At 44.8% G+C, this 72,089-nt stretch overlaps 1 protein-coding gene and 1 long non-coding RNA gene across 4 annotated transcripts; both read right to left on the reverse strand.

Annotated features, from left to right (window-relative positions):
* Positions 1-23,541: 23,541 nt before the first annotated feature.
* Positions 23,542-26,728, reverse strand: LOC119354139 (heat stress transcription factor A-3-like). Its single transcript, XM_037620851.1, has 2 exons — positions 26,110-26,728; positions 23,542-24,879 (listed from the first exon to the last, which is right to left on the reverse strand). Exons 1-2 carry the CDS (start codon positions 26,524-26,526, stop codon positions 23,797-23,799), a joined length of 1,500 nt encoding a protein of 499 aa, XP_037476748.1. The 5' UTR covers positions 26,527-26,728; the 3' UTR covers positions 23,542-23,796.
* Positions 26,729-27,856: 1,128 nt separating this feature from the next.
* On the reverse strand, positions 27,857-30,392 carry LOC119354140. Of its 3 annotated transcripts, none has more exons than XR_005170652.1 (5): positions 29,941-30,392; positions 29,696-29,823; positions 29,255-29,347; positions 28,451-29,170; positions 27,857-28,343 (listed from the first exon to the last, which is right to left on the reverse strand). It is a non-coding gene; the product is annotated as an uncharacterized LOC119354140 (long non-coding RNA). The 3 variants fall into 3 exon arrangements; XR_005170651.1 differs by having other exon boundaries at positions 28,451-29,183; XR_005170650.1 differs by having other exon boundaries at positions 28,451-29,347.
* Positions 30,393-72,089: the final 41,697 nt, after the last annotated feature.

Here is a 72,089-nt window from a genome sequence, read left to right on the forward strand (position 1 = left end):
CAACAGGCGTCACGACGCGCGCCACGTATGAAAGAAGGGGGCGCCAAACAGCACGGCGCCGTCCCCCTGCACCTCTACCCGCTCTGCCCCCAACTGACGCGCGTGACGATGACATCAAGCAGTTCTTCTCCATGGGCCGGGGCATGGCCATCGACGCGGAGATAGAAGCCACGCTGGCTGCGCCCCTCGACTTATCCGACAAGGGGAAGGCAGCAGAGGGCGTCACCGAGGCGGCGGCTCCGGACATCTTCGGCCCCACCCTCGCTGGGCCGAACCCGGTGAACTTCAGTTGTCGCACACCCACCGCTTCGTCCACGGTGGTGCTGCAGCTGGGAGAAGTGACTGAGCAAGTCTGCCACCTGGAGTTAGAAGACCCCACCGCCGCACCCCATCGTCTCTTCGCCACCTCCCCCCGTCGGTGCTGCTGCCCTTGTCTCCTGCCAAACGGCACTATGCTCCGCCCAAGTCTCGCGCGACATCCGTGCCACCGCCTCACCAGAGCGCACGTCAGGCTGCATAGAACAACGCAACCCCGATGGCCGAATGCACCACACTGAGGTTGGTGAAGGGACTGGGGTTACTGGGGGCCAAGGAAAAGATGATGGCAAAAGCGGCGGAGGCCCTCATCCGCAGGTTCGATGAGCCCCTCATCGACAACGACATCAGCATCATCGCCAAGTTGACCAGGCTGAACAAGGATGCGCTCCGCGTTGCCGTGGGGATGGCGGGACTTGACGCTGCTGCCGAGGAGGCCGTCGTGTAGTCATGTTAGGTCGCCATTGTTATCCCTGTTTTGGTTGTAGTTTCCAACAACGGCCGCCATTAGGGTGGCTCGAGCTAGGTTTAGTTCTTCTCTGTATCAGTAGTGGTAGGAGGCATGGCTGGCGCCATCGAGAGTTGGGGCCTATGGGTGGTCGACAGCGCCCCCCGATGAGCTCAGATGTGTATCAGTTTGCTAATAGAAGTGTTAGCTGTCAGACCAGAAGTGTTTGCCGCTGGATTTTGTGTTGGCTTTCGATGGAGAAAACATGTGTGCCCAATGAATAGCACAACCCCTGCAATTTTGAGCTGGAATGTGCGAGGGCTGAACTCGCCGGCAAAGAGAACCGTTGTGCGCCAGCTTACTGAAGCGCAACATGTATCCATCCTCTGTCTTCGGGAAACTAAGCTGGAGGGCTGGCAACAATCCACCATCAGAGATATAGGAGGAAACACCTTAGAAGATTGTGTTGTTCTCCCACCTATGGGCACTAGAGGAGGGGCTGCAATTCTATGGAACAAGAGGACTGTCAGTTTTGCCTCTCAAGCAGTAGGATGTTTCTCGATCACAGGCAAAGTCTCGGTGCTGCACGATGGCTCATGGTTCTGGTTGACAACAGTATATGGCCCCGTGGATGACACGCGCAAAGACGCTTTCCTGGCTAAGCTTGCCCATGCAGCACCACCCCCCGGCGAGCCATGGTAGATCAATGGGGATTTCAACATCATTTATGAAGCTCGAGATAAAAACAACCTCAATTTGAACCGGAGCATTATGGGTATGTTCAGAACAGCCATTGACAGAGCACGCCTCAGAGAAATTAAGTGCAAAAATAGAAGATTTACCTGGACAAATGAGAGGGAAAACCCAACTATGGTCAGTATTGACAAAGTGTTTTGCAATCTGGAATGGGAGGCCCTCTTCCCCTCATACATACTGATGGCAGAATCAACAGCCTGCTCGGATCACTGTCCTCTCCTCTTGGCAAACATTGCTGCTCCGCGTAGAAAGCCAGTTTTCCGTTTTGAAAATTTCTGGCCAATTTTCCCACACTTCCAGGAGACTATTGCTTAGGCTTGGCAACGGCCGGTGAACCACAACTGCCTGTTTGTCTGGTTGGAGAAGAAGATGAAGAGGACGACAGTTGACCTGAAAATATGGGCAAAGGCACACTTCAGCGATGCAAAACTCCAGTTCCACCTAGCCTGCCAAGTTATTCTTCGGCTTGATATTGCACAAGAGAGCAGAAGATTGTCATAGAGTGAATTCCTCTTGAGAAAGAAACTCAAAATGAGGGCCCTCGACCTGGCTGCCGTGGAAAGAACAAGAAAAAGGCAGGCCTCTAGGATTTCTTGGCTCAAAACCGGAGATGCACGCACGGCTTTTTTTCCAAGCAAAGACCAATTCAAGGAGAAGGAAGAATTTCATTCACTCATTGCAAACTGACACAACCACTGCCACTGCTCATGAAGATAAAGCCTCGATCATCCACAACCATTTCATAAACCTGTTGGGCAAGAAGGAGAACAAAGGAAGAATCATCAATTGGGAAGAGCTCGACATGCCAACGCTGCAAAATGAAGGACTGGACAACCCGTTCTCTGCGCAGGAGGTTTGGGCTGCAATTCAGGCCTCCCCAGCAGAAAAAGCGCCAGGCCTGCTGGGCCACAATCAAAGATGATATCATGGCAGTCTTTGACAGTTTCTATAGGCTGGCTGATGGAAACTTTGCTGAGCTCAACACGGCCATGATCGTTCTTCTCCCGAAAAAAGATGGGGCAACAAGAATTACTGATTTTAGGCCCATCAGCCTCATCCATTCTGTAGCAAAATTGATCACCAAGGTTCTATCCATGAGCCTGGCTGTTGTCATCGCCTGGATCATCTCCCTTGCGCAAACTTCTTTTCAGAGGAAGAAATGTATACATGATAGCTACTTGTATGTTCAGAACACGATCCGGGCACTGCATAGAACTAGAACACCGGCCCTCCTCAAGCTAGACATTGCCAAGGCTTTCGATAGTGTATCTTGGGAGTACTTGATAGAACTTCTACAAAAGCTAGGTTTCTCACATTGATAGATAGAATGGGTAGCGCTCCTATTGTCAACTTCCTCCTGGGCCTGCCTGTTAAACGGCATCCCGGGCGACTGCTTCTTGCACCTGCGAGGCCTACGGCAGGGAGACCCACTTTCGCCGCTGCTCTTCATCCTCTGCATCGACTCCCTCCACCGGCTGCTAGAGGCTGCTACCAGGTTAGGCGCGCTGAGAATCATTCCATGCATGGCGGCGCGGATGCGCACAAGTTTGTACGCCGACGATGCCATTATTTTCATAAACCCCGCACAGGCAGAAATAGATAACCTGACATGGCTGCGTGTTAATCTATCAAAATCTTCGGTGATCCGCATTAGATGCAACGACATAGACATTCAGGATGTTCTGCAAAACTTCGATGGTGCTACAGCGGCGTTCCCGTTTAGATACCTAGGGTTTCCAGTAACGATAGGGCACATCAAGTTAGTTCACCTTCAGTCATCCTGGATAGAATTAGAGCGAGGCTCGCGGGCTGGAAAGGCAAGCTCTTGCCGCTGGTAGGCCGCCGTGTACTTGTACGCTGCGTGCTCTCAGCCATGCCGACCTTCGCGCTCATGGTGCTGCGAATACCAAAGAAATTCATTAAGGAGATAGACAAGTCGAGACGGCGCTTCCTCTGGGTGGGATACGAAGAAATCACGGGCGGCAAATGCAAGGTTGGCTGGGCGTCGGTGATCATGCCAGAGCACCAGGGCGGGCTGGGTATTCCGGACCTCAGTCGTTTTGCCCGGGCTCTACGGCTGCGCTGGCTCTGGCTCTCCTGGAGGCAGCCAACCAGACCCTGGGTTGGAACCGGGACACCGCGCGACGCCGCTGACCGGGCTCTGTTCGTGGCCTCCACGACGGTGACCATTGGGAACGGGACTACTGCATCTTTCTGGTCGTGCTCTTGGCTTGGAGGGTGGTAGCTCTGCTTGGCATACCCCACCTTGTTCACCCGATCCATCCGCAAGAACACAAACGTAAAGGAAGCCTTGACTGCTGGTCGGTGGATCCTCGACCTCCGCAACGGTGACTACAACAGCATTGTACATCAAGTGGTGCAGCTGGCAAGAGAGATCAGGCAATCTCAAATCAATCCGGAGCCTGAGGCCTGATAACCCACAAGTATAGGGGATCGCAAAAGTTTTCAAGGGTAGAGTATTCAACCCAAATTTATTGATTCGACACAAGGGGAGCCAAAGAATATTCTCAAGTATTAGCAGCTGAGTTGTCAATTCAACCACACCTGGAAACTTAATATCTGCAGCAAAGTGTTTAGTAGAAAAGTAATATGATAGTGGTGATAACGGTAGCAAAAGGTAACAGTAGTAAAAGCAATGTTTTTGGTATTTTGTAGTGATGATAGCAATAAAAACGGAAAAGTAAATAAGCGAAGCACAATATATGGAAAGCTCGTAGGCAATGCATCGGTGATGGAGAATTATGCCGGATGTGGTTCATCATGTAACAGACATAACCTAGGGTGACACAGAACTAGCTCCAGTTCATTGATATAATGTAGGCATGTATTCCGAACATAGTCATACGTGCTTATGGAAAAGAACTTGCATGACATCTTTTGTCCTCCCCTCCCGTGGCAGCGGGGTCCTTACGGAAACTAAGGGATATTAAGGCCTCCTTTTAATAGAGAACCAGAACAAAGCATTAACACATAGTGAATACATGAACTCCTCAAACTACGGTCATCACCGGTAAGTATCCCGATTATTGTCACTTCGGGGTTAACGGATCATAACACATAATAGGTGACTATAGACTTGCAAGATAGGATCAAGAACACTAATATATTGATGAAAACATAATAGGTTCGGATCTGAAATCATGGCACTCGGTCCCTAGTGACAAGCATTAAGCATAGCAAAGTCATAGCAACATCAATCTCAGAACATAGTGGACACTAGGGATCAAACCCTAACAAAACTAACTCGATTACATGATAGATCCCATCCAACCCATCACCGTCCAGCAAGCCTACGATGGAATTACTCACGCACGGCGGTGAGCATCATGAAATTGGTGATGGAGGATGGTTGATGATGACGATGGCGACAGATTCCCCTCTCCGGAGCCCCGAACGGACTCCAGATCAGCCCTCCCGAGAGGTTTTAGGGCTTGGCGGCGGCTCCGTATCGTAAAACGCGATGATTTCTTCTCTCTGATTTTTTTTCTCATCGAAACTCAATATATGGAGGTGGAGGTGGAGTCGGAGAGGCAACAGGGGGCCCACGAGGTAGGGGGGCGCGCCCTAGGGGGGCAGGCGCGCCCCCCACCCTTGTGGCAAGGTGGTGGGCCCCCTGGCCTTCATCTTTGGCAGGTATTTTTCTTATTTTCTGAAAAGTGTCTCCATGAAGTTTCAGGTCATTCCGAGAATGTTTGCTCCTACACATAAATAACACCATGGTAGTTCTGCTGAAAACAGCATCAGTCCGGGTTAGTTCCATTCAAATCATGCAAGTTAGAGTCCAAAACAAGGGCAAAAGTGTTTGGAAAAGTAGATACGTTGGAGACGTATCAACTCCCCCAAGCTTAAACCTTTGCTTGTCCTCGAGCAATTCAGTTGACAAACTGAAAGTGATAAAGAAAAACTTTTACAAACTCTGTTTGCTCTTGTTGTTGTAAATATGTAAAGCCAACATTCAAGTTTTCAGCAAAGATTATAACTAACCACATTCGCAATAACGCATAGGACTCAAGTTTACTCATATCAATAGCATAATCAACTAGCGAGCTATAATAATAAAACTCGGATGACAACACTTTCTCAAAACAACCATAATATGATATAACAAGGTGGTCTCTCGCTAGCCCTTTCTGAGACCGCAAAACATAAATGCAGAACACCTTTAAAGACCAAGGACTGACTAGACATTGTAATTCATGGTAAAAGAGATCCAGTCAAGTCATACTCAATGTAAACTAACAGTAATGAATGCAAATGACAGCAGTGCTCTCCAACTGGTACTTTTTAATAAGAGGATGATGACTCGGCATAAAAGTAAATAGATAGGCCCTTCACAGAGGGAAGCATAGATTTGTAGAGGTGCCAGAGCTCGGTTTTGAAACAGAGGTGAATAATATTTTGAGCGGTATACTTTCATTGTCAACATAACAACCAAGAGATGGCGATATCTTCCATGCTACACACATTATAGGCGGTTCCCAAATAGAATGGTAAAGTTTATGCCCCCCTTCCACCACAAGCATCAATCCATGGCTTGCTCGAAACAACGAGTGCCTCGAACTAACAAGAGTCCCAGGGGGAGTTTTTTTGCAATTATTTTGATTTAGTTTGCATAAAGCATGGGACTGGGCATCCCGGTGACCAGCCATTTATCTCGTGAATGAGGAGCGGAGTCAACTCCTCTTGAGAATAACCCGCCTAACATGAAAGATACAGACAACCCTAGTTGATACATGAGCTATTCGAGCATACAAAACAGGATACTTATTTGAAGGTTTTAGAGTTTGGCACATACAAATTTACTTGGAACGGCAGGTAGATACCGTATATAGGTAGGTATAGTGGACTCATGTGGAATAACTTTGGGGTTTAAGGAGTTTGGATGCACAAGCAGTATTCCCGCTTAGTACAGGTGAAGGCTAGCAAAAGACTGGGAAGCGACCAGCTAGAGAGTGACAACAGTCATGAACATGCATTAAAATTAATCAACACCGAATGCAAGCATGAGTAGGATATAATCCACCATGAACATAAATATCGTGAAGGCTATGTTGACTTTGTTTCAACTACATGCGTAAACATGCGCCAAGTCAAGTCACTTAAATCATTCAGAGGAGGATACCACCCTATCATACCACATCATAACTATTTTAATAGCACGTTGGCATGCAAGGTAAACCATTATAACTCATAGCTAATCAAGCATGGCACAAGAAACTATGATCTCTAGTTGTCATTGCAAACATGTTTATTCATAATAGGCTGAATCGGGAACGATGAATAATCATATTTATAAAAACAAAAGAGGTCGAGTTCATACCAGCTTTCCTCATCTCAGTCAGTTCATCATATATCATCATAATTGCCCTTCACTTGCACGACCGAACGATGTGAATAATAATAATAGTGCACGTGCATTGGACTAAGCTGGAATCTGCAAGCATTCAATAAACAGGAGAAGACAAGGCAATATGGGCTCTTTTGTCAGATCAACAATAATGCATATAAGAGCCACCTCAACAATTTAATTATGGTCTTCTCCTATCGACCCCCAAAGAAAAGAAAAGAAATAAAACTATTTAGACGGAAAAGCTCCCAACAAGCAAAAGAAGAACAAGAAATATTTTTGGGTTTTCTTTTTAATTACTACTACAAGCATGGAAAGTAAACTAATTAAAAGCTAGAACTAATTTTTTTGGTTTTTCTTAAGGTTTATTAAACACACAAGAAGAAAGCATAAAAAAGGAAAATTAAACTAGCATGGATGATACAATGAAAAAGTATGAGCACCGACATCTAGCAATGAGTGTGTGAGCATAAATGTAATGTCGGTGGGAAATACATACTCCCCAAAGCTTAGGCTTTTGGCCTAAGTTGGTCTATGGCCACGGCTGGCCTGGCCGATATCCATAATAATAGTTGTTGGGGTCGTACTGTGATGCAGCAGGTATCGCCTGCTGAGCTGCAGCGTGGCAACGAGCGGCCTCCTCTCTCCTCTCGTACTCATCTGCCTCCTCTCTGGTAATAGTATATCCTCCTCTTGCCTGATAATCAAAGAAAGTAGGAGCAGGGAGAGTAATACGGACAGCACGGCGTCTGTCAAAGATTAGTCAATACTGGAGAGGTGATATGTTCCTCTCGACAAACTGATGGTGAACATAGCATTAAAATCTAGATAGGCAGGAGGTAATTCAATATCATCTTCGCGCACATCTATACCAAGAAAATTAGCTACGCGGGTTGCATAAATTCCACCAAAGAAATCTCTATTACGTCTACTAAGATGCAACCTACGTGCAACAATGGCTCCCAAATTATATGATTTGTCTCCTAACACAGCACTCCTAAGAATACTGAGGTCAGGGACACACACGTGACATGCTTCATCTTTACCATTTATGCATCTGCCTATGAAGAGAGAGAAATAATGTATGGCAGGAAAGTGAATGCTCCCTATGTTAGCTTGTGTGATATCTCTAGATTCCCCCACAGTTATATCAGTAAGAAAATCTCTAAATTCAGATTTGCGAGGATCCCTTATACTACCCCATTGTGGAAGTTTGCATGCATTGGTAAAATCCTCTAAGTCCATGGTATAAGATTTATCATAAAGATCAAATAGGACAGTTGGAGAATTACATGAAGTGGAAAATTCAAACCTCCTCACAAAGGAGCTAGTGAGTTCATGATACTGACTGCACTTCTCTTCCTCGAAGCTCACGAGATCAGCGTTACACAAATATGCGTTGAATTCTTCTTTTATTCCCGCTTGATCCATAAAAATTTTAGAAGGCCACTCACAAGGACGCACTGGAGCATCTCTTGGTGGCTCTTCGTCAGCATCACGCATTGCAAGCCTGGGTCCTTGCTTCTTTGAAGAACCACCTTGGAACATTTTCCTAAGCATTTTTCTTCCTCTGAAAAATTCTGAATTTTTTTGGTAACTTCAAAATAAAGGTAAACCAAACTCAATAATATTGATAGCAACTACTCCTACAAGTTCCTATGGCCTATATCATGCATCAAAACTACTTGGAACCATATAAATTTGACATGCAAGCTCAAGAACAGGGTCACCTAAGCAGCAAAAATTTGCAATGAATAAAGCACTAGAACAAAAACTAATTGGACCAATGGAGGAGTCACATACCAAGGAACAATCTCCCCAAGCAGTTTTGTGAGAGGTGCTTTGAGCAAGGAGATCGAAAATGGCAGCAAGATGAGCTAGAACTCGTGCTTGAGCTGGATATTCGTGTTTTGGGGAGGAAGATGAAGTGTGTGGGTGCAGGAATAAGTGGAGGAGGGCCACCGTGGGACCATGAGGCAGGGGGCGTGCCCTAGAGGGGTGGGCGTGCCCTCCACCCTCGTGGGCAGGTGGTTGGCCCCCCTGGTGTGTTCTCAGTTCCATAAATCCTCAAATATTCTAGAAAAAATCATATTTAATTTTCAGGGCATTTGGAGAATTTTTATTTTCGACGTATGTTTATATTGCACGGATAATCAGATAACAGACAGAAAAATAGTTATTTTATTTTATTTAATATAAATAACAGAAAGTAAAAGTGGGGTACAGAAGTTTGTGCCTTCTAGTTTCATCCATCTCATGGTCATCAAAAGGAATCCACTAACAAGGTTGATCAAGTCTTGTTAACGAACTCATTCCGAATAACATGGAACCGGAGAAATTTCGAATAACACTATGTTACCTCAACGGGGATATGCACATCCCCAATAATAAGAATATCATATTTATTCTTGACAGTAGGAAGGGGAAATTCAAAACCTCCAAATATAATTGATGGAATTTTTCCAATAGAGTTGATACTATGAACTTGAGGTTGTTTCCTCGGAAAGTGTACCGTATGTTCATTACCATTAACATGAAAAGTGGCATTGCCTTTAGTGCAATCAATAACAGCCCCTGTAGTATTCAAAAAGGGTCTTCCAAGAATAATAGACATACTATCTTCCTTGGGAATATCAAGGATAACAAAGTCCGTTAAAATAGTAACATTTGCAACTACAACAGGCACATCCTCACAAATACCGACAGGTATAGCAGTTGATTTATTAGCCATTTGCAAAGATATTTCAGTAGGTGTCAACTTATTCAAATCAAGTCTACGATATAAAGAGAGAGGCATAACACTAACACCGGCTCCAAGATCACATAAAGCGGTTTTAACATAGTTTCTTTTAATGGAGCATGGTATAGTGGGTACTCCTGGATCTCCAAGTTTCTTTGGTATTCCACCCTTAAAAGTATAATTAGCAAGCATGGTGGAAATTTTAGCTTCCGGTATCTTTCTTTTATTTGTAATAATATCTTTCATATACTTAGCATAAGGATTGATTTTGAGCATATCAGTTAATCGCATACGTAAAAAGATAGGTCTAATCATTTCAGCAAAGCACTCAAAATCCTCATCATCCTTTTTCTTGGATGGTTTAGGAGGAAAAGGCATGGGTTTCTGAACCCAAGGCTCTCTTTCTTTACCATGTTTCCTAGCAACAAAATCTTTCTTATCATAACATTGATTCTTTGATTGTGGGTTATCAAGATCAACAACAGGTTCAATTTCTACGTCATTATCATTACTAGGTTGAGCATCATCATGAACATTATCATTAGTTTCAGGTTCATTACCAGATTGTGTTTCAGCATCAGAAATAGAAATATCATTTGGATTCTCAGGTGTTTCAACAATAGGATCACTAGAAGCATGCAAAGTCCTATCATTTTTCTTTTTCTTCTTTTTAGAAGAACTAGGTGCATCTAAATTATTTCTCTGAGAATCTTGCTCAATTCTCTTAGGATGGCCTTCAGGATACAAAGGTTCCTGAGTCATTCTACCACCTCTAGTCATAACTCTAACAGCATTAGCATTATCTTTACTATTCAATTCATTGAGCAAATCATTTTGAGCTTTAAGTACTTGTTCTACTTGAGTGGTAACCATAGAGGCATATTTACTAATAAGTTTAAGTTCACTTTTAACATTAGCCATATAATCACCCAAGTGTCCAAGCATATTTGAATTGTATTTTAATTGTCTACCAAAATAAGCATTAAAATCTTCTTGCTTAGCCATAAATTTATAAAACTCATCTAAGCATGGGCTAGCAAATTTAGTAAATGGGATTACAGCTTTATCATATCTATAGAGAGAATTTACCTTTACTACCTGTGTCTGGTTATCAAGACCATGAGTTTCTTCGATAGGTAAAGGATTTGGATTATATGTTTCTTCAATAGGCGGTAAATTAAGACCATGTATTTCTTCAATAGGAGGTAAATTCTTAACATCTTCAGCTTTAATACATTTTTCTTTCATAGATTTCTTTGCCTCTTGCATATCTTCAGGACTGAGAAATAGAATACCCCTCTTCTTCGGAGTTGGTTTAGGAATAGGTTCAGGAATTGGCTCCGGAGGTATCCAATTATTTTCATTTGTCAACATATTATTCAATAGAATTTCAGCTTCATCCGGTGTTCTTTCCCTGAAAACAGAACCAGCACAACTATCCAGGTAATCTCTGGAGGCATCGGTTAGTCCATTATAAAAGATATCAAGTATTTCATTTTTCTTAAAAGGATGATCAGGCAATGCATTAAGTAATTGGAGAAGCCTCCCCTAAGCTTGTGGGAGACTCTCTTCTTAAATTTGCACAAAATTATATATATCCCTTAAAGCAGCTTATTTCTTATGAGCAGGGAAATATTTAGCAGAGAAGTAATAAATCATATCCTGGGGACTACGCACACAACCCAGACCAAGAGAATTAAACCATATCTTAGCATCACCCTTTAATGAGAACGGAAATATTTTAAGGATATAAAAGTAGCGAGTTCTCTCATCTTTAGTAAATAGGGTAGCTATATCATTTAATTTAGTAAGATGTGCCACAACAGTTTCAGATTCATAACCATGAAAAGGATCAGATTCAACCAAAGTAATATCAGGATCAACAGAGAATTCATAATCCTTATCAGTAACAAAGATAGGTGAAGTATCCAAAGCAGGGTCAGGTTTCATTCTATCATTTAGGGATTGCTTACTCCATTTAGCTAATAATCTTTTAAGTTCAGTTCTATTTTTGCAAGCTAGAATGGCTAAAGAAGCATCTTGATCAAATACATAACCCTTAGGAATAGCAAGTGGTTCTTCATCATCACTTTCATCAGTATCATCAGATTCAATATTTTCAATTTCTCTAGCCCTAGCAAGTTGTTCATCAAGAAAATCACTAAGTGCCACAGTAGTATCAGGCATAGAGGTAGTTTCATCATAAGTATCATGCATAGCAGAAGTGGCATCATCAATAACATGCGACATATCAGAACAAATAGCAGAAGCAGGTGTAGGTGTCGCAAACTTACTCATAACAGAAGGTGAATCAAGTGCAGAGCTAGAAGGCAGTTCCTTACCTCCCCTCGTAGTTGAGGGATAGATCTTGGTTTTTGGATCTCTCAAATTCTTCATAATGATAAGCAGATATATATCCCAAGTGACTCAAAGAATAGAGCTATGCTCCCCGGCAACGGCGCCAGAAAATAGTCTTGATAACCCACAAGTATAGGGGATCGCAACAGTTTTTGAGGATAGAGTATTCAACCCAAATTTATTGATTCGACACAAGGGGAGCCAAAGAATATTCTCAAGTATTAGCAGATGAGTTGTCAATTCAACCACACCTAGAAACTTAATATCTGCTGCAAAGTGTTTAGTAGTAAAGTAATATGATAGTGGTGATAACAGTAGCAAAAGGTAACAGTAGTAAAAGCAATGTTTTTGGTATTTTGTAGTGATGATAGCAATAGCAACGGAAAAGTAAATAAGCGAAGCACAATATATGGAAAGCTCGTACGCAATGGATCGGTGATGGAGAATTATGTCGGATGCGGTTCATCATGTAACAGTCATAACCTAGGGTGACACGGAACTAGCTCCAGTTCATTGATATAATGTAGGCATGTGTTCTGAACATAGTCATACGTGCTTATGGAAAAGAACTTGCATGACATCTTTTGTCCTACCCTCCCATGGAAGTGGGGTCCTTACGAAAACTAAGGGATATTAAGGCCTCCTTTTAATAGAGAACCGGAACAAAGCATTAACACATAGTGAATACATGAACTCTTCAAACTACGGTCATCACCGGTAAGTATCCCGATTATTGTCACTTCGGGGTTAACGGATCATAACACATAATAGGTGATTATAGACTTGCAAGATAGGATCAAGAACACTCATATATTGATGAAAACATAATAGGTTCAGATCTGAAATCATGCCACTCGGGCCCTAGTGACAAGCATTAAGCATAGAAAAGTCATAGCAACATCAATCTCAGAACATAGTGGACACTAGGGATCAAACCCTAATAAAACTAACTCGATTACATGATAGATCCCATCCAACCCATCACCGTCCAGCAAGCCTACGATGGAATTACTCACGCACGGCGGTGAGCATCATGAAATTGGTGATGGAGGATGGTTGATGATGACGATGGTGACGGATTCCCCTCTCCAGAGCCCCGAACGGACTCCAGATTAGCCCTCCCGAGAGGTTTTAGGGCTTGGCGGCGGCTCTGTATCGTAAAACGCGATGATTTCTTCTTTCTGGTTTTTTTCTCATCGAAACTCAATATATGGAGGTGGAGTTGGAGTCGGAGAGGCAACAGGGGGCCCACGAGGTAGGGGGCGCGCCCCCCACCCTCGTGGCAAGGTGGTGGGCCCCCTGGCCTTCATCTTTGGCAAGTATTTTTCTTATTTTCTGAAAAGTGTCTCCGGGAAGTTTCAGGTCATTCTGAGAACGTTTGCTCGTGCACATAAATAACACCATGGTAGTTCTACTGAAAACAGCGTCAGTCCGTGTTAGTTCCATTCAATTCATGCAAGTTAGAGTCCAAAACAAGGGCAAAAGTATTTGGAAAAGTAGATACGTTGGAGACGTATCAAGGCTCCAGACATGTTCAAATGGAAGCTTTGCAGCTCGAGCAATTACTCGGCAAGTTCGGTGTACAACTCATAGTTCGATGGAAACCAGTCATGCAGTTTCAAAGCTATCATCTGGAAGATTTGGGCTCCAGGAAAAGTGAAAATGTTCCTTTGGTTTTTGCACCTAGACAGACTCTGGTGCAACGACCATCTTCAGAGGAGAGGATGGCCAAACGGCTTTTTTGCCCCATGTGCATGCGCAACCTGGAGACCTCGCTACATTTGATCTGGGAATGCCCAGTGGCGATGCAGGCCTAGAACACCGCGGGCCTCTTGGACGGGGTGCAACTCATTGAACCAGCAGGTGTGGAGCAGGGCTACAACGACGACGGACAAGGTTCAGAAGATAGTGGCTGTCGTAGCCCCAGAACACAGGAAGGGCACGAAGACTATGATCGCCCTCATCTCCTGGCACATCTGGCTGGAAAGAAATGCCTGCGTTTTCAGGAAGAAATAGGCAGACGCTAGGCACATCATTAAAGCATGCAAGAGTGACATGAAGCAGTGGCGACTCGCCGGCGCAAGATGCATCCAGCAGCCCTTTGGGGACATGACATGAGATATCTCCCTGTGCGTTTTTATCTTAGTTTTCCAGATGGTCGGATCTTTGGGGGCCTGAAGAAAGATGTATTGTCTCTCCATTCCATGATCGCTTGATCAACTTTTTGTAACTTCTCTCCCTGCTAAATGAAATGAAAACAGCTATGCTGGGCACTTCAAAAAACAAGTATAAATGTACTGAGGCCGTCAGGTCTCCAAACCAATACAACACACGAGTACAGACCTACCCACTACCACATCCACCTGTATACAACTTTAAAAGGGATAAATTTTTTTAGATTCCAAAAAGGAATAACTAGTCTTAATCTCATGTGGAGTTGAAAGCCCATTTTGCATCTATTTCTTTTGTAGAAATTACGTAAAGATAACCTTTAAATATTCATGCTATAAATATTTACATGCAAACGAAATAACCTACTTTAAAAATTGTTCATGTATTATTTTAAAATACTCATATATTTAAAATAATATTTATAAATTATTAAAATGTTTTTATAACTAAAAATATTCAAAACTAAAAATTTAAAATGTTTCTATGAATACTCAATCGTTTCTAAGATATAAATTATATAATTTCTTCAATACAAGCCATGAGTAAAAATAATGCAGACATTAATATTCATAAAAATTTAGTAAATGTTTGTATTCATCATTTTTTATAATTTAAATATAAACCATGAGTGTATAATTTTGTGTAGATTTATTAATTAATTAGGTTTATATTTATATGTTTTTATTTACTAATGATCTTTGTATGTACACTATTTTTTAACACACAAGTATGTGAACACAATTTTATTACTTACGTTTCAGAAATATCTTTAAAAAGTTTACTTACGTTTTACTTATTATTTTTTATATAATACAAAAGTTTAAATTTACTAATCATCGTCAGTATTTATATTATTTATAACACACAATTTGGACATAACTATTTTACTTGCATTTGCAAATATTTTTTAAAAAACTGGCGTGTGCAAACTGGGCCGCAGTATCTGCAGCCCATTTAAACTTGACATGCATTACTGTTCATACATCTAAATTTGTTATACGTGGCTCTCCCCTCTCGTTAGGGTTTCTCTCCCCTCGGCGGCGATTGGATCGCCCGGTAGGGTTCCGGCTACCCTCCCCCCGTCTCCGCCGTAAGGCTGTGCTCGGACTGAACACGGCGCACTCCTGCAGTGCGGCCCAGTCTTGGTACACGCTCCTGCGGCCTAGGGGCAGGCTAGGGTTTTGGCGACAACACCCGATCAAAGTTTCTCGGGTTAGGGCAACCATGGCGGAATCGGCTGCGAGTTCAAAGGCGAAGGACCTGGAGGCGCTCATGCGCGAGCTTGGACTCCATGAGGAGGACATGGACGATGTGGTAGTGGATCAGGAGGATCCGCTGCCGCCAGAGACGACTAGATGGATGGCCATAGTGCGCGTCCATACGGAGAAGAAGTACACCCAGTATGGCTTCTACAAGACGATGAGAGCCGCTTGGGACCTCGCGCAGCAAGTTCAGATTCGGCCCTTGGAGGAAAATTTGTATACAATGCAATTTGCATGCCTTGGTGATTGGGAGAGGGCGATGCTAGAGGGGCCTTGGAACTACAAGGGCAACGCGGTGATTATGGCTGAATACGATGGTTTCACAAAACCCTCGCTGGTGAAGTTGGATATGTTGGAGCTATGGATGCAGGTGCACAACTTACCTGATGGTTTTTATCCCCTCATAAAAGCTCTAGCCAAGAAGGTAGGAGAGTTTGTCTATGCGGAGCCAAAGTCGCGGGATTTTGAAAGAAATTTCTACTGGGTCAGAATTAAGATTAATGTGTTCAAACCTTTGAAGAATGCGGTGAGCCTGGTTCATAAGGAAGAGAGGCAAATTTTCAAGGTCAAGTATGAGAGACTACCTGATTGGTGCACCGTGTGCGGCCACCTGGAGCATCAGTTCAAGGAACATGGGGACAACATACATCCAAAGCCGGCCCTAGTTTTCAAGGAGCTTAGAGCAGATTGGTTCCGGGGTGCTGGCCCAGGCCTAGGACAGAACCGATCAGCAGGAAGAGGTGGACGCGAGGGACGTGGCCGAGGTGTTGGGCGAACTAGCCAGTCAGGGGGACGGAGTACGGTACCGGAGGATTACACGGAGGCGGCCACACAGCGTGATACTGCGATCGTAGAACCGGAAGACAACCGCAAACGCACCAAGGGCGACATGGGGGAGAAACATCAATCATCAAACCCTCAGGCGCAGGTGGTGCCTGCAGCCCCTGTGGAGACGGGAAAAACAACACTCATGCTCTTAGCACCACCTGTGGATGTCAGCCCAAACTCAAAACAGGAACCCAAGCGGGCCAAGTTAGATGCAGCCTCCATGAACGCTCCAAAAGTCTCGCTTGCGGGCAAGTTTCAAGAAAATACATCGGCGTCCTCCGAGCTGGAGGGTCGCCGGGTGCAATGAATACCCTATGTTGGAACTATCGCGTTGTGGGCAACGCCGCGACAGTCAATGAGCTTCGCGAGCTAGCGAAGAAATTTTCCCTCCCTATTCTCTGTATCGTAGAAACTCAGATTGAAAGAGGTAGGGTAGAAGCACTTGCTGGTACTTTGGGACATGATAATAGTTTTGCTATAGATAGTCAAGGGAGGAGTGGAGGCATTGGTATTTTCTGGAACAATCCAATAAAACTTGAGATTCTTGGTTACTCTGTGTATCATATTGATTGCTCAATTCTCGACCCGGGGAGAGATCCATGGCGTCTCACATGTGTGTATGGTGAAGCACAGACCCCGTCGAGACATCAAACCTGGACAGTGTTAAAAAACATAAGCGGTCAAAGTGCATTGCCATGGCTATGTATTGGAGATTTCAACGAAGTTCTTCGTCCGGATGAGCACGAGGGGGTGGGGCAGCGGAGTAATGCCCAGATCTAGGGTTTTCGAGACGCCATTGACGTGTGCATGTTGATGGACTTGGGGTACAAGGGCCGTTTTTGGACTTTTGAGAAGAAGGTTGTGGGGGGCACCTTCACACGTGTCAGACTTGATAGGGCGCTTGGATCGGCAGAATGGAGCGCTCAGTTTCCCCTCGCTATCTTGTCTCACTTGACAGCGGCCACTTCGGACCACTGTCCAATTTTCCTGGAAATAAATGAGCCCGGCGCGCCAACTGAACAAAAGGGTTTCTGGTACGAGACCATGTGGGAGACTCATGAACAATGGCAGGAGACAATTGCAGAGAAGTGGAGCTCGAAGCACTCGGGCCACACTATGGAGGAGCTTCGGCGCAAGTTAGCTGCACTAGCTACTGATCTATCCAGGTGGAACAGAGACACATTTGACAGCGTCCGAAAAGAGATACAAGCCTTAAAACTAGAACTGGAACGCCTCAGGGGTGAACCTGCGAGATCGGGACCTTCACATGTTGAGATAAAAATCAATAACAAACTAGTTGAGTTGTACCACAGGGAGGAATTGATGTGGCGTCAGAGATCGAGGATCGAGTGGCTAGCCTCCGGGGACAAGAACACACGTTTTTTTCACCTCAGAGCAAGCATCAGGCGCAAGAAGAATATGGTGAAAGCCCTGGCTAACTCGCTGGGTGTGCTTATTGACGACCCTGGAGACCTTAGAGAGATGGTCAATGATTTCTATCAAACATTATACACATCCGAAGGTGTGACAGGGCTCGACAAGGTCATGTCTCATGTTCCGGCTAAGGTCACGGCAGGCATGAATGATATCTTATGTGCCCCTTACACAAGTGACGAGGTGAAAGTGGCCCTCTTCCAAATGTTCCCAATGAAGGCACCGGGTCCAGATGGTTTTCCAGCTCATTTTTATCAGAGACATTGGTCTTTGTGTGGTGAGGAGATTACGAGGGTGGTTCTCAGAATCGTCCGAGGAGAGGAGAGTGCGGAGAGTATAAGTGATACAGTATTGGTACTAATATCAAAGGTAACAAACCCAACTCTCCTATCTCAATTCAGACCTATAAGCTTATGCAACATCTTTTATAAGATAGCTTCAAAGGTTGTGGCAAATAGACTCAAACAAATACTGCCTGACATTATCTCTGAGGAGCAGTCAGCCTTTGTCCCAGGCAGGCTAATTACTGACAACATCATATGTGCCTACGAGTGCCTACATTTCATGAAGAGGTCTAGGGCAAAGAGTAATAGCACATGCGCTCTAAAGCTTGATATGATGAAAGCATATGATCGTTTGGAGTGGCAGTATTTGAGGGCGATAACGGCCAGGGATTTGCACAGACATGGATTGATATAGTAATGAACATGGTATCGTCAATTTCTTTCTCAGTTTTTTTAATGGAGAGAAACTAGACCAGTTCAAGCCTTCGAGAGGTATTCGACAGGGAGACCCCATCTACCCTTACTTGTTTTTGATTGCAGCGGAGGGCCTTTCGTGCCTTTTAAAATCCAGTTCTCAGTCATCAGTTCTAGGAGGAATCAAGGTGGCCCCAACAGCCCCGGCTGTAAACCACCTTTTGTTTGCAGATGACAGCCTGTTGTTTTTCAAAGCCAATGTTGAGGAAGCGGAAGCGGTGTCAAACCTATTGGATGCTTATTGTCGTGCTTCGGGCCAAAGAGTGAACAATGATAATGTTGGGTAACGTAGTAATTTCAAAATTTTCCTACGCACACGCAAGATCATGGTGATGCATAGCAACGAGAGGGGAGAGTGTGATCTACGTACCCTTGTAGACCGACAGCGGAAGCGTTAGCACAACGCGGTTGATGTAGTCGTACGTCTTCACGGCCCGACCGATCAAGCACCGAAACTACGGCACCTCCGAGTTCTAGCACACGTTCAGCTCGATGACGATCCCCGAACTCCGATCCAGCAAAGTGTCGGGGAAGAGTTCCGTCAGCACGACGGCGTGGTGACGATCTTGATGTACTACCGTCGCAGGGCTTCTCCTAAGCACCGCTACAATATTATCGAGGACTATGGTGGAAGGGGGCATGGCACACGGCTAAGAATATGATCACGTGGATCAACTTCTGTGTCTATGGGGTGCCCCCTGCCCCCGTATATAAAGGAGTGGAGGAGGGGAGGGCCGGCCCTCTCTATGGCGCGCCCTAGGGGAGTCCTACTCCCACCGGGAGTAGGATTCCCCCTTTCCTAGTCCAACTAGGAGTCCTTCCATGTAGTAGGATTAGGAGACAAGGAAGGGGAAGAGGGAAGAGAAGGAAGGAGGGGGCGCAGCCCCTTCCCCTAGTCCAATTCGGACTAGGCCTTGGGGGGCGCGCGCGGCCTGCCTCTCCCTCTCCTCTAAAGCCCAATAAGGCCCATATACTTCTTCTCCCATATTCCCGTAACTCCCCGGTACTCCGAAAAATACCCGAACCACTCGGAACCTTTCCGATGTCCGAATATAGTCGTCCAATATATCGATCTTTACGTCTCGACTATTTCAAGACTCCTCGTCATGTCCCCGATCTCACCCGGGACTCCGAACTCCCTCGGTACATCAAAGCTCATAAACTCATAATATAACTGTCATCGAAACCTTAAGCGTACGGACCCTACGGGTTCGAGAACAATGTAGACATGACCGAGACACGTCTCCGGTCAATAACCAATAGCGAAACCTGAATGCTCATATTGGCTCCTACATATTCTACGAAGATCTTTATCGGTCAGACCGCATAACAACATACGTTGGTCCCTTTGTCATCGGTATGTTACTTGCCCGAGATTCGATCGTCGGTATCTTAATACCTAGTTCAATCTCGTTACCGGCAAGTCTCTTTACTCGTTCCGTAATACATCATCTCACAACTAACTCATTAGTTGTAATGCTTGCAAGGCTTATGTGATGTGCATTACCGAGAGGGCCCAGAGATACCTCTCCGACAATCGGAGTGACAAATCCTAATCTCGAAATACGCCAACCCAACATGTACCTTTGGAGACACCTGCAGAGCTCCTTTATAATCACCCAGTTACGTTGTGACGTTTGGTAGCACACAAAGTGTTCCTCCGGTAAACGCGAGTTGCATAATCTCATAGTCATAGGAACATGTATAAGTCATGAAGAAAGCAATAGCAACATTCTAAACGATCGAGTGCTAAGCTAACGGAATGGGTCAAGTCAATCACATCATTCTCCTAATGATGTGATCTCATTAATCAAATAACAACTCTTTGTCTATGGTTAGGAAACATAACCATCTTTGATTAATGAGCTAGTCAAGTAGAGGCATACTAGTGACACTCTGTTTGTCTATGTATTCACACATGTATTATGTTTCCGGTTAATACAATTCTAGCATGAATAATAAACATTTATCATGAAATAAGGAAATAAATAATAACTTTATTATTGCCTCTAGGGCATATTTCCTTCAGATAAGTCTACTATTTTCTTCAGTAGGGGGTGTCCTCAGGCAACCCGAGATATTGTGAAGCTTGCTGTTCAAGTCCAAAAAGAATCATTGTGTGACAAATATTTGGGGATGCCAACAGATGTGGGGCACTCAAAGAATGGCACTTTTAAATACCTCCGTGATCATGTGTGGGAAAAGGTCAAGGGGTGGATGGAGAAGTTGTTATCCTCAGCAGGCAAGGAAGTTCTTATCAAATCTATTGCTCAGGCAATTCCAGTTTACTCCATGGCCTGTTTTCGCCTGCCGAGAGGCCTATGTGAAAACATCACATCCATCATACGGCAGTTCTGGTGGGGTAGCAAGCAAGGCAAACGGAAACCAGCATGGGTATCATGGGAGATCATGACGAGATCAAAATACATGGGAGGGCTAGGTTTCCGCGACCTAGAGATGTTTAACCTCGCATTATTAGCCAGACATGCATGGAGATTGCTTAATAATCCTAAAACTTTGAGCTCGTTGATTCTTAAGGCAGCATACTTCCCTGATATAGGAATTTTGGAGGCCGAGCTGGGTTCACACCCCTCGCAGATCTGGCGTGCAATAATTGACGGAAGGGACATAATGAAGCAAGGAGTCATTAGGAGAATCGGGACGGGAGAAGAAACGATGATTTGGGAACATAGCTGGATCCCGAGGGATGGCATCCCTAGGCCCATAGTTTCTCTCATCCAAGACCCACATACCCGCGTGCATGAGCTTATAGACCAAACGACAGCAACGTGGAATGAGGATGTGGTTCGTTCAGTATTCATACCTATTGATGTCGAGGCCATATTCAAGATCCCACTATGCACAAGGAGAGTTGATGATTTTTGGGCATGGAGTAGAGAGAAGAAAGGTATGTTCATCGTCTATTCGGCATATCGCATGATCCAAACCACCAAATTAAGCCGTGAAAATTGGCTATATGGTATCGAGGGGCTTTCTAGCTTTGAGGAGAGCAGCAACTGGTCGTCACTCTAGCACACTAAGGTTCCGAACAAAATCCGTGTGTTCCTGTGGAGGTTGGCAAGGGAGTCTATACCCACATATGATATTCTTCACCACCGCAACATGGCGACCTCACCAGCATGCCAGATATGTGGGGCGTTGGACTCTTGTAGACACGCCCTGCTTGACTGTGCCATGTCGACGAGCGTATGGGCCCTAGCACCGGAGAACTTGGTCGGCCAAATGACTAGCTGTGTCAACCCGAGTGCTGAATCCTGGCTATTCTCGATGAAGGACACGTTATCACATGACGAGTTCACCAGGCTTGGAGTAACCTTGTGGGCAATATGGAGCTCAAGGAGGAAATTGATTCACGAGGGGCTGCACCAAACGCCATATGCAACAAATGCTTTTGTGGTCTCTTTTCTCAATGATCTCCAGGTCCTAGCAAAGCCACAAGAGCAACAGAGGATGGCTCAACCCCGTCCGAGTCATTGGTTACCACCGCAAGAGGGGACATGCAAGATCAATGTTGATGCAGCGCTCATGAGAACTAGACCCGTGGGGGCGGTGGCAGCGGTTTGCAGGGATTAACAAGGTGCTTTCCTGGGCGCGTCCACGATTACCTTTCATGGCATTGATGATCCTACAACGCTTGAAGCCCTGGCTGTTCGGGAATCTTTAGCCCTGGCAGAGGATTTGTATCAAAACAGGATCTCAATTGCCTCGGACTGTAAGGTAGTCATCGATGATATTAGGCAGCCAAGTGCAGCGGTGTATGGAGCTATCATTAGGGAGATAGTAGATCATTCGAAAACTTTTGTCAATTGTTTTTTTAGCCATGAGTTTAGGAGATTGAATGTCGAGGCTCACAGCTTAGCGAAGCATGCTCTCTCACTTGGTGTTGGCCGCCGTGTGTGGCTGGGCAACCCAGATGATCTATCTTTCGTCCCTGTAAACATTGTGACGAGTTAAATAAAAAGCTTCGCGAGGTTGTCTTAAAAAAATTCTAAATTTGTTATCGAAGCTCTCAAAAAAGAAATCTAAATTTGTTATCCTTGGTAGACACGAGCTCAGCATGGGTGGAGTGGCTGTAATGGCTGAACGGCTGAACATGGCGTGTGTTCGAGACATGACGTCCTTTTTGGCGTTAATTTTCTCAGTGTATGGTGGTTACCTTTTCTACAAATAAATAATACGAGGAGGTTTAGTGAAAAAATGCATTATGGCAATCGGTCTTTTCTGCAAATACAAAAATACAAGCGTGCTTTGTGCAAATATGTGTTGGCTGAGCGCCATCAGCCATTGACAGGTGGGCCCATACGTATGGATACACCCGCAACATATTTTTGGACCGGATGTGCATGCTTGAGTCAAGTTAAATGACTGCAATTCTGTATTTTAAAAGTTCTAGCACCAAACTGAACATTGAACCCAAATTCTATGACTACCAGTGATATTACCTCTCTTATTTTTCGATCTTAGACCCTTTGGTCAGGTGGAGTGGTATGCTCATTTTTATCCTAACCAGTTCTTTCCCTCTTTGACGAGTAGCCTGTTGAAACTGTCTGAAGGTAATACTTCTGTCGCTTGTAATAAGTTACAAAACTCTGTATGATCTCGTTTTTATCAAAATGGAACCGGGACAGAAGCCTTTTTCTCTAAAAAAAGTTTATTTCAGCTTTAAATGTTGTAGGTAATTTGGGTTGTCCAGCGTGCCATGTAAAACAATCAATATTGTGGCAACAATTGTATAATCCTTCCCCTTGTACAACCCCATGCATGAACAATTCCATATCCATACTACTCTCATGTCTAGAATTATGAATTATGGACCCTTAAGCAGTGATATGTGTTCAAATTGCTTAATGGCTGCTTGTGAGTTTCTGTTTCCCCATTTTTGGACTTGTGAATTCAGCCAACATTACAATGCCTGATTAGCCCACATCAATGCCAAAAACTTAAATGGGTCGGCAAAGTGCGGGCGTATGCTTCTAGTGGCACACCAATAGTTGGGAAACACGACGATTGGCCGGAGCACTTGCTCCGAGAAAATTACACAATGATATTTTTCCATTCAAAAAGGGTAGGGTGAATGAATGGAAAACAAAAACAAAGCAAATGACATGATAATATTTTCCATTCAAAAACAGTAGGGTGAATGAATGGAAAACAAAAACAAACCGCTAGTACTAGTACCACCACTACTACTAATTCTTAGTGCCATAGTGAGCACATCCAGGAGTTCACTAGCCTCCTAAATATCAAATAACTATGGCACTTCTCACAGCTAAGTATGGTTATTAAGATAGGTGGATCGAGCATCAGACCTACAACTCCCCCGCTTCGCAATTGATCTATGGCTTCATGTTTCCTCTGTGTTGCTCAAGAGCAGGGTCGCCGATAACACACTTGTCCAGGTGCAGATCTCCATCATCCAGTGCATCAAAATCGAGTTCCCAGAATCTCTCAGGCTTGTCGGGAATCTCCATTAGATAGGGATCACTAACATAGGTTTGTTGACTGGTGCCGCTGCAAGAACTCTGAAAAAAAGTATTGGCGCCCCAAATTTGCTCACCATCCGCATCCATCAGTTTGCCCACGTTGCCCGGTAATGGCACGAGGCAGTCGGCTTGAGACGATGTGCCATCCGTTCCTCCTGGACACATGACATTCTTCCCCTTGGACCTGCCAAACGTGGGGTCTTGACAATGAGCAGCACCAGGAACTGGAGGAATTCCAAGCAGCTCGGCCCCGGTTCCGAGATCTTGCTGGTCAAATACCTGAACCAAAGCCCCGATGTCGTCTGATGCTTCGACTCCGTCCAGCCCAAAGTTACCCGGCAGCATGCCATCACTAAGGTCCGTGTCTTCCAGGAGAAAACTCTGTAGGTCTGCAATGGCGTCGTGCGCAACTGGATGTGCAGGGGAACATGTACTCTCTGCGGTGCGCGGCGAGTTGGAGTCGCCCGAGTTTCTGCTGCCATGCAGCACATGCTTCAGGAATTTCCTCTTCACTCTGGCGGAATCGATCCCGTCCCTTCTCTCCCTGTGCATCTTGAGCTGCCTCAGGAAATCCGGGTTCCGAAGGAGCTTGGCCAAGAAGGAGACCACCTGCTTCTGCCGGTCCTCCGCGGTCTCCAGCCTCTGGTTCAGTGCGTTCATATGCTCGATCGTCTGATTGTGCTCCTCCTTCAGCCTGGCCACCTCCTGTAGCAGCGCGTTTTTCTCTCTTCTCAGGGAGTGCAGTTCAGGGTCCAGAGTGGACTCACCAGAAGAGCTAGACTGTATCTTCCTGAAGATAGATGAACCAGGCTGAAGGCTGCTTTGTTGCGTCGGCGAGGACCGGCGCCTGACTATCGTCTTCAACAGATGTTTGCTGCCCCGCAGAAATCCCTCGTGAGCGAACTCCCATCTATCAGCATGAACCTTGCGAAAACCCTGATAAATATGAAAAAGATGTTACAAACTAACAATGACAAGGAGGAGAAGGTGAAACTGAACAAGCATCATAATTCTTCACAACAGTTCAGTCATAAACTCGGTCAAAATGCCAAGTTCAGGAACGTGGTGTTTCTGAGCCCGAGCTCAAATGAGCTCGGGTGAACATTTTTAGTGTCATTCAGACTAAAACCTATTAATACACTAGTAGTTGCCACCTATAACTGAACAAAGACTGAACCAAATTGCTCCATACTGACAACATCACCCCCCTTCCAATCCCACAGGAAGCAAGCTGAACAGTGTTACCCACCAAAAAATTTCTTCAGTAACCTTAGAAGAAATCTGCAGCAGATGCACTATGGTATTTATAGTGTCTAGGGCACATCTAGATGTGCCCTAGTTATTGCACATCTAAGTGGCTCAATCAAACTAGGAAGGAAAAAGAAAAAAGAGGAAAATGTTTGCACAAATCTCTGTGTAAAATCAAGGACATGGGACTTAGATGTGCAATACTTAGGGCACATCTAGATGTGTTTTAGCAAAACTGTATTTTGAAATACACGGTGCTAAAGTCTCAGAAATATGTCAATATGAAAAGATGATAAATTAGAAGGGGTAAAGCTGCACCAGACCAAACCTGCGAAGGAGGCAGGCTGAGGAGTTGAGAAGAATGCATGGCCACACAGAGCAGCAGAAAACCAACAAAATATGTTGCCGCGTTTATTTTTCTATTTGGAGAGAAGGAATTTGCAGTATGGGCAGATACAGATGCGTATACAAATTTGGATTGCGAAGCTTACCTTTGAGCGCGAGCAGCGTCGCATCCCAGCAAATGGTTAAGCTTGCCATCACAGGATCAACTCCTCAGGAATCAGGATTATTTCAATGATCAAGATAATCCAGTTCTTTCGGGAAAGGCCAAATTGGCGTTACAGACCACAATTCCGCTCACAAAAGAAACGCCAGGTTGGCATTACAGACCACAACTCCGCTCACTAAAATTATCAAGGGAAGTACAAAGAGTGTATATATACATAGCAGAGTTGGGCAGAGTACAACAGCAGAAACCAAGAGGAACAAAAAGAAAACAGAGCATCCGAAACAGACAGAGTGCCAGAAACCTAGCAGAAACAGAGTATCTCCCGAGCAGAGTACGGCCGCATGAATAGTCCAGTGATTGATTGCAAAAGAAAAAAACAGAGGATTGGGCAGTGATGCGATACGCACATAGGTGTTGAGCTGCCTGACGAAGCTGGAGAAGTTGTTGTGCTTGAAGTTGTGCGGGAGCACGTCACGGGCGAAGGTGGAAGGGTTCCACACGACGAAGCTGTTGCCGGCGGGGCCCCAGGAGATGACCCCGTCCAGCTGCGGCTCGCTGACGAGGTTGTACGTCTTGGACAGGAACGGCGGCAGCTGCGGCCCCTGCAGCAGCGCCTCGAGGGGCCGCGGCGGCTCGCAGGGCACCACCAGCGCGGGCGGCGGCGGGACCAGGTGATGGTCCAGCGCGGCGTAGTGGCCCGCAGGCGAGGGCTGCTGCTGCAGCATCATCTCGAGCTTGGGCTCGAGTAGCAGCGCGGCGTCCATGGAGGCGGAGGCGATTACTGCGGCGGGCGTGGTGTTGGTGCCGGTGTGCGTGTGGTCCATGCGCCGCGCGCTGGCGGATGGCCGGAATGGGCGGTGCGGGGCGAGGCGGGGCGGCGCGGCGCGGCGTTTATAGGCTTCGGTCCGGGTGAAACCGACATACTGTTGACGGCGACGGGCACGCCGCGTTGCAGCTGCAGTTGCAGAAGCGGATAGGGCGTGCCGTGCCCCTGCGTGACGTTTGACCGCCGCTCCGGGCCCCAGTCGGCAGGCGCGGGGACACTTGGCGGCGGGGCGGATCGCGGCGGCCCTGGCCCACGCAGGGCAAGGCGGTGCCGGAAATATCTGCGATTCTGGGGGTGGAAAGGAAAGTGCAGCCCAGCAGAGGCCAGGCGGGAGCTTTTTGCTTGGTGGCGAAGAAAGCAGCAGATATTTTACCTCTCTTCTCCCGTCACGTGGCGGAGGGGAGTGACGTGGTGGAGTGGGCGGGCGATGAGCTGGTGATGGCGCGAGAGCGGGCTGTGTGCGGATGCTCGGTCAATTCAGGTTGATGATATGGGGCGATTTGATAATTTGCCATTCCTTACTTTTTCCTTTCAACAGCTGCACTGGAGAAAGATGTTCGACCCGACAAAGCTTCTCGATCTCTTGTGTCTTTATAAGCAGACTAGTAAATATGCCCGTGCGTTGCTACGGGCATTGTCCGAACCATGAATCACATGCCCGTGTGTTGCAACACTTACAAAATAAATAAGAGTTCGTATTTGTTAGTTTATCTGTCGTTGTGCACTACTCAGTTATAGCTCGCAGTCCATCTGCTTGTCTCATCTTAGATTCTATTCGGTCTGAAATTATTGGCCAATGCTACTATCAACATGCAACGCTAATCTTTTTTAAGGAAAATGACACTATTTAAATATGTGTAACTGGCCTATAAAGTTTCACCAGATACAGACTACAAAATGAAAAATATAACTTATCAATCAAGCTGATTAATCCTGACAAATATATGCAACTTCCATAGACTATACAAGAATTGATCAAATTTTATTATTGAATTTGGATCAAAATAAACTACATTGGTTTCCCTAAAAGAAACAAACTTCCTTCAAAGTGCAGAATTACCATGAAAGATAAGATGTGATCATGCACTATGTGAGTCTTTGTCGTGAGTCATTAGAGTTGGCTACACTTGCACGATAAGAGCTAGAAAATACCATGAAATGGCAGCAGATAGTAGTATGACAAGCATGGCTCAGTTGGTTGTAGGTTGTTAAGCCAAAGTAATTTATTTTCTCCATAATTGTATCCATTATTTTTTGTCATCTTATCAACAAAAATTAAAGCAACTTTCCTGGTTCCAAGGTAACTCGTAATGAAGAATCGAGGAAGGTGCACAACCAATCTCTCCACTGCAGGCTCACGACCATGTATATTGAAAGCAAACATATGCCAGTACGCTTCGCAAGAAGAAAAATACATTAATAATTACATTACCAAAACTATTATATGAAAACTACCCATCGATTATCCAGCTTAACAGTACCCTTGTTCCTCACATAGTAACCCAAATCACGTCTATGATATATAGGAAAGCCTCTATCATCAACCGACGTCTGCTCATTAAAATCTTTGGGAAATCTTTTGGAACACAATCCATCTTTCATACATGCACACTTTACTTTGTAGTCTCCACATGGACCGTGAACCATAAATTAATCCATAAGAGCATAACCCAGGGCTCAACCAAACGATCAGGTATCTCAGCCGAAATCAAACCATCTATGAAGGAGGCCGAAGGCTCATGATTGTTCCATATAAGCCGAATTGAAGTATGAGTATGAGGCAAGCCTCTATTCTGGAACTCCATCATGTATAAACTTGGATAACCGCAAAATAGAGGAAGAGAAATAGATGGACAAAGTTAGATTATATAAATGAAAAGATTAAAACAAAGCAGGATAAAATCAGTATGTAAATAACTTACATGCTTGAATTGTACGAAACAAATGTCCACTTTTAACATCTTCTCAGAAATCATTAAACTTCATATTCAGGACACGTGTAACGGTATCCGGTCGATCATTGTAAACATGTCCAGCTTCATATGAAAGCACCTACATTCATGCTAAATATTCTTTTCCGACAATGACCATGTCGTATTTTGAGAAGAAAATTTTTAATTACATTGGGAAATAACAAAAACACTTACTTGAGTTAATTTGCTGGATTTTTGCCTTCTACAACTCTCAGTAGAACTGAATATTAGGGGGCAAATTTTTTTAATCGAAGATAAGATGAACATGTCATTAATTTAGGTGAGCTCTTTTCTATGCACAACTAATTGCTCCACAAAATATTATAAACCTTATATTAATCCATAAAAAATATTATAAGGTCTATAATGAAACTGAAATAACGTGATCAAAAACTGAATTTTGTAATTAAAATGCTAGTTCTGGCCTTCTGGGGCCTAGGGAACTCATCACAAAAATGAGCTTATTCTGTTTCACCCTTGTCTCACTCTGAATCAATAGATTGAATGGTTAATCTTCATTCTTGTACCATGTAGACATACAGGTTGAGCATCCATGATGTATTGAAAGACAGTGATGCTTTCTTCACCAAAGAAACCAATCACGGGTAGGAGAGAGAGGAAAAAACCTGTCACACAGTCTACTCCAGCACAATGGCTGCTCAGTCCTTCCTGTCAAGACCCTCTAGAAGGATTGATGAAGCGATCAAACTGTCAATAGAAAACAAAAACAATGGGTAGTTGTCTAGTACGTACCTGTAGAAGCCGCAAACGCCGAGGTGAGCAAGCGAACCCACGGAGAGAAGCACCAGGACCACGACGGGGTGTTATTTCCATTGCTCTCCTCCTCTGTCCATTAATAGAACATTGATAGAACGATTACAAAAATCTTCCTGCTATGGAGGTCAAGCTGGATACAAACTCCTTTTCTGTAGCTGGAGATGTTTTTTCTAACAAAGCAGAAAAGGGTAACCAAACTGTAATATCAAATGATTACTAAAACGAAAGCATGGCTACACACATACGCAATGAACTAATCTAGTTGACAGGTAATGTGCGAGCATGATTCTTAAGCTGAGACGGAGCGGATGATTGTGGAAGCTTTGCATCAGGGTGTCATCAACTTCGAGACCAGAGCAGGCAGAGGCTAGCGGGAGAGCAAGCGACATGTGGCTAGAGTAAGGAGCTGCAACACACCAGAGTAGGCAGAGGCGGCTTCAGTAGAGATGTCGCGAGCAGGGGCCGGCAGTCGTGAGAGACAATGGCTACATAATTCGCCGCCACCACAACTTCTTCCCCGTGGTGCAAAATTCATTCAATTCATGCTGCTCAGAATTCAGAAATTCATTCAATTCATGCACTCCAGAGGATGATCCATCAGTACATCGAATAAATCTACCCAAGAATTGGTTGTTCAGCCCAAATCTAAAAATCAAACACACCTCTATCGAATCTCAGGCTAGCGTACTCCTTAGCCTTGCCTAGCAAGCCCGTCGGCCAGTCACCGGAGCCGCCACCGCCGGCGACTTCCTCCCTCACCCTGCGTATGCCCCTTCTCCTTTCTTCATCTGTTTCCTCTCTCCCTCGGGCCCTTCTCTCTCCTTCTATGGATGAGCAGGATGTCGTTGGGACCGGAACAAGCCGCGCACCAGCCGCCAGATCGGTCAACGCCGTGCCCGGATCTGCCCATCTTCCTCGTGCCGCCACCGCGCCTCACATCGCCCGCCGTCCGCCTGCCCGTTCCCGCGGGTTAGGCATCCATATCGGGCTGGGGGAGGGTAGGGAGCAGCGAGGATGGTGGTGGTCGCCTCTGGTGCGAGTCAAGGTCGAGCGGCGGGGTGGCCTGCGCTGGTGCCAATTGAGGCGAAGCGGTGGGGGCGATGCAGCACCTATTCGGGACATTTTTTCTATCGTGAATCGTTAATTCACTTAGGGATTAGGGACGTGAGTGCGGGTTGAATACCTAAAACAATAGGGATTATTTTGCAAAAAGGACGCGACGGTGAACCCGGAGACCCAATCCGTGCTTTATTATTAGGGAGAGATTTCACAGAAAAAAATACTTTTTTGTCAAAATGCCAGGCCAGCAAGTCATCTGCGTGCTCATGGATGGGGATTTGCAATATTAAGTTTGCATCTTCACGTAGAAAGGTCTGTTGGGCAAGTTGTGTATCCCATGTATTGGTGCTGGGGTCAATTAACTCAGCCACTCTAGTTACCAGATTCCTTCCTTTTTGCGTCACAACTCTCCTTGTAATTCCTCTTGGGATCCAAGGGTCACTCCAAGTCTCAATACTTTCTCCATTACCTACCCTCCAGATAATACCCCTCTTTAGAAGCTGAATCCCCTTGAGTATACTCCTCCAAACATAAGAGATACCCTTGCTGGGGGTAGCTTCTAACATTGATTTTCCCGGATAGTATTTCGCAGTTAGGACTCTAGCGCACAAAGATGACGGATTTTGCAATATTCTCCAAACCTGACTAGCTAGCATAGCCAGATTAAAGGAGTATAAGTCCCTAAATCCCAGCCCGCCATCTTTTTTGGTTTAGTCATTTTCTCCCATGACACACAATGAATTTTGTTTTGCTTATCCATCTGGCTCCACCACTATCGCCCTATAATGGAACTCAGTTGCTCACACAAGGACTTTGTTATGTCACAACATGCCATTGTGTAAACCGGTATTGCCTGTGCCGTTGCCTTAATTAGTATCTCCTTTCCAGCTTTTGACAACATCTTCTCCTTCCAGCCTTGTGTTTTTTTCCACACTTTCTCCTTTGTATACTCAAAGGTCTTTTTCCTTGCTTTTCCAATGTAGGTTGGCAGTCCTAGATACTTAGATGATAGGCCCTAGTTCGGTTGATTTTACGACATGAAAAACGCTAGGGGAGCGAACCGTGCGTAACTCATCAAATGTTTAGGTTTTTTGGTGGAACAAGCGCATCAGGGTTTAAGTTTTGGACTTAACACTCATGCTTGTATTTTTTCTGCGATGTTCATCTAGTGGGAGCATATGTTTCTTTAACTATGAGATATTTATGATGACTTTATCAATTTCAAGATGTTATGTCGGTTCGGTATCGGGTATGTGTGTGTGCCTAAGAGTAAGTGTTCATGAATGCATGTAAGCATTTGTTAGTATACAGTCTCTAAAAAAGTTGGGGGAATATTTGGCACGAATGTAACTGGCAAGTGGTCAAATGTATCACTCCGTCTACAGCCATATATAGCTAATCCCGCCCCTCAAACGTCCACGGATGCGTCGGGCGCGTCCGCACACAATGACCGGTCACCTCTCAAATTTTCTGTTTCACAACCGGGTATCTCATTTAGCAAACCCTAAATCCATACAACCAAATGATAAACTAACTCTACAATCATCCACGACTGCTACATCAATACATGTCATCAAACAACCAAAAATTGGCATGTTCTACATACATAGTAAGATATGGATAAAGATCATCCACGGCTGACCCTGTCCTTGTCGGTGCCCTTGGCGTCGTTGACGCGAAAGTAGCCCTCAAACACGCAAAATGGATCAAGTCGGATCCGCTCATCGCTGAAGCTGTTCGGCCCATCATTGTCCTCCTTCTCCTCTTGGGGGGTGGGGGCAGTCTAGCCATGGCAATGGGCCGCTCAGCTTTGCGCTCGAGAGAGAGCGCTCTTGTTCCTCCTATGTCGCTTTTAGAGGATGCGGGCACGAGTGGCTTCCTCGTCCAAGGCAGCGCATGACGCCGCATTCGTCGCCTTTGCCTCCACCATGTCAGTAGTGAGACGGGCCTCGGCCTCCCGCATCATCTGCTTTGCACGGCGGGCACAATGATCTCTGTAACAATCATACTCTCCAGCACCTGGGAAGAGGCGGCAGATGGACCTAGAGCCTCCAGCTCTGACGGATCCAAGCGTCAGTTGCGCCGACACAATGGATTCCCGCTAGATAGAATCCGACCTCAGTCGGGGCGCACTTCTTAGGAGCGGTAGACGTCCATATCCTCCTCGTTCCCGCATGAGGTGATGCCTTAGTCCACGGATTGGGAGTGGTCGGAGTCGGGTCCGTTGTCCGCCATGCTGGAGAAGGCCGAAGGGGAGCTTACAATCGGAGTGGCGTGGCTAGGGTGTGGTCTAGGATGCGGATGGTGGCAAATATATGTGGGGTCGGGGTGGGCCAGTGTGGGCTGGATCCGACGTGGCTGACATGCCTGGGCGCGTCCGAACTTCCCCATATACGTCCCAAATTTGGGCTGGATATGAGGGGTTCCGGTCAACCCGGACATACGGGGCCGGTATGAGGAGCATGTTTGGGTCAGCTATTTTTGATCGGTCAGTGAACGGGCCGTCTGCCCGGACGTATATGGGAGGGGGTTGGGGAGCCCGGATGTAGCCTCTAGATGCTTTAAGCTTTTGTGTCTCCTTAATTTCTTTAATATCCTGGTTTTCCTAAATCTTAAAAACTGCATCCACACAAAACTCAACAAGAACTCGTGAGATAAGTTAGTATAAATCAATGCAAAAACCTTATTATTATCTACTATAGCAAATCACTAAAATTATTATTTAACATTGCATACTAAATGCCTCTGCATATTTAATAGTCATATCCTCAAATAGAATCATTACACAAGCAAACATATGCAAACAATGCCAACATAAAAACAATCTGTCAAAATAGTACAATCTGTAAAGAATGCAACAAGATTCATACTTCTATAACTCCAAAAATTCTGAAAAATTACCACACTGTAGACAATTTCTCATAGCTTATTGTATAAAAATTTCAAGATTTTATCACGTTCTGACTTTCCATAACAATTCAAAAAATGATAGAAAACCTTTTGTTTTCAAATAGCAACATGTAGACTTGCAAAATAAGCATGGTAAAGGCTATACTTGACATTTTTATTAAAATAAAAAATACAAAACATTGTTCTTAATATCATCAAGCAAATACGAATAAAAGAAAATGACGCTTCAAGCAAAACACATATCATGTGACGAATGAATATATAGCTTCAAGTGAGGTTACCGATAATGTTGGAGACGAAAAAGGGGATGCCCCGCCTTCCGGGGCAAGCTTGGATTTTCCTTGAATATTACCTTGGGTGTGCCTTGGGCATCCCCAAGCTTAGGGTCTTGCCACTCCTTATTCTCCTCATATCGATATCTCACCCAAAACTTGAAAACTTCAATCACATAAAACTTAACGAAACTTCGTGAGATAGGTTAGTATAATAAAGGAAAATCATTCACTTTGGTACTGTCAAAAACATGATTCATAATTTTTCTCACACAATACCTACTATACCTTAACATTTTCACAATTTATATTGAGCAATATAAGCCATAGAAACTAGGAAACAAGCAAACTATGCATTGAAAACAGAATATGTAAAAAACAGAACAATCTGTAATGATCTGGGCAACGACCATACTTATGCTACTCGAAAAATTCCGAAAAATTAGGACAACGTGGGAAATTTGTATATCAATCATCTGTAAAAAAATCAAGAATTTATCACGTTCCAGCGGAGCAGATCAATTCTGTTACTAGGTGCAAAAGTTTCTGTTTTTGCATAGAATCAAGTGAACTATCATCCACACTATCTCAAAGGCCTTACTTGGTACTTTATTAAAACAAAAGCTATAAAACATGATTACTAGAGTAGCCTAATCATGTGAAAACACAAAAATAGTAGGGGTAAATGTTGGGTTGTCTCCCAACAAGCACTTTTCTTTTATGCCTTTTAGCTAGGCATGATGATTTCAATGATGCTCACATAGAAGATAAGAATTGAAACATAACGGAAGCATCATGAAACACATGGCAAGCATATTTAAGCCTAACCTACTTCTTATCTGTAGGTATTTTGTGAGCAAGAATCAACTATCATAGGAAGGCAAAATAAGTGCAACTTCAAAACTTTCAACATTAAGAGAGGAAAGTTAATATTAGTGAGAAGCCTACAAGCAAATGTTCCTCTCTCATAATAATTTTTAGTAGCACTAAGGTAGAATACAAACTTTTCTCATGCGTAAGGTCTCGGATCTTCCATGGAAATACCTTGTTGGTGATGCCCTTTGAGGAGTACAGATCTTTGCGTGGAAAGTTGCTCAGAATGCACTCGCTAGTCGCTACACACAGTAGCATGAGAGCATGTACAATGGTGGCATATGGATACAGATGCCCCATAAGAAAAGTAGGTTGAAGCATCTACATTGATTTTTTTTCTCTTCAACGCAAGCTACCACTAGTGGGCCTCATTAAGCAAAAGAAAAATAGAGACTCAGGTACACATACATCTCTATTTTCCACTCCAACTTTTCAACTTTTTGCATTGGACCATAATTTTTCTTCCCAGACACCCGCCTCCTACTAAGGATCCCGCTACACCATTCGAACCTACATCCGATCCTACATGGCATGTGGAGAAACACCTTGGGGATATGCATTGGCCATGCCCTGAAGATCACTGTCGGTCTGCGTTGTTGAGGCGGAGAACACCTTTCCGGCTTTCCTTCATGCGTTGGCGAGGTGCACGTAAGCTGTGGCTTGTGGTCCACGATGCGACGAGTGTGGGACTTCTGATGAGAGTGTAATCATCAATAATGGTCCCAAGTCCCAACTGGCTCCTGTCGCTGCTAGCTGCTACTATACCTGGCAAAATTTTGTGTTTTGACCCTTTTCTGAAACTTAATTGAGATTTGACCCTAGTTTTAAAAAAATCGAGATCTGACCCTTTTGCTACCGCCAGGGTCCATGGCGGTAGGGTGTAACAGCCTACCGCTAGGGACCTTGACGGTAGGAAACATCCCTACTGCCAAACAGGCTGGCAGTAGCCTCTACTGTTGGGGAACGTAGTAATTTCAAAAAAATTCCTATGCACATGCAAGATCATGGTGATGCATAGCAACGAGAGGGGAGAGTGTTGTCCATGTACCCTCGTAGACCGAAAGCGGAAGCGTTAGCACAACGCGGTTGATGTAGTCATACGTCTTCACAATCCGACCGATCAAGCACCGAACGCACGGCACCTCCGAGTTCTGCACACGTTCAACTCGATGACGTCCCTCGAACTCCGATCCAGCCGAGCTTTGAGGGAGAGTTCCGTCAGCATGATGGCGTGGTGACGATGATGATGTTCTACCGACGCAGGGCTTCGCCTAAGCACCGCTATGATATGATCGAGGTGGATTCTGGTGGAAGGGGGCACCGCACACGGCTAAGAGATCCAAGGGATCAATTGTTGTCTCTCTAGGGGGTGCCTCCCTCCCCGTATATAAACGAGTAGAGGAGGGGGAGGGGGCCGACCACCCTTGGCGCGCCCCATGAGGAGTCCTACTCCCACCGGGAGTAGGACTCCCCCCTATCCATGTTGGAGTAGGAGAGGAGAGGGAAGGAGAAAGAGGGAGAAAGGAAAGGGGGGGGGGCGCCCCCTTCCTAGTCCAATTCGGACTTGGGAGGGGAGGAGCACGCGGCTGCCCCTTGGCCGCCTCTCCTCTTCCACCAATTGGGCACATGAGGCCAATAACCTCCGGGGGGTTCCGGTAACCCTCCGGTACTCCGGTATATATCCGATAACCCCCGGAACCATTCCGGTGTCCGAATATAGCCGTCCAATATATCAATCTTCATGTCTCGACCATTTCAAGACTCCTTGTCATGTCCGTGATCACATCCGGGACTCCGAACTTCCTTCGATACATCAAAACACATAAACTCATAATATAACCGTCATCGAACTTTAAGCGTGCGGACCCTACGGGTTCGAGAACTATGTAGACATGACCGAGATATGTCTCCGGTCAATAACCAATAGCGGAACCTGGATGCTCATATTGGCTTCTACATATTCTATGAAGATCTTTATGTTGGGAAACGTAATAATTTCAAAAAAATTCCTACGCACACGCAAGATCATGGTGATGCATAGCAACGAGAGGGGAGAGTGTTGTCTACGTACCCTCGTAGACCGAAGCGGAAGCGTTGACGCAACGTAGAGGAAGTAGTCGTACGTCTTCCCGGTTCAACCGATCCAAGCACCGTTACTCTGGCACCTCCGAGTTCTTGGCACACGTTCAGCTCGATGACGCTCCCCGGGCTTCGATCCAGCAAAGCTTCGGGGAAGAGTTCCGTCAGCACGACGGCGTGGTGACGATCTTGATGTTCAACCGTCGCAGGGCTTCGCCTAAGCACCGCTACAATATGACCGAGGTGTAATATCGTGGAGGGGGGCACCGCACACGGCTAAGGAACGATCACGAAGATCAACTTGTGTGTACTAGGGTGCCCCCCTGCCCCCATATATAAAGGAGCCAAGGGGAGGGGGCGGCCGGCCAAGGAGGGCGCGCTAAGGGGGAGTCCTACTCCCACCGGGAGTAGGACTCCCTTCTTTCCTAGTTGGAGAAGGAGAAGGGGAAAGAGGAGGAAGAGGGAAAGGAAAGGGGGGGGGGGGCGCCGCCCCCCTTCCCTTGTCCTATTCGGACTAGGAAGGGGAGGGGCGCGCGGCCACCTCTTGCCTCCTTTCCTCTTCTCCCTTAAGGCCCATGTAGGCCCAATAACCCCCCGGGGGGTTCCGGTAACCCCCCGGTACTCCATTAAAATCCCGATTTCACCCGGAACGATTTCGATATCCAAATATAGGCTTCCAATATATCGATCTTTATGTCTCGACCATTTCGAGACTCCTCGTCATGTCCATGATCACATCCGGGACTCCGAACAACCTTCGATACATCAAAATACATAAACTCATAATGAAACTGTCATCGTAACGTTAAGCGTGCGGACCCTACGGTTCGAGAACAATGTAGACATGACCGAGACACATCTTCGGTCAATAACCAATAGAGAAACCTGGATGCTCATATTGGTTCCTACATATTCTACGAAGATCTTTATCGGTCAGACCGCATAACAACAAACGTTGTTCCCTTTGTCATCGGTATGTTACTTGCCCGAGATTCGATCGTCGGTATCTCAATACCTAGTTCAATCTCGTTACCGGCAAGTCTCTTTACTCATTCCGTAATACATCATTTCGCAACTAACTCTTTAGTTGCAATGCTTGCAAGGCTTATGTGATGTGCATTACCGAGAGGGCCCAGAGATACCTCTTCGACAATCGGAGTGACAAATCCTAATCTCGAAATACGCCAACCCAACATGTACCTTTGGAGACACCTGTAGAGCACCTTTATAATCACCCATTTACGTTGTGACGTTTGGTAGCACACAAAGTGTTCCTCCGGCAAACGGGAGTTGCATAATCTCATAGTCATAGGAACATGTATAAGTCATGAAGAAAGCAATAGCAACATACTAAACGATCGGGTGCAAAGCTAATGGAATGGGTCATGTCAATCAGATCATTCACCTAATGATGTGATCCCGTTAATCAAATAACAACTCTTTGTTCATGCTTAGGAAACATAACCATCTTTGATTAACGAGCTAGTCAAGTAGAGGCATACTAGTGACACTCTGTTTGTCTATGTATTCACACATGTATTATGTTTCCGGTTAATACAATTCTAGCATGAATAATAAACATTTATCATGATATAAGGAAATAAATAATAACTTTATTATTGCCTCTAGGGCATATTTCCTTCAGTCTCCCACTTGCACTAGAGTCAATAATCTAGATTACACAACAATGATTCTAACACCTATGGAGCCTTGGTGCTGATCATGTTTTGCTCGTGGAAGAGGCTTAGTCAACGGGTCTGCAACATTCAGATCCGTATGTATCTTGCAAATCTCTATGTCTCCCACCTGGACTAGATCCCGGATGGAATTGAAGCGTCTCTTGATGTGCTTGGTTCTCTTATGAAATCTGGATTCCTTTGCCAAGGCAATTGCACCAGTATTGTCACAAAAGATTTTCATTGGACCCGATGCACTAGGTATGACACCTAGATCAGATATGAACTCCTTCATCCAGACTCCTTCATTTGCTGCTTCCGAAGCAGCTATGTACTCCGCTTCACATGTAGATCCCGCCACAACGCTTTGTTTAGAACTGCACCAACTGACAGCTCCATCGTTTAATGTAAACACGTATCCGGTTTGCGATTTAGAATCGTCTGGATCAGTGTCAAAGCTTGCATCAACGTATCCTTTTACGACGAGCTCTTTGTCACCTCCATATATGAGAAACATATCCTTAGTCCTTTTCAGGTATTTCAGGATGTTCTTAACCACTATCCAGTGATCCACTCCTGGATCACTTTGGTACCTCCCTGCTAGACTTATAGCAAGGCACACATTAGGTCTGGTACACAGCATTGCATACATGATAGAGCCTATGGCTGAAGCATAGGGAACATCTTTCATTTTCTCTCTATCTTCTGAAGTGGTCAGGCATTGAGTCTTACTCAACTTCACACCTTGTAACACAGGCAAGAACCCTTTCTTTGCTTGATCCATTTTGAACTTCTTCAAAACTTTGTCAAGGTATGTGCTTTGTGAAAGTCCAATTAAGCGTCTTGATCTATCTCTATAGATCTTAATGCCTAATATGTAAGCAGCTTCACCGAGGTCTTTCATTGAAAAACTCTTATTCAAGTATCCCTTTATGCTATCCAGAAATTCTATATCATTTCCAATTAGCAATATGTCATCCACATATAATATCAGAAATGCTACAGAGCTCCCCTCACTTTCTTGTAAATACAGGCTTCTCCAAAAGTCTATATAAAACCAAATGCTTTGATCACACTATCAAAGCGCTTATTCCAACTCCGAGAGGCTTGCACCAGTCCATAAATGGATCGCTGGAGCTTGCACACTTTGTTAGCTCCCTTTGGATCGACAAAACCTTCTGGTTGCATCATATACAACTCTTCTTCCAGAAATCCATTCAGGAATGCAGTTTTGACATCCATCTGCCAAATTTCGTAATCATAAAATGCGGCAATTGCTAACATGATTCGGACAGACTTAAGCATCGCTACGGGTGAGAAGGTCTCATCGTAGTCAATCCTTTGAACTTGCCGAAAACCTTTTGCAACAAGTCGAGCTTTGTAGACATTAATATTACCGTCAGCGTCAGTCTTCTTCTTGAAGATCCATTTATTCTCAATTGCTTGCCGATCATCAGGCAAGTCAACCAAAGTCCATACTTTGTTCTCATACATGGATCCCATCTCAGATTTCATGGCTTCAAGCCATTTTGTGGAATCTGGGCTCACCATCGCTTCTTCATAGTTCGTAGGTTCATCATGATCTAGTAGCATGACTTCCAGAACAGGATTACCGTACCACTCTGGCGTGGATCTCACTCTGGTTGATCTACGAGGTTCAGTAGTATCTTGTTCTGAAGTTTCATGATCATCATCATTAGCTTCCTCACTAGCTGGTGTAGGTGTCACAGAAACAATTTTCTGTGATGCACTACTTTCCAATAAGGGAGCAGGTACAGTTACCTCGTCAAGTTCTACTTTCCTCCCACTCACTTCTTTCGAGAGAAACTCCTTCTCCAGAAATTTTCCGAACTTAGCAACAAAAGTCTTGCCTTCGGATCTGTGATAGAAGGTGTATCCAATAGTCTCCTTTGGATATCCTATGAAGACACATTTCTCCGATTTGGGTTGGAGCTTATCAGGTTGAAGCTTTTTCACATAAGCATCACAGCCCCAAACTTTCAGAAACGACAACTTTGGTTTCTTGCCAAACCATAGTTCATAAGGCGTCGTCTCAACGGATTTTGATGGTGCCCTATTTAACGTGAATGCAGCCGTCTCCAAAGCATAACCCCAAAACGATAGCGGTAAATCAATAAGAGACATCATAGATCGCACCATATCTAGTAAAGTATGATTACGACGTTCGGACACACCATAACGCCGTGGTGTTCCGGGTGGCGTGAGTTGCGAAACTATTCCGCATTGTTTCAAATGTACACCAAACTCATAACTCAAATATTCTCCTCCACGATCAGATCGTAGAAACTTTATTTTATTGTTACGATGATTTTCAACTTCACTCTGAAATTCTTTGAACTTTTCAAACGTTTCAGACTTATGTTTTATTAAGTAGATATACCCATATCTGCTTAAGTCATCTGTGAAGGTGAGAAAATAACGATATCCGCCACGAGCCTCAATATTCATCGGACCACATACATCTGTATGTATGATTTCCAACAAATCTGTTACTCTCTCCATAGTACCGGAGAACGGTGTTTTAGTCATCTTGCCCATGAGGCACGGTTCGCAAGTACCAAGTGATTCATAATCAAGTGGTTCCAAAAGTCCATCAGTATGGAGTTTCTTCATGCGCTTTACACCGATATGACCTAAACGGCAGTGCCACAAATAAGTTGCAAATCATTATCAACTCTGCATCTTTTGGCTTCAACACTATGAATATGTGTGTCACTACTATCGAGATTCAATAAAAATAGACCACTCTTTAAGGGTGCATGACCATAAAAGATATTACTCATATAAATAGAACAACCATTATTCTCAGATTTAAATGAATAACCGTCTCGCATCAAACAAGATCCAGATATAATGTTCATGCTTAACGCTGGCACCAAATAACAATTATTTAGGTCTAATATTAATCCCGAAGGTAGATGTTGAGGTAGCGTGCCGACTGCGATCACATCGACTTTGGAACCGTTTCCCACGCGCATCATCACCTCGTCCTTAGCCAATCTTCGCTTAATCCGTAGTCCCTGTTTCGAGTTGCAAATATTAGCAAAAGAACCAGTATCAAATACCCAGGTGCTACTGCGAGCATTAGTAAGGTACACATCAATAACATGTATATCACATATACCTTTGTTCACCTTGCCATCCTTCTTATCCGCCAAATACTTGGGGAAGTTCCGCTTCCAGTGACCAGTCTGCTTGCAGTAGAAGCACTCAGTTTCAGGCTTAGGTCCAGGTTTGGGTTTCTTCTCTTGAGCAGCAACTTGCTTGCTGTTCTTTTTGAAGTTCCCCTTCTTCTTCCCTTTGCCCTTTTTCTTGATACTAGTGGTCTTGCTGACCATCAACACTTGATGCTCCTTCTTGATTTCTATCTCCGCAGATTTTAGCATTGCGAAGAGCTCGGGAATAGTCTTATTCATCCCTTGCATATTATAGTTCATCACGAAGCTCTTGTAGCTTAGTGGCAGTGATTGGAGAATTCTGTCAATGACGCAATCATCTGGAAGATTAACTCCCAATTGAATCAAGTGATTATTATACCCAGACATTTTGAGTATATGCTCACTGACAGAACTGTTCTCCTCCATCTTGCAGCTATAGAACTTATTGGAGACTTCATATCTCTCAATTCTGGCATTTGCTTGAAATATTAACTTCAACTCCTGGAACATCTCATATGCTCCATGACGTTCAAAACGTCGTTGAAGTCCCGATTCTAAGCCGTAAAGCATGGCACACTGAACTATTGAGTAGTCATCAGCTTTGCTCTGCCAGACGTTCATAACATCTGGTGTTGCTCCAGCAGCAGGCCTGGCACCCAGCAGTGCTTCCAGGACGTAATTTTTCTGTGCAGCAATGAGGATAATCCTCAAGTTATGGACCCAGTCTGTGTAATTGCTACCATCATCTTTCAACTTTGCTTTCTCAAGGAACGCATTAAAATTCAATGGAACAACAACACGAGCCATCTATCTACAATCAAGCATAAACAAGCAAGATACTATCAGGTACTAAGTTTCATGATAAATTTAGGTTCAATTAATTTACTTAAAGAACTCCCACTTAGATAGACATCCCTCTAATCCTCTAAGTGATTACGTGATCCAAATCAACTAAACCATGTCCGATCATCACGTGAGATGGAGTAGTTTCATTGGTGAACATCACTATGTTGATCATATCTACTATATGATTCACGCTCGACCTTTCGGTCTCCGTGTTCCGAGGCCATATCTGTATATGCTTGGCTCGTCAAGTATAACCTGAGTATTCCGCATGTGCAACTGTTTTGCACCCGTTGTATTTGAACGTAGAGCCTATCACACCCGATCATCACGTGGTGTCTCAGCACGAAGAACTTTCGCAACGGTGCATACTTAGGGAGAACACTTCTTGATAATTAGTGAGAGATCATCTTATAATGCTACCATCAATCAAAGCAAGATAAGATGCATAAAAGATAAACATCACATGCAATCAATATAAGTGATATGATATGGCCATCATCATCTTGTGCTTGTGATCTCCATCTTCGAAGCACCGTCATGATCACCATCGTCACCGGCGCGACACCTTGATCTCCATCGTAGCATCGTTGTCGTCTCGCCAATCTTATGCTTCCATGACTATCGCTACCGCTTAGTGATAAAGTAAAGCATTACAGCGTGATTGCATTGCATACAATAAAGCGACAACCATATGGCTCCTGCCAGTTGCCGATAACTCGGTTACAAAACATGATCATCTCATACAATAAAATTTAGCATCATGTCTTGACCATATCACATCACAACATGCCCTGCAAAAATAAGTTAGATGTCCTCTACTTTGTTGTTGCAAGTTTTACGTGGCTGCTACGGGCTTAAGTAAGAACCAATCTTACCTACACATCAAAAACCACAACGATAGTTTGTCAAGTTGGTGCTGTTTTAACCTTCGCAAGGACCGGGCGTAGCCACACTCAGTTCAACTAAAGTTGGAGAAACTGTCACCCGCTAGCCACCTTTGTGCAAAGCACGTCGGGAGAACCGGTCCGGGCCGCTTCGTCCAACAATACCGCCGAACCAAAGTATGACATGCTGGTAAGCAGTATGACTTATATCGCCCACAACTCACTTGTGTTCTACTCGTGCATATAACATCAACACATAAAACCTAGGCTCGGATGCCATTGTTGGGAAACGTAGTAATTTTGACAAATTTCCTACGCACACGCAAGATCATGGTGATGCATAGCAACGAGAGGGGAGAGTGTTGTCTACGTACCCTCGTAGACCGAAGCAGAAGCGTTGATGCAACGTAGAGGAAGTAGTCGTACGTCTTCCCGGTTCAACAGATCCAAGCACCGTTACTCCGGCACCTCCGAGTTCTTGGCACACGTTCAGCTCGATGACGCTCCCCGGGCTCCGATCCAGCAAAGCTTCGGGGAAGAGTTCCGTCAGCACGACGGCGTGGTGACGATCTTGATGTTCAACCGTCGCAGGGCTTCGCCTAAGCACCGCTACAATATGACCGAGGTGTAATATCGTGGAGGGGGGCACCGCACATGGCTAAGGAACGATCACGAAGATCAACTTGTGTGTACTAGGGTGCCCCCTGCCCCCATATATAAAGGAGCCAAGGGGAGGGGGCGGCCGGCCAAGGAGGGCACGCCAAGGGGGAGTCCTACTCCCACCGGGAGTAGGACTCCCTTCTTTCCTAGTTGGAGAAGGAGAAGGGGAAAGAGGAGGAAGAGGGAAAGGAAAGGGGGGGGGGCGCCGCCCCCCTTCCCTTGTCCTATTCGGACTAGGAAGGGGAGGGGCGCACGGCCACCTCTTGCCTCCTTTCCTCTTCTCCCTTAAGGCCCATGTAGGCCCAATAACCCCCCGGGGGGTTCCGGTAACCCCCCCGGTACTCCGGTAAAATCCCGATTTCACCCGGAACGATTCCGATATCCAAATATAGGCTTCCAATATATCGATCTTTATGTCTCGACCATTTCGAGACTCCTCGTCATGTCCATGATCACATCCGGGACTCCGAACAACCTTCGGTACATCAAAATACATAAACTCATAATGAAACTGTCATCGTAACGTTAAGCGTGCAAACCCTACGGTTCGAGAACAATGTAGACATGACCAAGACACGTCTCTGGTCAATAACCAATAGCGGAACCTGGATGCTCATATTGGTTCCTACATATTCTACGAAGATCTTTATCGGTCAGACCGCATAACAACATACGTTGTTCCCTTTGTCATCGGTATGTTACTTGCCCGAGATTCGATCGTCGGTATCTCAATACCTAGTTCAATCTCGTTACCGGCAAGTCTCTTTACTCGTTCCGTAATACATCATTTCGCAACTAACTCTTTAGTTGCAATGCTTGCAAGGCTTATGTGATGTGCATTACCGAGAGGGCCCAGAGATACCTCTCCGACAATCGGAGTGACAAATCCTAATCTCGAAATACGCCAACCCAACATGTACCTTTGGAGACACCTGTAGAGCACCTTTATAATCACCCATTTACGTTGTGACGTTTGGTAGCACACAAAGTGTTCCTCCGGCAAACGAGAGTTGCATAATCTCATAGTCATAGGAACATGTATAAGTCATGAAGAAAGCAATAGCAACATACTAAACGATCGGGTGCTAAGCTAATGGAATGGGTCATGTCAATCAGATCATTCACCTAATGATGTGATCCCGTTAATCAAATAACAACTCTTTGTTCATGGTTAGGAAACATAACCATCTTTGATTAACGAGCTAGTCAAGTAGAGGCATACTAGTGACACTCTGTTTGTCTATGTATTCACACATGTATTATGTTTCCGGTTAATACAATTCTAGCATGAATAATAAACATTTATCATGATATAAGGAAATAAATAATAACTTTATTATTGCCTCTAGGGCATATTTCCTTCACTTTATCGGTCAGACCGCATAACAACATATGTTGTTCCCTTTGTCATCGGTATGTTACTTGCCCGAGATTCGATCATTGGTATCTCAATACCTATTCAATCTCATTACCGGCAAGTCTCTTTACTCGTTCTATAATACATCATCCTACTACTAACTCATTAGTTGCAATGCTTGCAAGGCTCAAGTGATGTGTATTACCAAGTGGGCCCAGAGATACCTCTCTGACAATCGGAGTGACGAATCCTAGTCTCGAAATACGCCAACCCAACAAGTACCTTTGGAGACACCTGTAGAGCACCTTTATAATCACCCAGTTACGTTGTGATGTTTGGTAGCACACAAAGTGTTCCTTCGGTAAATGGGAGTTGCATACTCTCATAGTCACAGGAACATGCATAAGTCATGAAGAAAGCAATAGCAACAAACTAAACGATCAAGTGCTAAGCTAACGGAATGGGTCAAGTCAATCACACCATTCTCCTGATGATGTGATCCCGTTAATCAAATGAAAACTCATGTCTATGGCTAGGAAACATAACCATCTTTGATTAACGAGCTAGTCTAGTAGAGGCATACTAGTGACACTTTGTCTATGTATTCACACATGTATCATGTTTCCGGTTAATACAATTCTAGCATGAATAATAAACATTTATCATGATATAAGGAAATAAATAATAACTTTATTATTGCCTCTAAGGCATAATTCCTTCAATCTCCCACTTGCACTAGAGTCAATAATCTAGATTACACAGTAATGATTCTAACACCCATGGAGCCTTGGTGCTGATCATGTTTTGCTCGTGGAAGAGGCTTAGTCAACGGGTCTGGAACATTCAGATCCGTATGTATCCTCCAAATCACTATGTCTCCCACCTGGACTTGATCCCGGATGGAGTTGAAGCGTCTCTTGATGTGCTTGGTTCTCTTGTGAAATCTGGATTCCTTTGCCAAAGCAATTGCACCAGTATTGTCACAAAAGATTTTCATTGGACCCGATGCACTAGGTATGACACCTAGATCGGATATGAACTCCTTCATCCAGGCTCCTTCATTTGCTGCTTCTGAAGCAGCTATGTACTCCGCTTCACATATAGATACCGCTACAACGCTTTGTTTAGAACTGCACCAACTGACAGCTCCACCGTTTAATAAGAACACGTATCCGGTTTGCAATTTAGAATCGTCCGGATTGGTGTCAAAGCTTGCATCAACGTAACCATTTACGAAGAGCTCTTTGTCACCTCCATAAAAGAGAAACATATCCTTCGTCCTTTTCAGGTATTTCATGATGTTCTTGACCGCTATCCAGTGATCCACTCCTAGATTACTTTGGTACCTCCCTGCTAAACTAATAGCAAGGCACACATCAGGTCTGGTACACATCATTGCATACACGACAGAGCCTATGGCTGAAGCATAGGGAACATCTTTCATTTTCTCTCTATCTTCTGCGGTGGTCGGGCATTGAGTCTTACTCAACTTCACACCTTGTAATACAGGCAAGAACCCTTTCTTTGCTTGATCCATTTTGAACTTCTTCAAAATCTTGTCAAGGTATGTGCTTTGTGCAAGTCCAATTAAGCGTCTCGATCTATCTCTATAGATCTTGATTCCCAATATATAAGCAGCTTCACCGAGGTCTTTCATTGAAAAACTCTTATTCAAATATCCTTTTATGCTATCCAGAAATTCTATATCATTTCCAATCAACAATATGTCATCCACATATAATATCAGAAATGCTACAGAGCTCCCACTCACTTTCTGGTAAATACAGGTTTCCCCAAAAGTCTGTATAAAACCATATGCTTTGATCACACTATCAAAACGTTTATTCCAACTCCGAGAGGCTTGCACCAGTCCATAAATGGATCGCTGGAGCTTGCACTCTTTGTTAGCTCCCTTTGGATCGACAAAACCTTCCGGCTGCATCATATACAACTCTTCTTCCAGAAATCCATTCAGGAATGCAGTTTTGACATCCATTTGCCAAATTTCATAACCATAAAATGCGGCAATTGCTCACATGGTTAAGACAGACTTAAGCATCGCTGCAGGTGAGAAGGTCTCATCATAGTCAATCCCTTGAACTTGTCGAAAAGTAACAAGTCGAGCTTTATAGATAGTAACATTACCATTAGCGTCAGTCTTCTTCTTGAATATCAATTTATTCTCGATGGCTTGCCGATCATCAGGCAAGTCAACCAAAGTCCACATTTTGTTCTCATACATGGATCCCATCTCAAATTTCATGGCTTCAAGCCATTTTGCGGAATCTGGGCTCACCATCGCTTCTTCATAGTTCGTAGGTTCATCATGGTCTAGCAACATAACCTCCAGAACAGGATTACCGTACCACTCTGGTGCGGATCTTACTCTGGTTGATCTACGAGGTTTAGTAACAACTTGATCTGAAGTTTCATGATCATCATCATTAACTTCCTCACTAATTGGTGTAGTTGTCACAGGAACCGGGTTCTGTGATGAACTACTTTCCAATAAGGGAGCAGGTATAGTTACCTCATCAAGTTCTACTTTCCTCCCACTCACTTCTTTCGAGAGAAACTCCTTCTCTAGAAAGGATCCAAATTTGGCAACAAAAGTTTTGCCTTCAGATATGTGATAGAAGGTGTACCCAACAGTTTCCTTTGGGTATCTTATGAAGACACATTTCTCCGATTTGGGTTCGAGCTTATCAGGTTGAAGTTTTTTCACATAAGCATCGCAGCCCCAAACTTTAAGAAACGACAACTTAGGTATCTTGCCAAACCACAGTTCATAAGGCGTCGTCTCAACGTATTTTGATGGTGCCCTATTTAACGTGAATGCAGCCGTCTCTAAAGCATAACCCCAAAATGATAGCGGTAAATCAGTAAGAGACATCATAGATCGCACCATATCTAGTAAAGTATGATTACGACGTTCAGACACACCATTACGTTATGGTGTTCCGGGTGGCGTGAGTTGCGAAACTATTCCGCATTGTTTCAAATGAAGACCAAACTCGTAACTCAAATATTCTCCTCCGCGATCAGATCATAGAAACTTTATTTTCTTGCTATGATGATTTTCCACTTCACTCTGAAATTCTTTGAACTTTTAAAATTTCTCAGACTTATGTTTCATTAAGTAGATATACCCATATCTACTTACATCATCTGTGAAGGTGAGAAAATAACGATACCCGCCGCGAGCCTCAACATTCATCGGACCACATACATCTGTATGTATGATTTCCAACAAATCTGTTGCTCGCTCCATAGTTCCGGAGAACAGCATTTTAGTCATCTTGCCCATGAGGCACGGTTCACAAGTACCAAGTGATTCATAATCAAGTGGTTCCAAAAGTCCATCAGTATGGCGTTTCTTCATGCGCTTTACACCAATATGACCTAAAGGGCAGTGCCACAAATAAGTTGCACTATCATTATCAACTCTGCATCTTTTGGCTTCAATATTACGAATATGTGTATCACTACTATCGAGATTCAATAAGAATAGCCCATTCTTCAAGGGTGCATGACCATAAAAGATATTACTCATATAAATAGAACAACCATTATTCTATGATTTAAATGAATAACCATCTCGCATCAAACAAGATCAAGATATAATGTTTATGCTCAATGCTGGCACCAAATAACAATTGTTCAGGTCTAAAACTAATCCCGAAGGTAGATGTAGAGGTAGTGTGCCGACCGTGATCACATCGACTTTGGAACCATTTCCCACGTGCATCGTCACCTCGCCCTTAGCCAATCTTTGCTTAATCCGTAGTCCATGTTTCGAGTTGCAAATATTAGCAACTGAACCAGTATCAAATACCCAGGTGCTACTGCGAGCATTTGTAAGGTACACATCAATAACATGTATATCACATATACCTTTGTTCACCTTGCCATCCTTCTTATCCGCCAAATACTTGGGGCAGTTCCGCTTCCAGTGACCAGTCTGTTTGCAGTAGAAGCACTCAGTTTCAGGCTTAGGTCCAGACTTGGGTTTCTTCTCTTGAGCAGCAACTTGTTTGCCATTCTTCTTGAAGTTCCCCTTCTTCTCCCCTTTACCCTTTTTCTTGAAACTAGTGGTCTTGTTGACCATCAACACTTGATGCTCCTTTTTGATTTCTACCTCCGCAGCCTTTAGCATCGCGAAGAGCTCGGGAATTGTCTTATTCATCCCTTGCATATTATAGTTCATCACGAAGCTTTTGTAGCTTAGAGGCAGTGATTGAAGAACTCTGTCAATGGCACTATCAACAAGAAGATTAACTCCCAGTTGAGTCAAGTGATTATGATACCCAGACATTTTGAGTATATGTTCACTGACAGAACTATTCTCCTCCATCTTGCAGCTATAGAACTTATTGGAGACTTCATATCTCTCAATCTAGGCATTTGCTTGAAATATTAACTTCAACTCCTGGAACATCTCATATGCTCCATGACGTTCAAAACGTCGTTGAAGTCCCGGTTCTAAGCCGTAAAGCATGGCACACTGAACTATCGAGTAGTCATCAGCTTTACTCTACCAAACATTCTTAACGTTAGCAACAGCATCTGTAGCAGGCTTGGCACCTAGCGGTGCTTCCAGGACGTAATTCTTCTGTGCAGCAATGAGGATAATCCTCAAGTTACGGACACAGTCCGTGTAGTTGCTACCATCATCTTTCAACTTTGCTTTCTCAAGGAACGCATTAAAATTCAACGGAATAATAGCACGGTCCATCTATTTACAATCAACATAGACAAGCAAAATACTATCAGGTACTAAGTTCATGATAAATTTAAGTTCAATTAATCATATTACTTAAGAACTCCCACTTAGATAGACATCTCTATAATCCTCTAAGTGATCACGTGATCCAAATCAACCAAACCATGTCCGATCATCACGTGAGATGGAGTAGTTTCAATGGTGAACATCACTATGTTGATCATATCTAATATATGATTCATGCTCGACCTTTCGGTCTCAGTGTTCCGAGGCTATATCTGCATATGCTATGCTCGTCAAGTTTAACCTGAGTATTCCGCGTGTGCAACTGTTTTGCACCTGTTGTATTTGAACGTAGAGCCTATCACACCCGATCATCACGTGGTGTCTCAGCACGAAGAACTTTCGCAATGGTGCATACTTAGGGAGAACACTTATACCTTGATAATTTAGTGAGAGATCATCTTATAGTGCTGCCATCAATCAAAGCAAGATAAGATGAATAAAAGATAAACATCACATGCAATCAATATAAGTGATATGATATGGCCATCATCATCTTGTGCTTGTGATCTTCATCTCTGAAGCACCGTCATGATCACCATCATAACCGACGCGACACTTTGATCTCCATCGTAGCATCGTTGTCGTCTCGCCAACTTATGCTTCTACGACTATCGCTACCGCTTAGTGATAAAGTAAAGCATTACAGGGCGATTGCATTGCATACAATAAAGCGATAACCATATGGCTCCTGCCAGTTGCCGATAACTTGGTTACAAAACATGATCATCTCATACAATAAAATATAGCATCATGCCTTGACCATATCACATCACAACATGCCCTACAAAAACAAGTTAGACGTCCTCTACTTTGTTGTTGCAAGTTTTACATGGCTGCTGCGGGCTGAGCAAGAACCGTTCTTACCTATGCATCAAAACCACAATGATAGTTCATCAAGTTAGTGTTGTTTTAACCTTCTCAAGGACCGGGCGTAGCCACACTCGGTTCAACTAAAGTTGGAGAAACTGACACCCGCCAGCCACCTGTGTGCAAAGCACGTCGATAGAACTAGTCTCGTGTAAGCGTACGCGTAATGTCGGTCCGGGCCGCTTCATCCAACAATACCGCCGAACCAAAGTATGACATGCTGGTAAGCAGTATGACTTTTATTGCCCACAACCCACTTGTGTTCTACTCGTGCATATAACATCAATGCATAAAACTAGGCTCGGATGCCACTGTTGGGGAACGTAGTAATTTCAAAAAAAATCCTACGCACATGCAAGATCATGGTGATGCATAGCAACGAGAGGGGACAGTGTTGTCCACGTGCCCACGCGGTTGATGTAGTCGTACGATCCGACCGATCAAGCATCGAACGCACGACACCTCCGAGTTCTGCACATGTTCAACTCTATGACGTCCCTCGAACTCCGATCCAGCCGAGCTTTGAGGGAGAGTTCCGTCAGCACGACGGCGTGGTGACGATGATGATGTTCTACCAACGCAGGGCTTCGCCTAAGCACCGCTACGATATGACCGAGGTGGATTATGGTGGAAGGGGGCACCGCACACGGCTAAGAGATCCAAGGGATCAATTGTTGTCTCTCTAGGGGGTGCTTCCCTCCCTATATATAAAGGAGTAGAGGAGGGGGAGGGGGACAGCCACCCTTGGCGCGCCCCATGAGGAGTCCTACTGTAACACCCCGGATGTAACTTACCATATTTGTAACTCCGACTCTGCCATTTCCGGCTCTAAGTTATGAGGTTCCCTCGTGGTTGGGTTTTGTCTTTGTTTTGCATTTTTTTCATGTCATGCATTTCATATCATGTCATTATGTGCATCACATTTTGCATACGTGTTCGTCTTCATGCATCCGAGCATTTTCCCCGTTGTCCGTTTTGCAATCCGACACTCCTACGTCCTCCGGCGCCCCCTTTTGCCTCTTTTCATGAGCGGGTGTTAAACATTCTCAAAATGGACTGAGATTTGCCAAGCGGCCTTGGTACACCACCCGTAGACCGCGTGTCAAATTTTGTGCCATTTGGAGTCCATTTGATACTCCAACGGTTAACCGGGTAACCGTAAAGGCCTCGTGTGTGTTGCAGCCCAACACCCCTCCAAAACGGCCCAACAACCCTTCCAAACCTATCCCATGTCCTCCGCCGTCGGATCACGATCGCGTGGCCGAAAACCGCACTCCATTTGGACACTCCCACCTCCTTCTAGGTATAAATACGTGCAACCCTCTCCAAATCCCGCATGAAACCCTAGCTTTTTCCCCTCTCCGCCGCCGGACGAAATCCCCACCTGCCGGACGTGTCCGCCACCTCCACCACCGCCACGTGTCGCCCGCTGGTTCGTCGAGCCGCGCGCCCACATCGCCGCACCTGCCCGCGCGCCGGTCCACCGGGGCCCAGGCGGGGCCCTCCCGGCCCGTCTGTGCCGCCCAAGCCTCCCTGGCTCACGCGAGCTCCGCCGCCGCCCGCTCCCGCGACGACCGCCGTCTCCCGGAGCCTCCGTCGCTGTTCTTTGCTCCGGCAGCCGCCGCCCTTCCACAACTCACCGCCGCCGCCTCCGCCGCCTCCCGCGTCGCCGACCACCGCGCGGGAGCTGCGCCGCCCGGGTCCGGCCTCCCCGGCCCCCGATCTGCCGTCCTCTACTCCGGCCAACCATGGCCTCCAACTCCGGCCGTCTTCCGGTGATCCTTGTTTTCCATGCAAGACAAACCCTAGATCTGGAATTCTCAGGTTGACCCCCGAAATCTTCTAAGTCCTCAAAATATTGCATTTTGAAGCCTTGTTGAACATGCCATAACTCCTCATCCGTAGATCCGTTTTGCATGCATGATATATCAAAATGTTCATCATGATGTACTCTTAATTTTGTTCCATTGTGACATGCTTGTTTGAGTCCATCTTGATACCCAAATCGTTGATGCAAGAGTGCTATAAAATGTTAGGTGTTGATTCTTAGCAGAGTATGAGCATTTGTTATTTTTGCTACATTTGTTGTGTGCTGCATATGGGCATGAGCTCTACATGTGTTTTGGGCTATGCCATGCCATCTTTACAGGGGTATATGCCATATATTTTTGTGATCAATGTGGTGACTAGCACAAGCATGCAAAGTAGCTCTCGTGATATCGCTGATTTCAGGGACTTAGAATTTCACCAAGTCATTTCCCTGTTGTTATTTTTATGCCATGTATTCATGATGCTACAGAGTGATCCATGCTTGTTTTGAGTATCTTCAGTAAGGAGGATTTTGACATATGGTTATGCTCTATCCATCCATGCCCCTGTTTGCAATTATGGAGTGCCCTAGAATGACTTAATATTGCTCTACTTTTGCTATAAAATGTTCCTGGCAGATTGTTTACGTGCTAATCAATTTTGCCAAGGTTGTTGTAGTTGATCCAAGCATGCTATAAACTTTTTATTGCCTTGGTTAGCTTCTTGAACGTGCCATCTTGCTGATGCTATGCTTATATTGTCATGGAATGCCTTTTGTTCAGTGAATCAAGCTCGCTAAGATGCCTTCGTAATTCTGTTTTTGCCATGCTCAGTTTTCTGCCAAGTCTGAATCTGTTAACGAAACTTGCTATCTTTACATGGGTGCCATCATATTTTCTGTGCCCTTTTGACTCATGGTCAGTAAGGGACTTTTGTTCTATGCTTTGAGTAGATTCATTCCATGCCTTGTTTTGCTATGATATGTTCCTATAGCATGTTGTTAGCTTGCTCTAAACATGTCTTCCTGATGTTAATTCCTGACATGTTTTTTTCACTAAGTCTGTGATGCTGTTATCTTTTGCACTTTTGCCATGCTTGTTTGAACCTTCTCTTGTGTTCATCTTTTGTAAAGCATCTCGAGTAGATCACTGTCATGTGCTTTGTTTCTATGTTGGAGTGGAGTAGCTTAGTTTCTTGTTGCATTCTAGATGGCATCGTGCTGTTAATCGCAGAATTGTGCCATTCTTGTTTTGCTAGCCATTTGCAAACCGTGCTTCCGATTCCGGTGATCTTCATATCGATTTCGACCAAAATCAACTCATCTTTCCAGCGGCACACTTGGTTTGCCAAGTTGATGCCTTGTTTATCCTTTTCCTTCCGGAGCACGCATATGCATTGCATATCACATCCTGCATGTCATGCCATGTTTTGCATCATGTTGCTTGTGCATTGCACCGTGATTGATTGTTGGTCTTGCTTGTGTTCTTGCTTTGGGTAGAGCCGGGAGACGAATACGTGATCGAGGAACCCGTTGAGTACGCTTACGAGGATCAAGCTTTCGTCAACTCAGAGAACTTTGCAGGCAAGATGACCATACCCTCGAAATCACTTCTATCTTTGCTTGCTAGTTGCTCGCTCTTTTGCTATGCCGCGATACCTACCACTTGCTATAACATGACTCCCATATTGCCATGTCAAGCCTCTCACCCACCTTTCCTAGAAACCCGTTGTTTGGCTATGTTACCACTTTGCTCAGCCCCTCTTATAGCGTTGCTAGCTGCAGGTGAAGATGAAGTTTGTTCCGTGTTGGAACATGGATTTTGTTGGGATATTAGTATTATATCTTGTTTACTTTAATGCATCTATATACTTTGTAAAGGGTGGAAGGCTCGGCCTTATGTCTGGTGTTTTGTTCCACTCTTGCCGCCCTAGTTTCCGTCATACCGGTGTTATGTTCCTTGATTTTGTGTTCCTTACACGGTTGGGTGTTATGGGAACCCCTTCACAGTTCGCCTTGAATAAAACTCCTCCAGCAAGGCCCAACCTTGGTTTTACCATTTGCCACCTAAGCCTTTTTCCCTTGGGTTCCGCGGACTCAAGGGTCATCTTTATTTTAAACCCCCGGGCCAGTGCTCCTCTGAGTGTTGGTCCAACCTGTCAGCCGCCGGTGACCACCAGGGGCAACTCTGGGTTGGCCTACCGGAATCTTGGACAATCCGGTGTGCCCTGAGAACGAGATATGTGCAGCTCCTATCGGGATTTATCGGCACATTCGGGCGGCTTTGCTGGTCTTGTTTTACCATTGTCGAAATGTATTGTAACCGGGATTCCGAGTCTGATCGGGTCTTCCTAGGAGAAGGAATATCCTTCATTGACCATGAGAGCTTGTGATGGGCTAAGTTGGGACACCCCTGTAGGGTTTTGAACTTTCGAAAGCCGTGCCCGTGGTTATGGGCAGATTGGAATTTGTTAATGTCCGGTTGTAGAGAACTTGAAACTTAACTTAATTAAAATGAACCAACCGCGTGTGTAACCATGATGGTCTCTTTTCGGCGGAGTTCGGGAAGAGAACACAGTCCGTGTTATGCTTGAACGTAAGTAGTTTCAGGATCACTTCTTGATCTTTATAGCTTCTCGACCGTGCTTTGCTTCTCTTCTCGCTCTCATTTGCGTAAGTTAGCCACATATATGCTAGTGCTTGGTGGAGGTCCACCTCACTACCCCTTTCCTACCTTAAGCTTAAATAGTCTTGATCGCGAGGGTGTGAGATTGCTGAGTCCCCATGACTCATAGATTACCTCAAAACGGATGCAGGTGCCGATGATGCCAGTGCAGGGGACGCGACCGAACTCAAGTGGGAGTTCGACGAGGATTCGGGACGTTACTATGTGTCTTTTCCGGACGATCAGTAGAGGAGCCCAGTTGGGGCGATCGGGGATCTAGCATTTGGGGTTGTCTTTCTTTATTTTGGTGCCGTAGTCGGACCTTGATTGTATTCTGGATGATGTATGCTATATTTATGTATTGTGTGAAGTGGCGATTGTAAGCCAACTCTTTATCCCTTTCTTATTCAGTACATGGGATGTGTAAAGATTACCCCTCTTGTGACATGCCTACTATGCGGTTATGCCTCTAAGTCGTGCTCCGACACGTGGGAGATATAGCCGCATCGTGGGTGTTACAAGTTGGTAATCAGAGCCTTCCCCGACTTAGGAGCCCCCTTCTTGATCGAATCGCTGACATTGTTGAGTCTAGAAAAATGTTTTGAGTCTTATAGGATTATATATATCGAAGGGTACAATTATTTTTACCCCTCAGTCCCTTCGTCGCTTTGGTGAGGCCTCATGACGTAGAGTTTTGAATCTTCTCTCCTCAAATTTCACTAAAAAAATTAGGATCACGCGGGTATCTTGGAATCGTTCTGATGGTTTGTGACGAGAACATTGTTCTTGGTGCTTCCTGACATTTAGGGGTTGTGGCAGTGTCCCGGGGAGTTGAGCTCCGAGGTGTTGTCGTCACAATTTTATCGTTGCAGTTCTGGAATACCTGAGTTCGCCGACATCGAAAATCTCCTTTATGCAGTTGTTGGTGAGATAACCTCGACGCCACCCAGTACTGGGGCAGGAGTTCGGGAGTATTGCCATAACTCGTATAACGTATGCTTTTCGAAGGTTGAGGTAAATGATTTCCAAAGGTTTCTTGGTTATGTGTTGAAGGATGGATACAACTAGATGTAGGATTTGCTAGTTTTGGGTGAGATATTATGCTTCCTCTGTATCCCCAACACCTGATTGCATAACCGGAAAGTTTCAGCAGTTTTATAGGTGGGAATTTTTGTAGCTCTAGTATTTCTTCCCGCAGATAGTTGGTTTGTGATTGGGTAATCCTTACCAATTATTTGCTCATATCTGTATCTTGTTGATTTATTCATCTACCTTTATCTTTCAAGATGCTAATGGATGTCAACCTCTTCAGGATGGCTCCTCCAATGCGTCAGAATCCGGAACCTCCGCCACCACCTCCACCTCCGGAGGCATGGCAAGCTGTCATGGCCGCCACCAACGCCAACACTCAGATGCTTTTGCAACTCTTGCAAGAGCGCAACCAAGGAAATCAAGGCCAATGCAACAATCAAGCTCAGTTTGCTACCCTCAATCAGTTCCTCGCAAACCAGCCGAAGTCCTTCAGTAACTGTGTCGAGGCCACAGACGCCGATGACTGGCTCGTGGATATCTGCAAACATTTTGAGTGTAGCAATGTCAGGCCAGAGGACTTTGTGAAGTTTGCTTCGTTACAACTCAAAGACCAAGCTGCTGAGTGGTATCGACAATACAAAGATTCCAGAAGAGGTCATGTGATTACCTGGGATGATTTCCGCCGAGACTTCAAAGCTCACCACATTCCACAATGTGTTGCTGAGAGTAAGCGCGAGGAGTTCCGCAAGCAAGACAGCATGTATGTTTACCAGTACAACATCCTGTTTCAGAGGCTCGCTCGCTTTGCTAAATAAGACGCCCTGATGATAAGAGCATGATTTATCAATTTAGAGGTGGCCTCAGAGAAGATCTGCAACTAGCTCTCATGCTTTTTGAGCCGACCAAGTATGATGAATTCTACAACATGGCACTAAAGCAAGAAGCCGCTCAGCTCAAGTGCGATGCATCTAAGAAGAGAGTCAGGGATGCAACTCAATCGTCTTCTTCATCTCTAGTGGCAGCTAAGCAGCAAATGTTGGAAATATGCCCTAGAGGCAATAATAAATTAGTTATTATTATATATTTCCTTGTTCATGATAATCGTTTATTATCCATGCTAGAATTGTATTGATAGGAAACTCAGATACATGTGTGGATACATAGACAACACCATGTCCCTAGTAAGCCTCTAGTTGACTAGCTCGTTGATCAATAGATGGTTACAGTTTCCTGACCATGGACGTTGGATGTCGTTGATAACGGGATCACATCATTAGGAGAATGATGTGATGGACAAGACCCAATCCTAAGCCTAGCACAAAGATCGTGTAGTTCGTATGCTCAAGCTTTTCTAATGTCAAGTATCATTTCCTTAGACCATGAGATTGTGCAACTCCCGGATACCGTAGGAGTGCTTTGGGTGTGCCAAACGTCACAACGTAACTGGGTGGCTATAAAGGTTCACTACAGGTATCTCCGAAAGTGTCTGTTGGGTTGGCACGAATCGAGACTGGGATTTGTCACTCCGTGTAAACGGAGAGGTATCTCTGGGCCCACTTGGTAGGACATCATCATAATGTGCACAATGTGATCAAGGAGTTGATCACGGGATGATGTGTTACAGAACGATTAAAGAGACTTGCCGGTAACGAGATTGAACAAGGTATCGGGATACCGACGATCGAATCTCGGGCAAGTATCGTACCGCTAGACAAAGGGAATTGAATACGGGATTGATTGAATCCTTGACATTATGGTTCATCCGATGAGATCATCATGGAACATGTGGGAGCCAACATGGGTATCCATATCCCGCTCTTGGTTATTGGCCGGAGAGTTGTCTCGGTCATGTCTGCATGGTTCCCGAACCCGTTGGGTCAACACACTTAAGGTTCGATGACGCTAGGGTTATAGGGAATAGATATACGTGGTTACCGAATGTTGTTCGGAGTCCCGGATGAGATCCCGGACGTCACGAGGAGTTCCGGAGGTAAAGATTTATATATGGGAAGTCCCGATTTGGTCGCCGGAAAAGTTTCGGGTTTTATCGGTAATGTACCGGGACCACCGGGAGGGTCCCAGTGGTCCACCAAGTGGGGCCACCAGCCCCGGAGGGCTGCATGGGCCAAGTGTGGGAGGGGACCAGCCCCAGGTGGGCTGGTGCGCCCCCCCACAAGGGCCCAAGGCGCCTAGGGTTTGGGGAGGGGGCGCCTCCACCTAGCTTGGGGGGGGGCAAATTTCCCCTCTCCCCCCCTTGGCCGCCACCCTAGATGGGTTTGGGGCTGCCGCACCCCTTGGGGTGGAAACCCTAAAGGGGGCGCACCCCCTCCCTCTCCCCTATATATACTTGAGGACATTGGGGCTGCCAACACATGAGTTTTGACCTCTCCATGGCGCAGCCCTGCCTCTCTCCCTCCTCCTCTCCCGCGGTGCTTGGCGAAGCCCTGCAGGATTGCCGCGCTCCTCCACCACCACCACGCCGTCGTGCTGCTGCTGGATGGAGTCTTCCCCAACCTCTCCTTCTCCCCTTGCTGGATCAAGGCGTAGGAGACGTCACCGGGCTTGCACGTGTGTTGAACGTGGAGGCGCCGTCCGTTCGGCACTAGGATCTCCGGTGATTTGAATCACGACGAGTACGACTCCATCAACCCCGTTCACTTGAACGCTTCTGCTTAGCGATCTACAAGGGTATGTAGATGCACTCTCCTTCCCCTCATTGCTAGATTACTCCATAGATTGATCTTGGTAATGCGTAGAAAATTTTGAATTTCTGCTACGATCCCCAACAGTGGCATCATGAGCTAGGTCTATGAGTAGTTTCTATGCATGAGTAGAACTCAAAGCAGTTGTGGGCGTCGATATTGTCAATTTACTTGCCGTTACTAGTCTTATCTTGATTCGGCGGCATTGTGGGATGAAGCGGCCCGGACCGACCTTACACGTAATCTTACGTGAGACTGGTTCCACCGACTGACATGCACTAGTTGCATATGGTGGCTAGCGGGTGTCTGTCTCTCCCACTTTAGTCGGATCGGATCCGATGAAAAGGGTCCTTATGAAGGGTAAATAGAAATTGGCATATCACGTTGTGGTTTTCGCGTAGGTAAGAAATGTTCTTGCTAGAAACCTATAGCAGCCACGTAAAAACTTGCAACAACAATTAGAGGACGTCTAACTTGTTTTTGCAGCATATGCCTTGTGATGTGATATGGCCAAAAGGATGTGATGAATGATATATGTGATGTACGAGATTGATCATGTTCTTGTAATAGGAATCACGACTTGCATGTCGATGAGTATGACAACCGGCAGGAGCCATAGGAGTTGTCTTAATTTATTTATGACCTGCGTGTCAACATAAACGTCATGTAATTACTTTACTTTATTGCTAAAGCGTTAGCCATAGTAGTAGAAGTAATAGATGACGAGACAACTTCAAGAAGACACGATGATGGAGATCATGGTGTCATGCCGGTGACAACGATGATCATGGAGCCCCGAAGATGGAGATCAAAAGGAGCAAAATGATATTGGCCATATCATGCCACTATTTGATTGCATGTGATGTTTATGATGTTTTACATCTTATTTGCTTAGAACGACGGTAGCTTAAATAAGATGATCCCTCGTAATAATTTCAAGAAAGTGTTCCCCCTAACTGTGCACTGTTGCGAAGGTTTGTTGTTTTGAAGCACCACATGATGATCGGGTGTGATAGATTCTAACATTCGAATACAACGGGTGTAAGCCAGATTTACACACGCAATACACTTAGGTTGACTTGACGAGCCTAGCATGTACAGACATGGCCTCAGAACATGGAAGGCCGAAAGGTCGAGCATGAGTCGTATAGAAGATACGATCAACATGAAGATGTTCACCGATGTTGACTAGTCCGTCTCACGTGATGATCGGACACGTCCTAGTTGACTCGGATCATGTTTCACTTAGATGACTAGAGGGATGTCTATCTGAGTGGGAGTTCATTAAATAATTTGATTAGATGAACTTAATTATCATGAACATAGTCTAAATTGTCTTTGCAAATATGTTGTAGATAAATAGCTCACGTTGTAGCTCCCTGTTTCAATATGTTCCTAGAGAAAGACCAAGTTGAAAGATATTGTAAGCAATGATGCAGACTGGGTCCGTAGTCCGAGGAGTGTCCTCACTGCTACACAGAAGACTTACGTCTTTGATGCACCACTCGATGTGCAAACCCCTACAACGTCGTTTGTGGATGTTGTGAACACCTGACAGACACATCCTGATGACTACTTGATAGTTTAGTGCACCATACTTTACGGCTTAAAATCGGAATTCCAATGACGTTTTGGATGCCAAAGAACATATGAGATGTTCCAAGAGCTGAAATTGGGATTTCAGGCTCATGCCCCTGTTGAGAGGTGTGAGACCTCTGACAAGTTCTTTTGCCAACAAGATGGAGGAGAATAGCTCATCTAGTGAGCATGTGCTCAGAATGTCTAGGTGCTACAATCACTTAATTCAAGTGGGAGTTAAACTTCCAGATAAGATAGTGATTGATAGAAGTTCTCTAGCCACTATGACTAAGCTACTAGATCTTCGTGATGAACTATGACATGCAAGGGATGGAGTTGATCCCGGAGCTATTCGCGGTGCTTAAGACCGCAAAAGGTAGAAATCAAGAAGGAGCATCAAGTGTTGATGGTTTAACAAGACCAATGGTTTCAAGAAGGGCAAGGGCTAGAAGGGAAACTTCATGGATGGCAAACCAGTTGCCGCTCCAGTGAAGGAACCCAAGGTTGAACCCAAACCCGAGACTACGTGCTTCTATTGTAAGGGGAACGGTCACTGGTAGCGGAATTACCCCAAATGCATGGTAGATAAGAAGGCTGGCAACTTCAAAGTATATACGTGTTATTAATGTGTACCTCACTAGTACTCCTGGTAGAACCTGGGTATTGGATACCGGTTCAGTTGCTATTACTGGTGACTTGAAGCAAAAGCTACAGACTAAACGGAGACTGGCTAAGGGCGAGGTGACGATGTGTGTTGGAAGTGTTTCCAAAGTTGATGAGATCACCATCGCACGCTCCATCTGCCTTCGGGATTAGTATTGAACCTAGATAAATGTTATCAGGTGTCTGCATTGAGCATGAATATGATTAGATCATGTTCATTGCAATACAGTCATTCATTTAAGTTAGAGAATAATGGTTATTTTGTTTACATGAATGATACCTTTCATGGTCATGCACCCTATGTGAATGGTTCATTGAATCTCGGTCGTGGTAATACACGTGTTCACGCCAAAAGATGTAGAGTTAATAATGATAGTACCACTTTCTTGTGGCACTGCCGCTTAGGTCATATTGGCATAAGATGCATGAAGAAACTCCATGTCGATGGATGTTTGGAGTCACTTGATTTTGAATCGCTTGACACATGCGAGCCATGCCTCATGGGCAGGATGACTAAGACCCCGTTTTCAGGTACAATGAAACGGGCAAGTGACTTGTTGGAAATCATACATGCTGATGCATGTGATCCAATGAGGATTGAAGCGTGCGGTGGATATCGCTATTTTCTCATCTTCACTGATGATTTGAGTAGATATAGGTATATTTACTTAATGAAGCACAAGTCTGAAACGTTTGAAAAGTTCAAGCGATTTCAGAGTGAAGTTAAGAATCATCATAACGATAAGATCATGTTCCTACGATCCGAGAAAAAGGGGATTTTCTGAGTTATGAGTTTGGCAAATCACTTAAGACATTGTGGAATTGTTTCACAATTGAAGCCACCTGGAACACCGCAGTTGTAATGGTGTGTCCGGAAGTCGTAATCGAACCCTATGAGATATGGTGCGATCTATGATGTCTCTTACCAATCTACCATTTTCATTTTGAGGTTATGCATTAGAGACAGCTGCATTCACTTTAGATAGGACACCATCTAAGTCTGTTGAGACGGCGTCGTATGAACATTGGTTTGGTAAGAAACCAAAGTTGTCGTTTCTTAATGTTTGGGGCTGCGATGCTTAAGGCTTCAGCCGGAGAAGCTCGAACCCAAAGCAAACAAACACATCTTCATAGGATACCCAAAGGTGAAAGTAGGGTATACCTTCTATCTCAGATCCGAGGGCAAATTGTTTGTCGCTAAGAACGGGTCCTTTCTCGAGAAGGAGTTTCTCTCGAAAGAATTGAGTGGGAGGAAGATAGAACTTGATGAGGTTGTCGAACCTTTATTTCAACCAGAGAGTGATGCAACATAGAAAGATGTTTTTTGTGGAGCCTACGTCTATTGAATAGGAAGTTAATGATAGTGATCATGAAGCTTCAGATCAAGTTTCTATCGAACCTCGTAGGTCGACAAGGATATGTACTACTCCTAAGTGGTACAGTAATCCTGTCTTAGATATCATGTTGTTAGACAACAATGAACCTACGAGCTATGGAGAAGCGATGGTGGGCCCGTATTCCGACAAATGGTTAGAAGCCATGAAATCTGATATAGGATCCATGTATGGACTTTGGTGGACTTGCCCGTTGATCGGCAAGCCATCGAGATAAATGGATCTTTGAGAAGAAGACGGACGTGGGCGGTAATGCTCGACTTGTGGGAAAGAGTCTTTTCACAAGTTCAAGGAGTTGACTATGATGAGAATTTCTCACCCGTAGCAATGCTTAAGTCCGTCGGAATCATGTTAGCATTAGCTGCATTTTTCGATTATGAAATCTTACAGATGGATGTCAAAACAAGTTTTCTTACCAGTTTTCGTAAGAAAAAGTTGTATGTGATACAATAAAAGTTTTTGTCGATCCTAAGGATGCTAAAAGGTATGCTGGCTCCAGCGATCCTTCTATGGACTAGAGCAAGCATCTCGGAATCGGAATATATGCTTTGACGGAGTAATCAAAGCTTTTAGGTTTATATAATGTTTGTTAGAAACTTGTATTTACAAGAAAGTGAGTGGGAGCACTACAATATTTCTGATAAGTATACGTGGATGACATATTGTTGATCTGAAATAATGTAGAATTTCTGGAAAGCATAAACGGTTGTTTGAAGAGTGATTTTCAAAGGAAGACCTGGATAAAGCTGCTTACATATTGGGCATCAAGATCTATAGAAATAGATCAAGACGCCTGATGATACTTTCAAAGAACGCACACCTTGACATGTTTTTGAAAGAGTTCAAAATAGATCAGTCAAAGAAGGGGTTCTTACCTGAGTTGTAAGGTCTGAAGTTGAGTAAGAATCAAAGATTGACCACGGCAGAAGAAAGAGGAAGGACGAAGGTCATCCCCTATGCTCTTGTCATAGGCTCTATACGGTATGCCATGCTGAGTACCGCACCTGATGTGTGCCTTGCCACATGTCTGGCAAGAGGGTACAAAGGTGATCTAGGAGTAGATCACCAAATAGCGGTCAAAATTATCCATAGAGGAATAAGGAAATGTTTCTCGGTTATGGAGGTGATAAAGAGTTCGACGTAAAGAGTTATGTCGATGCAAGCTTAACACCTATCCGGATAGCTCTGAGTAGAGATACCGGATACGTATAATGGAGCAACAATTTGGAATAGCTCCAAGTGGAACGTGGTAGCAGCATCTACGATATGACATAAAGTTTTGTGAAGTACATAGGGATCTGAATATGGCAAGACCCGTTGACTACAACCTCTCTCACAAGCATAACATGATCAAACCCAAAACTCATTGAGTATTAATCACATAGTGATGTGAACTAGATTAGTGACTCTAGTAAACTCTTTGGATGTTGGTCACATGGCGATGTGACCTGTGAGTGTTAATCACATGGTGATGTGAACTAGATTATTGACTCTAGTGCAAGTGGGAGACTGTTGGAAATATGCCCTAGAGGCAATAACAAATTAGTTATTATTATATATTTCATTGTTCATGATAATCGTTTATTATCCATGCTAGAATTGTATTGATAGTAAACTCAGATACATGTGTGGATACATAGACAACACCATGTCCCTAGTAAGCCTCTAGTTGACTAGCTCGTTGATCAATAGATGGTTATGGTTTCCTGACCATGGACGTTGGATGTCATTGATAACGGGATCACATCATTAGGAGAATGATGTGATGGACAAGACCCAATCCTAAGCCTAGCACAAAGATCGTGTAGTTCGTATGCTAAAGCTTTTCTAATGTCAAGTATCATTTCCTTAGACCATGAGATTGTGCAACTCCCGGATACCGTAGGAGTGCTTTGGGTGTGCCAAACGTCACAACGTAACTGGGTGGCTATAAAGGTTCACTATAGGTATCTCCGAAAGTGTCTGTTGGGTTGGCACGAATCGAGACTGGGATTTGTCACTCCGTGTAAACGGAGAGGTATCTCTGGGCCCACTCGGTAGGACATCATCATAATGTGCACAATGTGATGAAGGAGTTGATCACGGGATGATGTGTTACGGAACAAGTAAAGAGACTTGCCGGTAACGAGATTGAACAAGGTATTGGGATACCGACGATCGAATCTCGGGCAAGTATCGTACCGCTAGACAAAGGGAATTGAATACGGGATTGATTGAATCCTTGACATCATGGTTCATCCGATGAGATCATCGTGGAACATGTGGGAGCCAACATGGGTATCCAGATCCCGTTGTTGGTTATTGGCTGGAGAGTTGTCTCGGTCATGTCTGCATGGTTCCCGAACCCGTAGGGTCTACACACTTAAGGTTCGATGATGCTAGGGTTATAGGGAATAGATATACGTGGTTACCGAATGTTGTTTGGAGTCCCGGATGAGATCCCGGACGTCATGAGGAGTTCCGGAATGGTCCGGAGGTAAAGATTTATATATGGGAAGTCCCGTTTTGGTCGCCGGAAAAGTTTTGGGTTTTATCGGTAATGTACCGGGACCACCGGGAGGGTCCCGGTGGTCCACCAAGTGGGGCCACCAGCCTTGGAGGGCTGCATGGGCCAAGTGTGGGAGGGGACCAGCCCCAGGTGGGCTGGTGCGCCCCCCCACAAGGGGCCAAGGCGCCTAGGGTTTGGGGAGGGGGCGCCTCCACCTAGCTTGGGGGGGGGGCAAGTTTCCCCTCTCCCCCCCTTGGCCGCCACCCTAGATGGGTTTGGGGATGCCGCACCCCTTGGGGTGGAAACCCTAAAGGGGGCGCACCCCTCTCTCTCCCCTATATATACTTGAGGACATTGGGGCTGCCAACACATGAGTTTTGACCTCTCCATGGAGCAGCCCTGCCTCTCTCCCTCCTCCTCTCCCGCGGTGCTTGGCGAAGCCCTGCAGGATTGCCGCGCTCCTCCACCACCACCACGCCGTCGTGCTGCTGCTGGATGGAGTCTTCCCCAACCTCTCCTTCTCCCCTTGCTGGATCAAGGCGTAGGATACGTCACCGGGCTGCACGTGTGTTGAACGCGGAGGTGCCGTCCGTTCGGCACTAGGATCTCCGGTGATTTGAATCACGATGAGTACGACTCCATCAACCCCATTCACTTGAACGATTCCGCTTAGCGATCTACAAGGGTATGTAGATGCACTCTCCTTCCCCTCGTTGCTAGATTACTCCATAGATTGATCTTGGTGATGCGTAGATAATTTTGAATTTCTGCTACGATCCCCAACAGCAAAAGTTCTGGTTTCCTCTCCCTCCTCCATTCCGTCAGCCTTATCAGCAGAAGAGTAAAGGTGGCAATGGATCTTCCCACCCACCCAACCCAGGCTATCAGAACAAATCTCCGTCTCATGCTCCAAGGTCAAGTGATCCTTATCACCGGCCGCTCTCAGAGGTTACGTGCAACAAGTGTCAACAGAAAGGGCATTATGCAAACAAATGCTTCAACCAAAGGCGCCTTCCGCCTCCTCCTCCTGTGAGATCTGCCAGCAATGCAGTGGTCAAGCATAATCCCAAGTTTGCAAAGGTCAACATGATGAACGCAGCTCAGACAGAGGACTCCTCAGAAGTGATCATGGGTAATCTTCCTGTTAATTATATTCCTGCAAAAGTTCTTTTTGACACTGGTGCATCACTCAGTTTCATATCAAGACCATTTGCATCAAAGCATGAGTTGGCTTTCCAAGTTTTGCCTAGTCCGTTAGCAGTTGTCTCACCGGGTAAACACATGAACGCTAACTCCATGGTTCCGAATGTGTCTATCAAGATGGGCGACTATAAGTTTCTGTCTTCTCCTATTGTTCTTGGTGACTCACACTACAAAAAAATACACTTCCGTGATGATACGTGTTTGTCATAGTAGGTCACGTTTTCTGCCATGCATGTACATCCATGACAAATTTATGACAGAATCAAGATAATCATACCTGTGTTGTCGTAGAAGTGTTCCATTACATTACCAAAATTATCATCACGGAAGTGTCCACTTCCATGATGACAAATCACGCGTCACAGAAGTGCTTTCATCAAGGGTGACCGACACGTGGCATCCACCGTAACGGAACGCCGTTAAGCTATCGGGTCGGGTTTTGGATCCGATAACCCATTAACAGCCCCGACCAATGGGGATTTTCCACATGTAAAATCATCATTGGCTGGAGGAAACACGTGTCGGCTCATCGTTGGGACAGATGTCAACCACTCATTGGACGGAAGGCGCCTATGATACGTCGACACATGGCACGGCCCAACAGAGGCCCATTCCTGTGAAAAGGCCGGCCCGTTTGACTTGGTCAAAAGCTGGTGGGCCGACCCATGGAAAGTCTGTTAACGGCCTGTTCGAATATAGCCCATTTACAGCCCGCCAACCCAAGGCCCGTTACGCCCTATCCGAATTAGGCCAAGTAGCGTCATCTAGGCCATCCAATATGATTCCAGCCTGTTTTCACTTCTGGCCCATGACGTCTTTCGGCCCATATGAGGCCCTATGTAACTCTTGGCCTACTAACGGCCCGTGGTGAAACTGGCCCATATTGAACAGTGTATCACTTTACACCCATTAATGGCCCGTGGTGAAACTGGCCGTAATGAACAGTGTATCACTTTATGCCCATAACGACCCCTTATTCCGTTGGGCTGTTTCCAGCCCATGTTATCTTTCGGCCTTCTCAGAGCCCATTTATTCTTGGGCTCATTTCCAGCATTCGTTTACTTACGGCCCATTACTGTCATTTTCTGCTTGTGGGCCAAATCCATCCCGTGGTAACAGTCGGCCCATTTGTGGTCCATTAATACGTTGGGCCGATTTCATAGCGTCATCAATTACGGCCTATTAATGATGGCCCGTTATGGTCGGCCCATGAACGGACGATTCCAACTCTAGCCCGTTTACGGCCATAATGCGGTCTGTTTGGCCCATGTTTGGCCAATCGATTATACGGCCCGTATAAGGCCCATTGATAATACGACCCGCAGAAGGCCCATTGTTTCTATGGCCCGTAGAAGGCCCATTGTTTCTACGGCCCGTAGAAGGCCCACTGTTTCTATGGCCAGTAGGAGGCCCAGTGTCACTACAGTAAATATTAGCCCATGGTTATTGTGGCCTAGTTTTAAAAAATAGGATATTGCAGCCACTAGCTAACCGCAGAAAAAGAACTGCAATGACTACAAGCAAACAAATAAACACGACAACAAGGAAATAAATAAGCAAGCAACTAACGCTAGGCTATCACGGCTATTACTCATATTACATCCAGTGGGCATCAAAGTTCGCTACCAGTGCAAATATAGGGAACAAAGCAGCATATCATATACACTGGTTGTCAAAGTTGGCGACCAGCGCAAATAAACACCGCAGCAAAGCAAATCCAGAACTGAAACCACTTTAGAAGATCTCAAGAAACAATATCCTGGGTACCCATAATGCTGGCAAGATTCTTAGCAAGCTTGTTAACTTTCTCTCGTTTGGGGCTTAAATACTCCAGTGCTTGCTGTTGCACCAGAAAATATGCATCTGAATTCTGCAGGGACTTCCTCAGTCCTTCAGCTTCCTGTCGCAGCACATCTGATCGATGTCTTTCAACTTGAAGTTGAGACTCCAGAAGACGAACTGATTCAGGTAGCGAGTTCGAAGAGCTTGTGCCAGCAGTAGTGGCCAGTAACTTGAACACTACATCAAGACAGGACTTTTGGGTTCCCTCACTGTCGTCAAGATAGTTTTTATCAGCTTTCTTGGAGACCAACATGGATGTCTCACTATCTTGAACCATATCTGCATTACTTCCTTTACCATTGGATAACGTGGTATTGTTCTCCAATATTTTGTCCGCATTCTAAAAGAGAAACAAGCAGACACATCACATGTTTACCATGTTGTATATGAAACTCATTTTGGTAAATGAGTTCAGTAGTAAAGTGGACATGATAACAGCATGAAACAAACATATATCTATGTACCATGGTCACTTTATGGTCTATATCATTCTAGTTTTTGTTGCCAAATCAAGATAGAGACACAGTTCAAATAATATTTGTTCAAGACAAAGCAGAATAGACGGAATATAAGTGTGGGTAACTATAGAGCAATAACAACACTTGTAATGTGCATGACATGAGAACATAATTGTTTATTCAATTGAAACTGAAATCAACATAGAGCAGGTTACAACAGCAAACCAGTTAAAGAAACACAATTTCACATTATGATGGCTAACTAAAAAAGATGGAAAGACATAGTTCAAAATATGAGACTATGTAAACAGGATGACATGACATAACTATATAATGTGTTTATTAAATAGGTTGGCATGCCATAATTCACATACATTCATGGATAGAATGCCATAATTCAAAATATGATGACTGTAAACACTAAATAGGATGAGATGATATAACTATATGATGTCTTTATTAAATGGGTTGCCATGCCATAATTCAGATAGATGATGTGTATGTACTTTGTAAACATGATGGCATGATATAATTCAAATATATGATTTATATAGTAAGCAAGTAAGCAGATGGCAATCCATATATGATGTAAAAACTAAGCAATGCAAGACAACATGCATGACATGGGTAATATAACCCTGCCAAGTCTGAGCATAGACCTCAGGGGGAAAATAGGACTGGTCATCAGTCTCTGAATCCTCCTCTGAGGAGCTCTCTGTAACCAGCAAGATGTCTGCTTCGGTAGGTAGCATTGTCTGCTCTGAATACCTTGTTTTCATTCCAGATACTTCCATCACCACTTCAAATGGCTGATGCACAAGAAGAGTAGTTTAATATACAAACGTTGTCGACAAATGGAACACATAATACAAAATAATGATAGCATGATATAATTCACATACATGATGATTGGCTAAACAGCATGTCATTGCATAATTCACATATATAATGCCTTTGCAACAAGATAGCATTGTATAATTCATATATATAATGTCTTGCAACAAGATGGCAATGCATAATTCACATATATGGTAATTAGACACTGAATAGGTGGCATTGACACAAAGCATGTCTAAACTAATCAAATGACATAGCAATGCGAGACACCATACGCATGATATGAGCAACATAACTCTGCCAAATTAGAGCATACACCTCGAGGGGGGGGATACACTACAAAAAAATACACTTCCGTGATGATACGTGTTTGTCACAGTAGGTCACTTTTTTTTGTCATGCATGTACATCCATGACAAATTTATGACAGAATCAAGATAGTCATACCTGTGCTGTCGTAGAAGTGTTCCATGACATTACCAAAATTATCATCACGGAAGTGTCCACTTCCATGACGATAAATCACGCCTCACAGAAGTGCTTTCGTCAAGGGTGACCGACACGTGGCATCCACCGTAACGGAACGCCGCTAAGCTATCGGGTCGGGTTTTGGATCCGATAACCCGTTAATGGCCCCGACCAATGGGGATTTTCCACGTGTAAAATCATCATTGGCTGGAGGAAACACGTGTCGGCTCATTGTTGGGATAGATGTCAACCACTCATTGGACGGAAGGCGCCTATGATACGTCGAGGCGTGGCACGGCCCAACAGAGGCCCATTCCTGTGAAAAGGCCGGCCCGTTTGACTTGGTCAAAAGCTGGCGGGCCGGCCCATGGAAAGCCTGTTAATGACTTGTTCGAATATAGCCCATTTACAGCCCGCTGACCCAATGCCCGTTACACCCTATCCGAATTAGGCCCAGTAGCGTCATCTGGGCCATCCAATATGATTCCAGCCCGTTTTCACTTCTGGCCCATGTATGGCCCATGACGTCTTTCGTCCCATATGAGGCCCTATGTAACTCTTGGCCTACTAACGACCTGTGGTGAAACTGGGCCGTAATGAACAGTGTATCACTTTACACCCATTAACGCCCCGTGGTGAAACTGGCCCATAATGAACAATGTATCACTTTATACCCATTAACGGCCCGTTATTCCGTTGGCCCGTTTCTAGCCCATGTTATCTTTCGGCCTTCTCAGAGCCCATTTATTCTTGGGCTCATTTCCAGCATTCGTTTACTTACGGCCCGTTACTGTCATTTTCTGCTTGTGGGCCAAATTCAGCCCGTGGTTACAGTCGGCTCGTTTGTGGTCCATTAATACATTGGGCCGATTTCATAGCATCATAAAATACGGCATATTAATGATGGCCTATTATGGTCGGCCCATGAACGGACGATTCCAACTCTAGCCCGTTTACGGCCATAATGCGGTCAGTTTGGCCCATGTTTGGCCAATCGATTATACGGCCCGTATAAGGCCCATTGATAATACAGCCCGCAGAAGGCCCATTGTTTCTACGGCCCGTAGAAGGCCCATTGTTTCAATGGCCCGTAGAAGGCCCATTGTTTCTACGGCCCGTAGAAGGCCCACTGTTTCTACGGCCACTAGGAGGCCCAGTGTCACTACAGTAAATATTAGCCCATGGTTATTGTGGCCTAGTTTAAAAAAATAGGATATTGCAGCCACTAGCTAACCGCGGAAAAAGAACTGCAATGACTACAAGCAAACAAATAAGCAAGACAACAAGGAAATAAATAAGCAAGCAACTAACGCTAGGCTATCACGGCTATTACTCATATTACATCCACTGGGCATCAAAGTTCGCCACCAGTGCAAATATAGGGAACAAAGCAGCATATCATATACACTGGTTGTCAAAGTTGGCGACCAGCGCAAATAAACGCCATAGCAAAGCAAATCCAGAACTAAAACCACTTCAGAAGATCTCAAGAAACAATATCCTGGGTACCCATAATGCTGGCAAGATGCTTAGCAAGCTTGTTAACTTTCTCTTGTTTGGGGTTTAAATCCTCCAACGCTTGTTGTTGCACCAGAAAATATGCATCTGAATTCTGCAGGGACATCCTCAGTCCCTCAGCTTCCTGTCGCAGCACATCTGATCGATGTCTTTCAACTTGAAGTTGAGACTCAAGAAGACGAACTAATTCAGGCAGCGAGTTCGAAGAGCTTGTGCCAGCAGTAGTGGCCAGTAACTCGAACACTACATCAAGACAGGACTTTTATGTTCCCTCACTGTCGTCAAGATAGTTTTTATCAGCTTTCTTGGAGACCAACAGGGATGTCTCACTATCTTGAACCTTATCTGCATTACTTCCTTTACCATTGGATAACGCGGTACTGTTCTCCAATATTTTGTCCTCATTCTAAAAGAGAAACAAGCAGACACATCACATGTTTACCATGTTGTATATGAAACTCATTTTGGAAAATGAGTTCAGTAGTAAAGTGGATAGGATAACAGCATGAAACAAACGTATATCTATGTACCATGGTCACTTTATGGTCTATACCATTCAAGTTTTTGTTGCCAAATCAAGATAGAGACACAATTCAAAAAAAAATTGTTCAAGACAAAGCAGAATAGACAGAATATAAGTGTGGGTAACTATAGAGCAATAACAACACTTGTAATGTGCATGACATGAGAACATAACTATTTATT

The sequence above is a fragment of the Triticum dicoccoides genome, chromosome 2A (assembly GCF_002162155.2).
Source record: "Triticum dicoccoides isolate Atlit2015 ecotype Zavitan chromosome 2A, WEW_v2.0, whole genome shotgun sequence".
In the NCBI taxonomy this organism is placed as follows: Eukaryota; Viridiplantae; Streptophyta; class Magnoliopsida; order Poales; family Poaceae; genus Triticum; species Triticum dicoccoides.

Excerpts from the sequence above, each read along its gene's own strand:
- LOC119354139 (XM_037620851.1), bottom strand. The coding sequence starts at position 26,526 with ATGGACCACACGCACACCGGCACCAACACCACGCCCGCCGCAGTAATC. Across the intron at positions 24,880-26,109 it reads TCAGGCAGCTCAACACCTAT|GGTTTTCGCAAGGTTCATGC; the intron begins GTGCGTATCGCA and ends CATATTTATCAG.